The sequence below is a fragment of the Maniola hyperantus genome, chromosome 2, assembly GCF_902806685.2.
Source record: "Maniola hyperantus chromosome 2, iAphHyp1.2, whole genome shotgun sequence".
Lineage (NCBI taxonomy): Eukaryota > Metazoa > Arthropoda > Insecta > Lepidoptera > Nymphalidae > Maniola > Maniola hyperantus.
The window spans coordinates 8,032,334-8,104,422 of record NC_048537.1 but is presented as its reverse complement, the minus strand read 5'-3'; the positions used below and the strand labels follow the sequence as shown (position 1 = coordinate 8,104,422).

Sequence of the window (72,089 nt, the reverse complement as noted above, 5' to 3'; positions counted from 1 at the left end):
ATTCAGTGTAATATTTTATGCACCGTATTTATTTAAATGTTCTGTAAATCACTTAAAACGATATTTTGTTGAAATACGTCTCTATTCACAAGTCGCCATTTAATTTACTAACACATTCACAAATATATTATATAGTCAAGTCAATATCGAAGTAAATAGCACACATAAACAAGTTTTAATTTGTATATAGAACAGTACACCAACCGTACCAAATCACAATAATATGCGTTCGCGTTCCACGAAAATGTCATTGCTTTGTGATGCGTTCAGAATGTATTAAAGATAGTAATGACGGGTAACTTTAGAATCACGTCGGGCAATAAACTCGACGGCGAACGGTTTAAAAGTAATAAAGTTGGACCATAGGTGGTCAGTTTTCCATTTTTCACTATTGTTCGTTCATCGTAACTTGACGCGTGAGAATATTTTGGCACCATTGCTTTGTTTGCTTTATTCTTTAGATTTTAGGGCTTATTATTGTGTGATTTGCAATGGTGCCAATATATTCGCGCATTATTTTAAAACTTGCTATTAAATAGCAATGTGTATTGAAGTATACGAGCATGAGCGAGCATGTTTATCCAAGAGCGTGCTTAAATTGAGCCTGTTTTTCACAAGCAAATGTAAACAGTTAAAGAGCATGCTCATTTTAAGCATCTCTGATTTTATACCTACATTGCGACAAGGATCTTTTGGCGCGTGGCCAAAATTGGAACTAACACATACCAATGCTGCTAAATAAAAAACCTGAAATTCACTGTTATAATTTTTTAATGTTAGAGCCATTCCATATACTTAACATCACGATATATCCTGATAATAGATACAGTATAAATGTGTCTGCATTTTATAGCTATATTTTACTAATTTTAGCACTAAGTAAATATATTATTTGAGCGTAAACATGATAAGTTGAAAGTCCATGCCCTATAAATGGTTTTTCTTATTCTTGAAACAGGGATTGCTTTCTCAATTTCTTATTCAGTTAAAATTGGATAAAACTTACTTGATTTTCAACATTGACATTTTCAATATATTCTCTAATATTGAGGAGATTTTATTTGCTGGCAGCCTTTATGCTACAACTACGCCCCTCTGTCAATGTCATTCAATTCAAGTGGCAACTGGCAAGTGCACAGAGTAGGTACTTTGTAATAAGTGCCCCCAGTAAAAAGCCTCGTTGTCTCCTCCGTGTCAATTGTCATATTGTCATATTGTACATATTGTATTGGTACCTACTATTTTTGTGAATACTAAAATAAAATATTCACCGATTTTATGTTTATTCTACCGGCTCGAGCTGCTTTGCTAATTTATATTCGTGACCTTTGGTTGGGGTTTGCCATTATTTATTCATATAAGAAATCCGGTCGACAATCAAATTTTAAACCTGTTTTAAAAAGGGTTTCATAGTAATAAGTAACCTACTCACAAATATGGAGGTATGAGTTTTATTTATTAAACAAATCAATAATATAAAAAATATTTAATTTAAGTCAATATGTTGAATGGGTTATGTACTTAAATTACAGATAGAAATTTTGAGTACGTCTGGTTCAAAACCGCTAGGAAAAATTCGCGTAAATGAAGACGCTACTATCAAGAACGTGAAAGAAAAAATTCATCAAAGTCTTAAAACTTCTTTGTACCCGGATAGACAATCCATAAAACAAGAAGCAAAAGGTAGATCGCTAAAAGACGAAACCACTCTGAAGTCTCTAAACATTGATGATGGTGCAAAACTGTACTTACAAGATCTTGGACCTCAGATTTCCTGGAAGAATGTGTTCTTGGCTGAATACGCTGGACCGCTATTTGTTTACCTATGGGCGTACCAAAGGCCCTGGATATTGTATGGAAATGTGACGTCATCACCTGGTACTGTGGCAAGGTACGAAAGTGTGATTTTACATATTTTTATCTTAACCTAGCACAAGTAGTAAGAGGTAATCAATTAATTTCATCATCATCTCAACCCATCGCCCACTATTGAGCATGGAGCTAAAATCAGAATGAGAAGGGTTAGGCCATAGTCCACCATGTTGACGTAAAGCAGGTTGGCAGACTTCACATGTGGTGATTGATAATCTTAGTGGTTATGTTGGCCCGCTATTCAGAGGAGCCCATGGTCTGAGCCTTGGTATGCACTAGTGAAGTAACAAATATGTGCATTTGCATTTGCAGATATTTACATATTTTTGCATATTCGCATTCGTATTCGCATCCACGAATGTGCAAAATGTGACATTTGTTACATCACTAGTATGCACCCCTAACTTTTCTGAGTTATGCTCATTGTAAGCAATTAAATATCTCATTCCTTTATCAATCAAGGAAAACATTCTGAGAAAACCGGCATACATGAGAGTTCTTCATAAAATTAATAAGGAAAAAATATTTACTGGGTATGATTCCAGCATTTATTTCATAATTACAAAAGTTATGTAATTAAAGTATAAAATGTATTTTAAAATACCTCTTCAAATAAAAGAATTGTTTACAGTTTGGCAGCAATTTGTTGGTCAGTTCACTATGGCAAACGTCTGTTTGAAACAATGTTCGTGCACCGTTTCTCGCACGGAACCATGCCGTTAAGAAACCTCTTCAAGAACTGTGCATACTATTGGCTGTTCACACTATACATTGCCTACCATATCAATCATCCACTCTTCACAGAGCCATGCAACGTTTGTGTGTATGTGGGCTTAGCAGGATTTGCGGTAAGCTAATAAACTTATTTTTTTACGCCCTGACTAGCGAATAGAACTAAACTAGTCCACAAATTGTGGTTTAGCAGCATGTTTATGATGTTTAATATTGGACCAATCCAGCTAACGTTCAGTGGATTAAAAACAATTAATGTCAAATCAGTTCTGGCTATCATTCATTGCTAGACACTGAGTTAGCGAATCAGTAGGCTAAAAGATAAAAAGTAGTTATGTCACTCTCCAGGTCTTTATCTATACCCATGCAAAAAATCACGTCAATCATAATTACTATAAACAATATTCAGGGACCCTAAATCCATACTAATATTATAAATGCGAAAGTGTGTCTGTCTGTCTGCTAGCTTTTCACTGCCCAACGGTTTAACCGATTTTGATGTAATTTGGTACAGAGGTAGCTTACATCCCGATGAAGGACATAGGATTTTAAAAAACATAAATCCACGCAATGGGCCATGAAAAGCTAGCAGACAGACAGAGCAGCTTTCGCATTTATAAAATTAGTATGGAAGTATGGATAGTAAAAAACTGGAGAATTAGACTAAACTTAGAATTGAACTTTATTAAACTAATAGTTAGAAATAAATCTTCATTAGTTAATATCAAACATATCTTTTTATAACAAACTTACACATTGATGACACAACATAGTAATCAATGCAACCATAATTTTTAATGACTGTGTCGGTAGGTACCAACAACATTAGGTGGGATAGTGATTGATGGCAAATAATAACTTTTTACTGCTTGTAAAGACATAGAATAAAATTATGATAAGACAAAGAATACTTGAATGAAAATTTTAGATAGAAGTAGTAGTTACAACTTAAGTACAACAAAGAATTGTAAATAATTCTTCTATGAAAGAGCTATTTATTTTATTTGTGACTGAATGAAATAAATTCTGAAGGTTTCAAGTATGAACATTATTTGCAAGTATCTTTTATTATGTTCTGAAATCATTTCGTCTGGGTCAGCGCAAACTGAGAAAAAAGCTAGAGCAATTTTCATTGTTTAATAATAATAATAATAGTTTTTTATTGTCAGGCATAAAGCCCATAAACACATTTAAAAATTACAATAAAATAAAATAAAATTTACATTATGAAGCATACAATAAGATACCTTACGACTAACTGAAATGGTTAAAAAACTCATTTCAGATGTCACTGGTATTACTTTCTGTTCTGTTTTTTTTTTTTTTTTTATTTTTTTATAAAGAATATTAGCCATGTTAAATGATAATTAACTAAATTACAACTGAAAATTTAATTGATAATTAACTAAATTACAACTGAAAATTCACAAGAAATTTTCTCTTGCATGATATTTTGAACTCTATTTTATTGTGAATTAGGTTATTATCAATTTGTCAATGAAAACTGCTCAACCATATTGCTGCTCAGTGTGTGCTGACCGTTGTGCATATGCACAAGTATATACTTAATGAGGAATGAGGAAACTGATTAACTATAGTGACTAAACATTATACTAAACAGCATAGTTAAAAATATAATGTGTATGCCTACATCCTTCTATAGTATTGTACTTATGAGCAAATTCTATAGCATTTCCTGAACAAGGTATCCTAGCAACAATTAAATCCCACCAAAGAGTTAATTAAGTAGGTATTTAAAGCAAAAAAATATTTTTTAAAATACCATAATGATATTTCTCGATGTTTCTAGTTTGGAGGTTTAGTAACTATTAAAATAGTAAATATTTAAAAAATTACATTTATTTCAAGACTATAAGAATTTGTGGTAAGACAAGGGTAAATGATAAGGACAAGTACCTAAAATATGTATATTATTACATATTATATTCATTTTAGGTTGTGAAAGTTGTTCAAAATTAATTTTTACCTAATACTAGCGACCCTCTGCGGCTTCGCGCGGGTAGCTTATTACAATTTTCGCTCGAATCTCTAATTAAAAAAAAAAAACATAGCCTATGTCACTCAGGAATAATGTAGCTTTCTACTGGTGAAATAATTTTTAAAATCGGTTCTGTAGTTCCAGAGATTACTTCCTACAAATAAACTTACAAACATTACCTCTTTTTAATATTAGTATAGATTATAGATAATATCAATATTTGTATAGGTATCTCAAATTAACTTGATTCTGTTACAAGCAGAATTGCCCCAACCTCATACGTAGGTATCAAAATTTTTAAATTTATCTGTGTTTAAATCCTTTTCATGTGTCTTTCCAGATTTGTGAGTTGGGCAATTTCAGCATCCACATTTTATTGAAGAACCTTCGACCCCCTGGCACTAAAGTGAGGCGCATTCCAGTGCCCGACGGCAACCCTTTCTCTCAGCTCTTCAATTTTGTCTCCTGCCCCAACTATACTTACGAGTTCGGCTCATGGCTCTTCTTCACTGTTATGACGAAATGTATTCCTGGTAAGTTATTACTATTATTTAAGTACCTAATGTTAGGTCGCCGAATTTATCGCATTAATTTGGTCTGATTTACATTTCTATGTAAATAAGAGCAACTTAATGCAGTAATAATACAGATTCATCCAACCAAAAAGTCGCAGCGTGCCTTCATTTTCACTATTTAGATACATACTAATTCAGTGTGTATTATAGTAGTGTAAGTACAGTAGTACCTCTTTTACAAGTTACGCCGATGTACCTGCGCAGAAATCTTATTTTTGAATGGCGCGAAAATATCTCAGCCAATCATAGCGCGCTTCCGTCCGCTATTGGCTGTTTCCTAAGCGCCATGTTTTGTACGCGCGAATTATGAGCGAGATAGCACGAGTCTCTGTTATTCTTGTGTTTAAAATCTTAACGTCAAGCAATAAGGTCTGTATTTTGTCGTTGCCATATTATCTTATAACTTTATCACAAAAGTTAGTAATTATTATTATCAGTCTTTAATAATTAATCTGCATAATACGACACGTAAATTAAATAATTTTAACTATTTTTTATCGATTGACGTAAATTGTAATCTTCAAGATTTAGTTATTGTCTGATTAAGGAATAGGTATCTAAACATGATAAAATAATGATTGCTCTTTAATTAAACTTACTGTAGGATATTATAACTTTATTTTAAATAGTCAATGGGGCCGATTCCCTTGTACACAATCTCTAAACTAAACTAAATTAACAAGTCTAAATCTAATGCCATCCTTTTTCGCAAGCAACATTATGAAAGGCTAATTCCGTTGTACACAGAGATTGTGTACAACGGAATTAGCCACTATGTGGCTAATTCGGTTGTACACAATCTCTAAACTAAACTAAAATGGAACGTCTAAATCTATTGCTATCCCTTTCATAATGTTGCTTGCGGAAAAGGATAGCACTAGATTTAGACCTGTTAGTTTAGTTTTTGTGTACAAGAGAATCGGCCCCAATAAACGAGTTGAGAAAGGATTTCCGTGTCTTCACATTATTTCTTTTTAGGATTCCGTCGGTCGGTCTGTCATCGGACTGAAGCGTAATAGGTTGAGAGTTATATTACGGTTCATGATGAGATACAGCCCGCTGACAGACAGACGGCTGGACAGCGGAGGCTTAAGGGTCCCGTTGGCTTCCTTCGGGTACAGAAAAAATTTAAAATGGTCCCCATACAAAGGAAAATGACAGATCCTGGCTCACCAATTTATACACAATATAAATTAATGACAATTCTCCTAGTATTAAATAACCACTTAAAAATTAAAAATTGTAATTTTATACTTGTGGATGTTTTCATTAGTTTCCATTTAGTTTCACAATATTATAGGTAAATTGAATATAACATGTATCATAGTGACTTAAACTTAGATTTAATGAAAACCCGCAAGTTCTAGAGGTGTTAATCCTATGTTTAGTTATCAGTGATGAAACAGCAACAAAATTCTCCATAAAGCATACGTGTGAACGACTTTTATATAATAAAATGGGTCACGGTTCTATAGAAATTCTGTCATTGTCCTTTAAAAAATATTGAAAAGTACAAAGTGTTATATCTCGTACGATGGTACGGGACCCTTCATGTGCGAGTCCGACTCACACTTGACCGGTTTTTTTGTCAACCTCAGCAAATTACATTTTCAAAGTTGTCAAAAATTGACCAATGTTATGTATTATATTTGCAGCTGGAATATTTGCTGTGGTCGGACTGTACCAGATGTCGGTGTGGGCGCTCGGCAAACACCGCAACTACAAGAAGGAATTCCCTGACTACCCCAAAGGTCGGAAAGCAATTCTGCCATTCATTCTTTAAAATTTTAATACTCTTTATGCAATATTTTATTGAAACCTACCAGTAGAATTGGTAGTATATAAATATAATGGCAATGTAGTTTCAAAAATGTTTGATGTAACAATCCTCGTGCACACAACTTTTTTCACAAAAATAAGGAATATTTATATTATATTTGGTTGGATATATTGTAAGACTGGTGTAGGAATAAATGTTTAAGGATTTAGATTAAATTTTTTAATTATGTGGTTTTATATATTTTTACGTTGGGACTGAGAAATGGATTTAATTTAATAATTAATTTTTCTATTGATGCAATAGTTTCTTCTTAGATGGTAAACTTAGAAATAAAGGTATTTAATAAATTATGTATATTTTTTCTTACAATAGCATTTTATTATTACGTTTATCAGTACAAGTATAAATTCAAAACGCATCCATTGAAACAGTATAGCATTTGAAATAGTGTCTATGATGTCTTTCATTGTAACATTATTCTAATTAAATCTATACATATAAAAAGTCCTGACTAACTGATCTATCAATACACGAGCTAAAACCACTAGGATTAGAAATTTGCATTTTTGACAGTAGGTTCCTTTCATGACGTTGGCACTCACTAAGAAATATTTTTTTGGAAATTCCACCCCTAAGGCCGTTAAGTAGGCGATAAAAATTTGTATAACAGTCCCTCATTTCTCAAGTTTTTTGGTCTTTCAGTTAAAAATAAAGAAATACGTTTTCTGAATTTTTGAAAATTCCAGCCCCTTATCGAATTTCATACAAGCTAAGCCGGGGTGATCAACAAGTTAACTTATATTCATCTAATATGTATCCCACCGTATGCGTTATTCACGGAATTGGGTCACACGGATGGTCTTCGGTCCGTGCATCACCGGCATTATCATCTTGTATCGGTGCATATTCGATACTAAAATGTGGGCTCCTTGAGTATCCTGTATTAAATTGGGGTAGTGATATACCAGGAGCCTCCTCATCCAAACATCTGACCTTACCCAGTAGACGCTCATTTTCTTCTTTGAGAGCAACAATTATTTCTTCTCTCTCCTGTAAATGTAGATGGTAGATGCCTCTGACTATTCAAAAATACTTGTAAAAGTTTAATTGAATATTTTTTTTTTAAATATGAATCAATGTAATCCCTATATTTCACACAATTTTAATAAAGCTTCAACTTGCTTTTGGGTTAACGTTACATATTTCCAAATCATTACTGACTGACATATCAACGTAGGTACAGCTCAAACCGCTGGGTATCAAAATTCCCTTCAATAAGAAAAGATTTTCTGGATTGCAACGGTAAGTTAGCAATAGCAAAAAAGCCGAACCTCAATGTTCTGTTTGAACTTCTCATCAAGTTTTTCACGATCCTCGGTGACATGTTTAAGTTTGGCGCGCGCTGTGCTTGGCGGAATATAGCGCGCTGAAAGACCGAGTATGGACTCCATTTGGAAGCACCGAGTCCTTGTTGACTTCAACTCAACCCTCAAGTTGTTATCTCCCCTAGTAAAGTGCAGTTCTCCTAAAAAACCAAAGCAGCGGATATTTGTATGAAATTTTCGAAAATATAATCTACAACTGTTTTAATGATAAGAAAATCAATGGCTGTAACACGCTTAGTTATAGAACGCGACAGGTCGAGATAACATCGGGGAAGGAACGGCTCGCACAGCCGCACGTAGCCCCCCGCGCTAACCGGTGTGGGTGACGTACGGGTGTGCGTGGCGTCCCCCCGCCTCATACCCCGATTGCCATCTCGACCTGTCGCGTACTATGCATATTTTCTTGAAGGACATTTTGTCTCGTGAGTACTTACATCCATAATCTTTCTAATATCACTTTTGGAGCCACCCAGAGACTTTGATAGTTGCCCTCTAAGTCCTGCCACTTGCTTTTCGAGGTGTTCCCGTTGTCGATGAACTCTCTAATAGCCTCGTCTTCAGCTACTCCGTCTAGCGCAACAAGTCCATATCGTCCACCTATTTTTGGAACAGTGTCTGTTAAAAACGATTCATATTAAGTTCTTACTTTTGTATAAAACACATTCATACACTGAATGGTTAACTTTGACGTACAAGATCAGGCATATGAAACAAACCACAAGAGCTTTATCGTGACTCAACTGAAAAGGAAATCAATGTCATGTGCGTTAGTGAGTCTGAATAATTTAAATGACTCGGTTGCGGTTTTAACCAAACCTCAGATAAAAAATCACGGTGTAAGAGGATTCATAATATTGTAAAGGATATTTTGATTTGCAATCGATATCTCTGGACTAAAATGGAAAGTCAATAATTCTTAGGTGTTAGGACTTAAGCATAAATTACCTTCACGCTAAGTTTTAACTGTGTAGGATCTTGAAAGTTTGCGGTCATATTATGTAAGTCGATTTTTATTTTTTTTAACGTATTTTTCAAAGTTAAGTTCCGATTTGCTTCATGCAGAAAATCTTTTTTAGCTGATGAAAGTTTTTCATTCAACTGATTGATCTTGAGTTCTAAACAGAAACATAGCATAAGAATACGTCAACGGATAGAACTCCATTAAAAGTACTAAAAGCTGCTTGCATATGTTAGTTATGTATATCGATTCTACGCAAGCTTGTATTATAAGTAAATAAATAATTAACAAACCAACAGAAATAAATACAAATCAATCAACTGTTTCATGCTGGACCTAACTATATTTAAACAATAAAATAAACGTGGGAGATGAAAAATCTTAAAAGTATATTACCTACTAACTACTAGCTTTCAACATAGTACCTAAAATACTACAAGGCAGGGGTGTAAGTAAAAAATCACAACTCAATATTAAATTACCGCGAAAAGCTCCTTTTGCTTTAGAAGACGTTTCTAAGATACGTCCAATTCTAGTGTACGCAACTTTTTCACCTTAATGTCGCGTTCTAATGGATCAATCTGTGGTGAAATTATTACTGAATCAATAACAGCTGTAATTTTTGATGTGACTCCTACATAAGCTATTTCTAAACTACTCAAACATATGTGCTGGTCAAACGTCATACCGAGTTCATGTTTTATATTCAATAATTTAAGTTCTTCGTTCTCCATATCATCTATTTGAACCTTCAACTCACGTATAGTCCGCTCTTTGGGTCGATCTATTATCATTAAATTAATCATTTACTCACACATATTTTATCAAAATGGCTCCTGTATAAACAGGCCAAATATACTTACCTGATTTTTTAATTCCGTTATTTTGAAGTTTAATACGATTTATACTTTTCTAATTCTTGCTTCTTACGCTTTAGTTCGTATATTCCTCTTTTCTTTGTCTTGATCGTGCCATCTCTTTCGGATATTTCTTTCTTTAGATCGGTTACATCTCGTTCCAGTGTGGAAATAACTTTTGGAACTGTTTATGTTCAGCTACAAAAGGTTTCTTAATAGAATTAAAATGTCCTCATAAATGTCTGTCATAAATAAAATGTGATTACCATATTTTTACCTTAAGTTGTGATACTTGATGCTTAAATTCATCGATTTCTTTGTGTGCTGATATCAGCTTCTTTTTCATAAGACCCGTCTCCCCTTTCAATCTTACGTTAGCATCTTTTTCTTCTTTCACTTGAACTTCGTACGGCTGTTCTTATTTCTATAATTTCACGATCTGCGTCTTCTTCTATGGAAGACTTGATCGTTTCGTGCTCTCTTTTTTCCATTTCCGCTTGTTCTTGTAACTATAAACATTATGGTTGTAGAATTATTTTCGTCGTTTGCAAATTATTAAGTACTTAACTTACCTTCTTGAAGCAAGATGTCTTTTTCTTCCAGCTTTGCTTCAAACATGTCATTCAATTGTCTTAGTGCTTGTCTTTTGCTCTCTGCCAAGTCTTCTAATCTTTGTTCATATTCTTTCCTCATCCGGGCTGTTTTATCTTCCAAACTCTTTAAAATACCATTTTAGTTTTATTATTATTTATTAATTTTAGCATAACAGACTATCAGGGATAAACCTTACCTGATACCTATCATATTCGCTGATAAGTCTGATGTTAAAATCTGCTTCTAAAGCCTGCAAAGTTCTTTCATGACCAGATCTTAATTTCGCTATATCTTGTTGTATCATTCCTATCTCGTGAGTGTGCTCGTTTTCCATTTGCTAAAATATAAATAAAATATGATCATTATTGAATCAGATAATTCTTTTTGTACGAGTGTTCGTCGTTGTTTCAACCGATAGAGTTCACTTCTGGAGATAGGCCTCTTGCAAAAAAATCCACGGAACATGATCATGTGCCACTTGTATCCAGCGACTCACTTGAGATTATCCGTCCACCTAGTAGAGTGGTACTTCATCGCTGCGTTTTACTGTAACTCGGGACCCCAGTTATTATTTGAATTTACTAATAATAACTTCACCTCGTTCTTTTCCTTAAGTTCTTCAATCGCTGCACAATAACCCTCATGCACTTCTTTTAATTTTTCGGCTTGTGTAGCTTCTGCTTGGCGAAGTTGATAAGTGTGTTCAGTTTCCAGTTCACTCATCCTTGTGCTCAGCAACTAAAATTTAAACCGTCATAATTATAGTATATTTGTATGTCTTGTATGTCTTTATGATTGTTATTATTATGTAAGTATAAAATGTGGCTTACATTTATACTATTAATTTTCTCTTTTAAATCCTTCTTGCTTATCAAAATCTCTTTAGAATATGCAAAATCTTTATCCAATGCAATAGCTCGCCCATCGGCATTAGTCAGTCTCCATAAGCATATAGAAGAATCTTCGGCTACTGATACTAAAGTTTGATCATCGTAAGACAAAGCGATGCCTATAACTTTTTTGTTATGCATATGAAATTCGTTAAAGATAGCCTTGTCCAGCAAAGGTAATTGGACTGCAGCAACTCCACCTTCACCACCGGTAATAAATAACATCAAATCCGAGCGAGATAACACGATTGTATCAAGAGCGCATCCAATCAATCCTAAATTTCGGCGAATAGAATTGGAACCGATTTCCTTGATTTCTCCGTCGGTGCCCACACCGTACGTGGTTTTCCCGTTGCTGAAAGTTACATAAGTACATAAAAATAAGGGAACTGAAATGACATTCTACAATATAATTTATGCCGATTTATTTTTGACCTAAAGGTTAAGGCCTTATGCCGATTCATTCGCTATTGTTCTCGGAGTAAATCACTTAATTTAAATCAATGTGCTAGTTTAGTGAAATAAAACGTTTTATAATTTACAATAACTTTTGTGTTACGTGTGGGTACGTCAAGCATGTCTTACTCTCTTGATACAATGACTCGTAACAACAAAATACCAAGTGTCCACTAGCAATAAACTTGCAGACTTCAATTCTGGCAACTGTGTAACATTTGCAGCAAATCAATTTCGGCTAGATTTTCCATTGGAAAGTAACTTCCGCAATTTGACTTCTGCGAGTTTTAGTGCTAGTGGACACTTGACCTAAGAAACGTTGAATTATAAAACTATCTAAATGAACTGACCTATTTACAGCACAGGCGTTAAACTGGTTTGTTTTAAGTATAACTTCGCCAACTCTTTGTCCAGAAGACATGTTCCATTCATATACGGCTCCCTCCGTGCCACAGGATACCAAAGTCAAATCATTGGCAGACCACGCTAAACTGGTTATCTGAAATACAAAAGCATCGCATGGCCTATAAGAAATCCAAAAAAAACGCAAACTTACATTCTAGTGTAATTCGGTTGTTTTACAAAAATCACCAATGTTGTCCTCTTCACTATGTTCTGTAAGGAAAGGGATAGCGAGATTGGTGCACAACCGAATTAGCACCATTATAATGCTAACGTAACTAACGTACTAACTTTTCCATTATGACCCTTTAAATTATAAACATTTTGGAAAGATACAGAGGAAAACACTTGTATAATTTGACCATTCACAGCTGCAAAGAGGTGACCATTAGTACTAAATCTTGCGCGCTTGCAATTGCGTATCGGGAATTCTCGCATAACTTCGAAGTCATCAATTAATACCACCATAAAACGTAACTTGTCTGAAAACCCCACGATAGCAAAAAGTCCTGCAATGATAAGAAAAATTGTTATAAAATATAAAGTACTAGCTGATCCCCGCGGCTTCGCCCGCGTAGATTTAGGTTTTTAAAGATCCCGTATAGCCTATGTCACTCAGAAATAATGTAGCTTTCTACTGGTGAAAGAATTTTTAAAATCGGTTCAGTAGTTCTAAATATTACCCCCTACAAACAAACTTAACGACATCGGGCCGTGCAGCAGAAATCGTAATATTTTATTTCGCCATAACTTCAAAACCAAACGTCCAATTTTAATCATTCAAAGACCAAATATTATCTCCATAAACTGTTCTTAGTGATGAAATCATTTATTTTGATAAGGATTAATAGCATGAGTAAAATAAACGCGTTTAAATGTAGTCCAAAAAAAATTCAAGATTTTTAAATAAAAAAATGGTTGCTGTGCCTCACTCGACATAGATGGGTATAGTGTGTCGCGGACTTTTTTGTAGATATTTATAAGATCTACAATTAATTAGAACATTTTATGGTTCTATCTTTTATAGTTTAGGCAGCGTACGCAAAATAAGTAACTTTTCTGGTTGATTTTTTACACCTTGTGTCCGAAAAACCCAAATATCTTACGGAACCCAATTTTTTTCCAAAATAAAATATAGCCTATGTTACTCATGGATAATGTAGCTTTCGAATGGTGAAAGAATTTTTAAAATCGGTCCAGTAGTTTTTGAGCCTATTCAGTACAAACAAACAAACAAACAAAGTTTTCCTCTTTATAATATTAGTGTAGATATTTCATAATCATACTTTATCACTACCCATATTATAAATGCGAAACTGTGTTTGTTTGTCCTTCAATCACGCTGTAATGGAGCGACTTATCGGCGTAATTTTTTGCATGAATATATTTAAGGACCTGGAGAGTGACGTAAGCTACAATACCGGAAAATTAAAGAGTTCCCACGGATTGTGGGCATCAGCTATAGTAGGTAGGTAGTTTAGTGCTTATTTAAAATTTTAATGTCTTACCAGTTGGATGTAAGGACACACAATGTATCTCCTCTTGATACAATTTAATCAATTCCACATCGTCGGTCATGTAATTCCATACCCTAATGCTTTTGTCTTCTTCGCCTGAAGTCATAAATATAGGTTTCCAAGCGCACATCGATAACGAGTTAATACGACCATAATGCATTGCGGGTCCAAGTTCTAAAAACGCAATTTCTGGATTCTAAAAATTTAAAGATAATAAGTTTTGCTTCCTTTATCAATTTCTTTCTATAGTATAAAGCTACATATAATTGTGCGTAAGTACCTGAAGCATGTGCTGTCCAAATAGTTTGACATAGTACAGTTGCTTTCTGAGAGTAGTTATAAGAAGTGTCTCCTGATTTGGATCTATTGTAATATGTTGGATAGCGTCAAGAGGTGACCATAGTGGATGTTCTCGAGTATGTCTTAAAAAGCAAAATAAAGACACGTTTATAAGTAATTTCTTAAAACTTTACTTTGTCTTCTAAATAATTTTAAATACATATCAAAAATTGCGAAACCGGCAGGATTCGAACCTATACGTCTCCTGGGTTCGCGCTCTACGCCTTGAGCGCTAGACCATGGTTCGCTAGTGCTGCAGTGACAAAATTTGTGATATGTAAATTATTTAGAAATTGCCCTGAAGTGTATGTAAAAACACTACCTATCATAAACATTATAAAATTTACTTTGTATTATTTTAAATTTTTGCGCAAAGCTAAGCTTTAAGCTAATTAAAGTTTACATTTATTTCTACTTATCAATTCTTCAAATAGTAGTTTATTCTATATGTATATGTGTACTGATATACTTACTTGTATGACTTTTTCCAAATTCTGTAAACATTCCTTTTACGCCAGTGATGAGGTGTTTCTTTCTCAAACATATGAACATATCCTTGGCCACAAGCGTATGCAAATCCTGTAAGTAGGTACTTATCCGGTCAACCTAATTAGTCTGCCATAAAAAAATGTTCAGGCTAGATAAAGCGTGGCCGACCAAAGCAAACATGGCAGCATAATATCTTTGATAAGACAAAAAAGATCGTAAGAAGAAGATTAAAACTACCTGACTATTCATAAGCACTTTTAAAAAGTTTACATGAATAAAAAAACATTCTATTCTATTCTATTCTATCGGCCTCTGATAGATCGTCTTAGGCGTCATCTCAATGGACGAGAGAATCGCAGCGATAGTCTCGCCGTGCCACCAAACTCGATACAACTATTACAGTCTATAGACCTATCTCCATAGGGCGTTACTATCACCGATGATTACTATCGACCTATACTGGTCGGACTCGTTGCGATTCCATCGGCCGTGAAGATGGCGCCTAGAGAAATGTCAGCGGTCAGTCCCGAACGAGGGTCGAGGTCCCGAAAATAAACGTAGACCATTTAAGTTACACACCTACCTTTAGAGAAATTCGTGAAATGTTCAACGGGATAACTTTCTGCTACAATAATGCCTTGTTCGCTGCTAGTTCCATCTCCGGTAGATGTGCTGGTCTTTTCACTTTCTGCGGCCCTTTGAATTTTAAAATCAGATTATTTTTTAAATTATTCGATGACATGTCAGCTCTTTATTTGACTGCGATTTCTCTTGGTGTATGGTGGTTAGTAGATAAGGGAGAGACCATGCAATCGTAAGATTTTTTTAATGCACTACAGGCACACACTTTACCATGATCACACCTGATGAGAAGCGATGATGTGGCCTAAGATGGGACGGGACGTGTTTGCCTAGATCTAGAAGGAGCCTATTCAATCTTGTTTTAAAGATAATATGAGGTTTAATATTGGCAGGAACTAACTAAACTAGAAAATCTTGTACTTGTATCTTAGGGGCCAGTGTCTTCCGAAACATTGTAGTAATTAAAATTATTAAGTGTGTGTGTGGTGTGTATGTGTGTGTGTAAATCTTAGTTGAGTTAATTTTATGATTCTTACTCGACGTCGACTTTTTTGAGGGACATTTCTGTAACATCAAGACCTCGAAAAATGCAATTCTGTCGTAGTTCACCGTTTTCTACCATCATGATGACTCCGTTAGCCGTCCCAAACATAATCCGGTCGGGAGTCAACCACATGCAAGTTGTTATATTTATCTGAAAAATAAAACCTAAATAAGTATGCTTGCAGTGATCACCCCATCGTCACTACTGAGCGCGGGTCTTCTCTCGGAATGAGAAGGGTGTAAGCCATAGTCGGCCACGCTGGTCAAGTGCGGATTTGAGTGCGGACCTTTGATGACATGGAGAATTATCAAACGTATAGGTTTCCTCACGATGTTTTCCTTCACCGTTGTTCAAAACGCACATGGATAACTCCTTAAAGTTTTTCTAGTTAAAGCAGTGATATGATTATCTCTACTAAGTCTATGAGTTAAAGCCCCGGAATCGAATACCTGACCTCCCGAATAGGAGGCCAGGGTCTTAACCACTAGGTTATCACCACTCGTCATCATCATTCTTTCATTATATAAGACCTTTAATAATGCCTATAACTTACTTGGAATACTTACATTTTCAGCCTTACACCAACCCCATTGTCGCCATACAGTTTCTGCAACGTTCATAATCCGAAAAGTATACGGGCCTGTTATAACCACAAGAGTTGCATCCGAAGGATTACATTGCACCTGTTAATCAATAATTGAAAGATTTATTAATATATTTATGTAATTGTATAATAAGAATAGTAGATATAATATCATATTGATGATAAGGTACATAATTGGAAAAAGGATAATAATATAATTATAGTAGTAGAAGTGGCTGATGACGTTTACGATTCAAATGTTTTTTTGGATTCCGTTACAAGTTAGCCTTTGACTGCGATCTCACCCGATGGTAAGTGATGATGCAGTCTAAGAGTAACTTGGAAAGGATATGGGGCAGTTTTATTAAACCCATACCCCTTATCGGAACGCCAATCGCTTGGCGGTACATCTTTGCTGGTAGGGTGATAACTAGCCAGTAAGCCTTCCACTAAACCAGACCAGTCAATTTAGAAATGCCTCTCTGCCTGCCAGGAATCGAACCCGGGACCTCCCGCTTATAAGACCACCGCAGTGCCAGGGAGGTTTTCAAAATGTATTTAATGGGAAGATAATATCAATGTTTTCTTACGCTTTCAACAGTTCCCTGGCCGCTGGGATTTTGAGCTTTAGCGTGACTCTCGACTTTGCCTTTATCCCAGTTATAATAATACAAATACCAGTCCGGTTCTCCAGTTATCGCCACTAAGTATTTGGAATCGAACGTAAATTGGACGCACGCAAACTCTCTGGCCGTTGAATTTTCAAATGGCACGGTTAATATTTTACGTCTCTTGTAAGTCGTCAGGTCGTATATGGTTATTATAGGCTTTTGACCCTCTTCTGCGATTTCGTTCAAAGCAAGCCAACGTCTAAAACATCACAATGACTTATTTTTATCGACTACGACTACTACCTAGGACCTATCTAGGGTACTCTATCTACATAAAAATTAACCCCAACATAGCACATGAATCTCATACTCTCACTCGAAAACGAACCAGAAAATATCAATTAGTAATGAAACAACATGGGGTTTCAGTTTCAAGAGCCAGCTAAAGCATAACACTACTTATGTGAACGGCACAAATACCCTTCTTTCTTCTTTATAGTCTCATCCTCATTGCTGAAAGTCGTGAACCCTTCATATTAATACCAGTCATATAGTTGTAGGAGTTATCTTGGGATAATAATCTCTGATTGAGGATTGATCTCTGAAGCGTTCAATTCGCTGCAGCGACCAATCCTTAATCTGAGTATTGATTAGTGTTATGAGTTTAAGTAGGTATTTAAGTAAGAATATAAGTTAGAATATAAGTGAGATTTAAAACGTAGATTCTAATTATTTTTAAGGAGCGCCAGCTCGCCAACAAACTGGTTCACCAGTTTGGCGAGAGAAAAATAATGTATATATTTGGTGTACGCTTGGTATAAATCAATAAAAAAAATGCGAAATCCTTCCGCATAGATAGTAGGTACAATTCGATTTAGAGAACGCAAGTTCGGCGCTTAGATTTTGTACAGTTATTATCAGATGTGATAATAACCGGGACCGACGGCTTAGGGATTATTTATGCCAAAACGTGCTGGTCACGTACGAAGCACGGATTCAAAACATCACGAACATTTTATATGAAGCAGTTCGTGCTTCACCGTGTGGCGGCCGTGCACGAACCCACCCAGTTGGTCACCCATCCAGTTACTGACTTGGGACAACGTTGGACGCTTAACAATCACAATCGATCGATACACGTTATCACGACGACGATTTATACGATGGGTCAACTACATTAGCCCAACATGCAAATCCAGAGGGCTTTAAAAGTACCTGTTTGGCGCCAATATTATTGACTTAATCGGCTTATGTTTGTCTTGGAGCCTGATAAACTTCTGTTTCTTTTGAATATGGTTGTGGATCACTATAACCCCGCCCGCTGGATAGATGATCTCAGAGTCGGTCATGTAATGAGCGTTTTGTCTACGGAGCAACATTATTATGACCAATTAGTGATCGCATAGAATCTACTATTAATTATTAACTAGCTTCAGAGATAAATCTTATAAGTGAAGGTTAAAGGAGAAACGAATGTGTTCACTTATAGACGGGTTCTTGAGCGTTCAGCTGCCGCACTATTAATACTCTTTCCAAATCAAAAGACTTATTAATATCTAAATTAGGTTATGTAACTACTTTAAAATAAATTGTGTAACAAATTAAATAACACTTAATTGTGACGGAAAACATCATGAGGAAACCTACATACCTGAGAGTTCTTTATAATGTTCTCAATTGTGTGTGAAGTCTGCCAATCCGCACTCGGCCAGCGTGGCAGACTATGGCCTGAATTTTTCTCATTCTGTGAGGAGACCCGTGCTCATTCGTGGGCCGGCAATGGTGGATCATAATGACGATGACTGTATCTAAAAAGTTAGTGTGGTACTCACTTAATATCCGTTCGTAAGCCATAGAAAATTCTTGCAGATATATTAGGCGGTGTATTCGTAGCCATTCTGTATTAATTATATTACCTTGCAAGCACTAGCGAAGTAAAATACGACAGTAAAACTGTTTGAAATAAAAGTCAACAACAAAGACGTCTACTACAGTTGTTATGACAACTACTGTAAACTAGGTCATTTGGAGTCAGCGTTCGATTTTCGTAAGTTCACTGCAAAGAAGTTATTATCTATCTAGACAAAAAACCCATTGCAAAAATTATTGCTGGATCCAAAATATCTTATTGGTAGACCGGTTAGAGCCGCTGAATTTCAAATATGATCCGCAAATCACTACCCATTATAAATGCGAAAGTGTGTTTGTTTGATGGTTTGTTGGTTTATTGTTTTGGTGGTTTGTTAGTTTGTCCTTCAATCACGTCGCAACGAAGAAACGGATCGATGTGATTTTTTGCAAGGGCATAGTAAAAGACCTAGAGAGTGACATTGGATTTCTGAATTTCAAATATGATCCCGCAAACAGTTAAATATTGTTATATTTAACCTCTAAATATTGTTATTTTAATTTTTGCCTCCTTAAATGTTACTTATTGTTTGTCTTGTTAGACAAACAATAAGTAACATTTAAGGAGGCAAAAATTACAACGTCAAATAAAATGCGCAACGCTTAGACGGAATCGCCATTTATGCCCACTATACCTGATTGGTGCTCAATGTCATCTTTAGTGGAGCATCCTCTTTGCAATTCCGAGGTAACTTGCCGCTTCCTCTCTCTAGCGTCTGCATCTCAAGAGCGGCATTCATAAAAAATAGTCTTCTTTTCAAACTCGTACCTACAGGAATTAATTTTTTTTTTTTTTTTTTAAAGAACATTAGCCATATTAAATGACTAATATTCCCCTTTCCTCTCCAATTAAGCGTCAGGCTTGTGCTAGGAGTAGGTACGACAATAGTGCAACGGGCGGGGTTTGAACCGTCGACCTTATTAGACGATTACCTATATCTACCAGACAATATTATTTATATTGATATTGAACCCCCTGCCAGATACCCTTAAACTTTAGGGCATCTGGCAGGGGGTTGCCACGACAATAGTAAGTGTCTGGAAATGTATGACGTGATTTACTACTCAGTCCGATATACTTTGACGTAAGATGTTTCACACCTTTACTATCTGTCATCTCCCAAAGCCACCATGATCCAAACTTCATAGTAGCTGATCGTTCCTCGCTGTGTTGGGGACAATACGCAGAGAAACTTTCAGCTTTTATAAAATAACGAAGGTCTGTCACGCGCTGGCTCTCTATCTATAAGGAATCGGTCCGTCTGTCAAGAAAACCCGTCCCGTTGACCTAGAATCAGGACATTTGGCAGGTATGTAGGTCTTATAGTACAAATAAAGGAAAAAATCCAAAAACCGTAGATTTGTGGTTACATCACAAGTATTTTCACCTTTCAAAGTAAGATTACTATGCCAAGTGGGGTATCATATGAAAGAGTTTGTACCTGTACCATCTAAAACAGATTTTTATTTATTTTTATGCGTAATAGTTTTTGATTTATCGTGTAAAATGTCGAAAAAATACGACTGTAATACGGAGCCCTCGGTGCGCGAGTCTGACTCGAACTTGGCCGGTTTTTGTCCTATGCATTGACTGTGGGCATAATAATATTATTATGTTAAATCCATATGAATAAAGTTAACCTTTATTCCCTCGATCAATAATAATTTATTTATTTGCAGTTTACTTTAAACAATTTAATTAGAATTATCGAGTACTTAGTTAGGTAGATACGACGTAACACGTACAGGCGGGACAAGGTTTCTTTCATTTAGTATTTATTATGACACGTCCGTTACACCGTGGGTAATCTTTAATGCATTGTTATACACATATCTATAAATAGCGTTGAAATGGACTTATAGAAACATGTACGAGTAGGTAGGTACGCTGGAAGACGTATGCCATACAAAATCACAATTATTTCTTGTACCGATTCCCGCGCCCCACCGAGCGTACCGGGAATGAAAATTCACACTTTTGTCAAATGGTCTTCATTAACATTTAGTTCCGAGAACGCTCACTGCTATTATCAGCGCCAAAATGGCGAAAACCAAGTTGCTTCGAAAACAGTACGATAATATCGAAGGTCCAGCGCAGCGTGTAAATTAATAGAGGTATGTGATAAACTTTGCCACTCAAATCAAAATGGTTATTCGGGAATTTATCTGATGCATTGATTAGTAGGTAGGTAGATACCTACTAATTATTATTTTCCACTAGCTGATGCCCGCGACTGCGAATGCATGGTAGGTTTTTTAAATCACGTGAGAACTCTTTAATAATCCGGGATAAAAGTAGCCGTCATCCATTGTCACTCTTCAGGTCTTTATCTATCTATTCATGAAAAAAAATCAAGCTGATCCGTTGCTCTGTTGCGGCGTGATTGAAGGACAAACCAATAAACAAACACACTTTCGCATTTGGTAGTGATTTTAATTTCATATTACCAATATCATATTTATTATCGCGAATGTTCAATTCATATAAGTCGCGGCAGAAAGTAATGTACATAACCCTTTAGAAGGGAGATAGCAAATTTGTAGAGCGTTCTCTGTCGTTGAGACCGACGAAACGTCGTATAGGTATGAGTGACATGTCATTCTAAAGGCCGATGTACATTACTTTCTGCCGCGTACTGTACTTACCTACTTAGGTCTTATAGATAGGCATAGTATAGATCAAATAAAAATTACGAAAGGTTAACGAACTCTAACAAGTTTCAGAGTATGAAATTGATCTACATAATACATTATGTGCTTACCTAATTAATAACCCGTAGATAGAACCAGTTATTGAGGCCATGGAAAACAGTATTACGGATACAATGAGAAGACAATCAATTCACACTATTAAGTCGTAATCTAGACTTTGAACTCATACTGCTGTGCTATTGTCCTAGTTTTGAAAGTTTATTTGCATACCAGATACTAATTGTTGACTAAAGCAAGTATTTTTTATAAACGAGGAACTTATGGCTATTTTATGGTCTTACTAGCGCATGCCCGCGACTTCGTCTGCGTGGATTTATGTTTTTGAAAATCCTGTGAGAACTCTTTAATTTTCCGGAATAAAAAGTAGCCTTTGTCACTCTCCAGGTCTTTAAAAAATGCAAAAAATCACGTCAATCCGTTGCACCGTTGCGACGTGATTGAAGGACAAACAAACACACTTTCGCATTTATAATAAGGTTACTGATATGATCTAGAGTTTGAACAACGACAAGAAGTGTAGAATGGTAAGCCTTCCTTGGGGTGTCCCCTGAACTTGCAAGGCTATTTATTAGGGGCAGTCTCACACCACGAATAAAACCTTTGAGTGACAGACATAATATTGGTTATTGGAAAATTTAAAGTCGTTAGTAAATGAAGAAGTGTCAAGTGGTACCTAGGTACCTAATGGTAGGCAGGTGAGACATGGCATGGCCGCATTATTTTCTGTATAGACTTGTGTTGTGGTACAAAATATGGTATAACATAATGCAACATAGACAATTCTACCTACCTAGTGAGAGAAGCTCTCAACCACTTCTCTAGGTAAGTAGAATCGTCCTCCCCCTACCTGCTATAATAATAACAGGTAAGTATTGATTGAGGAACTGGCGGTGAACTACACTGAAAGAAATGTTTTGTATACAGTTACAAAAACTTTGGTTACTGTTTACACAAAAAAAGTGACTTGCAAACTATGTTTTACTAGCTACAAAACTGACTTTTGCTATTTGAGTTGAGGTACTAGTTGCTAAAGTTATTTTGTTGAAGTTAATTGAACTGTTTTACTGTTTTTAAGCAACCAGTTTATGAACGCATAACACTCCATCTTCTTGTTAAGTACTTTTCGATTTTGTATCTTTTAAGCAACCTGCGCCCTACTGGTACCTTTACTGTGCGTTTGTTATTAACAAGTCGATATGTTGTTAATATGTTAAATGTTTTGTATCAATTTAACAAACTGTTTACCTACTGGTTGCCTAATGGTGTGCATTTGGTTACAAAACACTTTGTCAACGGATTACTATTTTTTATTGTTACTGATATGTGAACAGTGTGATTGTTATTAAGATATCTTGGTGTGTTAGTAGTTACCAAACTGTTTAGTAATATGTAACTAAATTAGTTGAGTAATGGTAGGGAACTGTTCAGTTATAAATAAGAAACCTAGTTGAGTAATGGTATTATGGTTAATGAAATCTAGCTTATAGTCTTTACATACTTATTTTTTTGCAGTAGATATAATTTGCAAGCTAAAATGTAAACCTATACCAATATTGTGTCTGTTTGTTCAAAAACCAACAAACCCATCGGTACATTTACATTTCAGCAACAAACTACATCTGTTACAAAAAAATAAGAATAAAGATACTATTACAAGCTAGATTTCATGAATCGTACCATTACTCTACTAGGTTTGTTACTTATTAGTAATAAGTTATAACTAAACAGTTTGGTTAATTAATATTGGCTTAAGTTACTGATTTGAAATAAAATTATACATTACTTTCTACTTATTTATTTTTCGTCTCACATACATAGGTAGGTACGAGTATACTTAATCAAAATTGACAATCTCAATATCAAAATTAAAAATACAAACCTATAAAACTTACAGATGAAACATAAATATAGCTTTTACTATGAGACGATTTTCCAGAATTAAAAAGGGCTGTTTCATACGTTTTCCAATGAGCAGTGGCTTCTTGTATGAAATATCTATTTTTTATCCTGGAGGATGGTTTGACCCGCTTCAGTATTATTTATAACATAGCTTCGAAATAGCATTTTACCTTAATTATTAATCAGTTATTTGAGTTACAGTCATAAAAACAAGTCTACAAAAATTTAATAATATTATGATGTCATTTGTATACAGTCAAAAATAACTCTATCATTAACAAAAATATTTTTAATCATCATAAATGAAATTACACAAGCTTTTTTAAGTAGGAAGGTATCTTCACTTGTAATTTGACAGCAATTATATAATATTATGCATTATTCATTAAATATGTTTTCATTAAATTGGCATTAAACAAATAAAAATTCAACCTTACTAAAGTACCTACCTACCTGCAAAACTTATTTATACATACACATCATGTAGGTATCTGTTCTGTTTCTGGAGCTCCAAATCATCTGAAGTATGGTTTTATTGTAGTTGCTTTTTCTATATTTTCATCCACAGGACAGGACACTGAAAAAATTAAACAAAGAATTAATTTATTTAGAGAAGGACGACTACACCAGAGAGCTAAATCTACACTCGCACATGCTAAGAAGATTGTACTTACATCACTTTGCTGGTCTGACGGAAAAGCATCTGTTAGCATAATATTTTTAACTGTGGATAGTTGTTTTATCAGTTTCGCTGTGTCCAATCATAGGTGCCAGTTCCTTTGTTGTCCTCGGCCAACATTAACAATGTTTCAAAGTCAATGCCATGTTCTAGAATATAATTGTAAACATAATTCAGAAATAATGATTAAATGCTGATACACACTAAGTAGATACAAAAAAAACACGCAACACTGTACATAATATCAAACCATTTAAAACGGGCGGGACAAATATAATATCACTTGTATTAAAAATGCGAAAGTATGGATATTTGTTAGTTCCACATTCCACTATCACGCCTAGGTACACTAAAATTTCGATGAAATTTGGCACACAGACAGTTTATAAACCGTCCTTTATTATACCCTACTATGATTTATGCACCTACTTTGAAGGTCTAGATTTAGATATTCCAACAATCAGGATCAGGGTGTCGATAAAGGGGCAGCCCACGACGACGGGACTATTTTAAGTAAAATTTTTGTATGGGCAGAAAAAAGCATGATGCAACCACCATACTACTACCTATTACCTACTTTGAATATACTTACTACCAGCGTACATACCTTTAAATTTCGGAATGTACATCTCGAGGCCCCACGACTTTAAATAATCTTCTATGATAATATCATAGAAGATTGATATTGTCAGGCTCAGCCAGCTTTGTGCCTTCGTCAGACACTGCCGCCTCCGCGAAGTCGCTCATGTTCTTAAATATTCGGCCAGGCGCTGTACGGTACAACTTTTTTACGAAAACCATTAGGCACCTGTTGTAGAAACGGTACCGCACCGTAGAAACAATAGTGTAAACACTAATTACGAGGCACTCCTTTTGCTGACTCCAAATAAACACACTCACTGATCACTGAATAAAATTGAAACAGGACAACGTACAGGCTAAAATATCAAAGAAAGTTTGCTTGTTATTTTTGAAATTGTTAGATTATTTGTAATTAAAGTTTGACTATATTAATACAGCATTTAGTACGGTTGTTATCAGTAAAATAAATAGGGTATCACCTGTAAAACCTTTGTAGATAATAAATAAAGTAACATGTTATTATCAAATTTATTAAGCTTTTTAATGTCTACAAAAGTTTGGTAATTCACTAAATGTACACGTTTTGTAAAATATGATCAAATATTAAATAAATAATAAGCAAATAGTTATGTTATGTATTAGACATCGGTTTTGTTGCTATAGAAAAACTAATTGGTTTACGTTGTTTCAGTTACTAGTAACCAAACGTTTTGTAACTTATTAACCTACTACATTAACCCAACTGCCTTTGAGAACACACACTAAACTAGTTATGTAATAAATAGTCAAAGTTTATTTATTAACGACTAAAGTTAGTTTAAAATTTAAGCAACAAAACTAGTTTGGTTGATTCTTTTTTTCAGTGTAATTGGTGTACGTAGGTATAAATGCATGAAATATTTTTTTACAGGAGGAGCAAAAAACTGAATGAAAGCTGTTGGAACTTTACTGTAATTGGATATTTTCCTACTTTTGAATTTGATAATTATTATTACTTTTTGATAAACTAGGATAAAAATAATGACGTACGCTGAAAAAAATATTAAAATCCAACAAAGATTTACAAAGTTACAGGCATTTTAATTTTGGAATGGGAGGATCTTCTATCCTTTTCTCGCAAAACGAAAATTTGTATGAAACCGCACGAAGCTACTATGGCATTAGTAGGGTGTGACGTCTAAATTCTATATCGCTATCTCTGTATAATCAGAAATATTAAAATGCTTATAATTTTTTTGTTATTAGATCGATTTAATTAGATTCTTTCAGTTTACGTCATTATTTTTATCCTAGTTTATAATAAAGTAAAAAAAAAATTGGAGTCAAATACCCAATTTTGCCGTTTTGATTGAAATCATGAACTTTTGACTCAATTTCAGTGCAGTTGACCTTTTTGCAAGCAAATGAGTTTAGATTCAGAGGGCCAAAAACTGTTTTGTTTGCCAGCTGCTTAATTTAATAATATCTACTACATAATTCAAAGTTAAATTATTTCGAAAAGGCAGATAAACTTGTACATTTCTCAGTATGAGGAACAGTAAGTGGGTAGGTAGGTAAATATTGATAGCGAGCCATTAATAACAGGCTGACTCAATGAATTGGCGATACGAAACGCAATTGATGGCTCGAAATGGATCCTATCCTGTTCTCTAACAATAGCCTGCCAGTGGAATATACAAGAGTTCTCTACAATTGTCGCCTTATTGTGTTGAGATGCTGACCAAGTGTCAATACTAATAATAGGGTCATTGATCCCACTATAATTATAATTTTGCTTATCTTACAAATAAGAGGAAGATAATTGGTAGATATAGGTATGGTAGTCTCGTAAGATTTATACATATACCTATGCATTATTATAAAATCTGTGCCAGAATATATAACCGATAGACAGACACACATTCGCAATTATAGGTAATATTGATATTGATAAAACCATTGATAAAAGCCAACAATAAGTACGCATTATTTTAATTATTGTCTGTCTGTCTGCTCGTGCATCATGCTGAAACTACTGAACGGGTTTGAATTCAATTTGGCATGTTTACAGTTAATAATATTGAGGATATTTTTTTACCAGAATGTAACAGACAGACACACAATCGCAATCATCATTAATATTGATATTGATATAGAGCCAACAATACCTAATTATTTTAATTTTTGTCTGTATGTCTGTTCGTGCATCATGGTGAAACTACAGAACGGTATTGAGTTCTAATCTATTTTTTTATCCCGAAAAGTAATTCCTCGAAGATAAGGGATGAAAATTTTTGTTGGTGTTACTTTACAACTCCGTCGAATCGGAACCGATTTCTACTGAAGATCTGGTGAATAGTATCGGAGGTGGAGTAATTAATATGAACAATAAAGCGTATTTACTTATACGTAAATAAACTGAACGGACAAAAGAAGATGACTAACACCTTTTTTATTTGCAGGCAGAATGCCAAGTTAGTGACTTTTACATCAGAAACTTGCTGCATGTAGTTAGGTTTATTAATAACCAAAATGCAATGCACATAAATCTTACTTTAAAAAATCGGCCAAGTGCGAGTCAGGCTCGCGCAATGAGGGTTCCGCACTACAGTCGTATTTTTTCGACATTTTGCACGTTAATTCAAAATTCAAAAACTATGATGCATAAACATAAATAAAAATCTGTTTTAGAATGTACAGGTGAAGACCTTTCATATGATACCCCACTTGATATAGTCGCTCACTTCAAAAGTTGAAAATACTAATTATTAGTTCATGACCACAATTTAATTTTTTTTTGTGTGATCTAACCCTAAATTCACGATTTTCAGATTTTTCCCCAAATGTCAGCTATAAGATCTACCTACCTGCCAAGTTTCATGATTCTAGGTCAACGGGAAGTACCCTGTCGTTTTCTTGACAGACAGGCAGACAACAAAGTGATCCTATAAGGGTTCCGTTTTTCCTTTTGAGGTACGGAACCCTAAAAATATGTGAGTTTGCAGTCAAGAGCTAACTTGTAGGTACCTACTTATCTGAATAATTAAAAACACTAGCTGATGCCCTCGACTTCATCCACGTGGGTTTAGGTTTTTAAATGTCCCGTGGTAACTCTTGGTTTTCGCGGTGTTTTAACGGTTTCGTACCTATAATGTTAACATTAAAGGTAAAGTTAAAAAAAGCTACCTACCCTAATTCCGATCCCTTCTGGTAATGTGAAATGCCAATATTATCTAGATAATGTAGAAATTATTAATGGCTGTAACATTTACTTATCAAATAATATCGAATGTAGATACGACTAAATAGGCCACCAAAACATCTAAATAAAATATAAACGTAACAGGCTTGTTTGGTGATTATGGAACGGATCAATAAAATCGCGTGTGGTCATTTCTAGAAATTAAGTATTAAGTAGTAATACGTGGTAGTACTCTACCAATTTCATAAATCGTAACTAGTCACGAATACTTATATCTTGTTTTGAGCTCGCCGAAGTCCTAAATCGATATTTAATCTGATCTTTTTAAAGCGCTTATACATAATAATTGATCTACATAAATAATATTATTTAAAGAATATTAGCCATGCTATTCATGACTCAAATTCCCCTTTCTCCTCCAACTAAGCGTACAGCTTGTGCTAGGAGTAGACAACGACAATAGTGCAACGGGTGGGGTTTGAACCGCCGCCGACCTTTCGATTATACAGTAGCTGGTAGACAGCACCATCTTTAACCTATTGGAGGCCCTGGGCACATTAGAATAATTAGGCCCCTATGACCTTGACAGAGTAGTGGGTCGGGGGTAAACAAGAAGGATCGAATATAAGTCATATCTCTATGGTCCTCTGTTTGAGTGGGCTTTTTCGACCTTTGATTTTATCGAAATAAATATGGTTATTTCATATACTTACTAGTATTTTCAAGTAGCTATCTACTGTACCTAGTTAAAGGCAGATACTTAGGTGAAAAGATTGATAACACCCTATAGATCTATAAGTACTCGATAACATAATGCAAGTGTTCGAACGCTAGCACAGAATATATAATAGTAGATTTTTTCACATTTCCAAATATATTTATATTCAGTGATTACTACCTACCTACGCAATTCGTGTCTGGTGTAGGCACATACATACCAAGCTATACCTGACATTTTACACTCCTAATAAAATATTCCAAAGTGCAATATTTGTCGAAGTTTACCTACTTACTTGGCCTTCAACATGATTGTAGGAACATTACAATTTGCTTGACGTCATGTTGCGAAATTAATACTACCTAAGTAATTAAGTTGAAACTATAATAGGTACAAGTAATAGTAAGTACCAATTGTTTCAAAACATCATTGGGACAAATGTTCAATTTGGTAAGTTTTTATTAATAGTTTAATTACTTCTATTTTACAAATATATAAATAATACCCCTATATGATTTGGTAAGAAAACGTGATTTAATTCTTTTATCCAGATATTTTCTTATTATGTAAAAAATTCAACGTACTTAGTTATAGTGATTCACTTTTTAAATTTTCATATAATCCGAGGTACATTATTTTGTTGCGTATAGGTACTTATAAACTTACATTAGTCCATTTTAATACTCTGCGAAAAAATTCTTTCAACGAAGCAATTGAAAGTTTCAACTGCTTCATCTACAGTACGTAGATATCTATATAGTTTCAACTTGAAAGTAAAGATAAGTACCTACCTACCTATTAAAGATAACCGATATGACGTGCAGTTGCAATAATTGTTGTGGGATTTCGTTATACCTAATGTAATCGAACTAGTTCTGTACCGGCGCGGCGCGATCCCTGTGTTGTCGATGTCCCTGGAAATATGGGACGTCTAACTAGCTACTACCACCAGATAAACCGAATAGGTATCTTCTTATAGGTACCTACTGAAAGCTAATTTCCTGGATGATCAATGATCTTGGACAATAGGTCAGGTATTCAAAATACGAGAATCGTAGAGCTGCGTTTTTGAAAAAGGTGACGGAAGTTTTTTTTCTTTTAAAAATAATTTCCATCAATCACGTCATCAGCGGTATCTTCTCAGCGATCAACATACCTTAATAATATGAAGCAAAACAGAAGATGAACAAGTTTATGCGCAGTTTAATTCGTCATCACTAATTAGCGTAGACGTAATTAAAGTGACTGATGTGCAACGGTCTTGAGTCTTGCATTTTCATTTGGTATTCTTTGAAAAATCGTTTAATACACTGCACGCAAAGTGCATTAACTGTGCACATAAGTTTAGTATACAAATGCATTTGTTGTTTAAGGCTCAATTCACATCATTATTGGTCAGTAGTATAATAATACTATACTAATAATAGTAGTATAAGAACTTCAGATTCCTTGCACCTATGCGAAAGAGATTATGAAGCATCATCATAGAACTACCTTCTTATAGTTCCTTCCTTCTATAGATCTTATAATAGGTACCGTAAAGAGATTGGATCAAGATCGTCATTGTTGCCGCTACCGTGAATCATTCCTTAGTTCTAACGTAACTGTGATAGGCGCATCAGCGAGTTTGCTGCGTCGGTAGAGACTAGTCTGCCTTCGGCCACGACGTCGAGCGCCCCGACGCACCTTTGCGTTCTTGTTTATATGCCGCGAAAACAAACCCTGCGCAATTATCTCCGCGATAAGCCACAACGCGCTATCAACCTGTGATAAGAGAGTGATAACAGATAAAAATCGAGTGGTCGACGCCAGTTTTTGCCGTGTACCTCCCTATTATGTAAAACTCGAAAAGGCGTTTAGTGTCTAAACTTGTGCAATTATGACGACAATGGCTGGGCCTCGAAAGACGGTATCCATTCACGACTACCCGGAGCACCTGAATCCGTTCCGGGAAGAGGACAATCACAACAAGATCAGGTTTTGGACAATTGGTCGGAAGCTGAGCAGATCGAATAGCATTACGTTTTCTGGAATCAAGGACCTTAGAAACTCATGGTAAGTTGATTTTAAAATACGTAGGAACCTTAGATAAGAATTTATAAATTTACACCAGTCAACAGATTTTTTACTCTAGTTAGGTATCTGATACCTACCTACCTACCTATATTTTTAATATGAGTAAATACTTATTTTATGAAAATGAGTAGGTTGGTATTGTACCAAACTTACAATATAACAAAAAGTATGTGGATAATTTTTTATCCTCATACTTTTGTTTCTACTCTACTCTACTTTACTACTTACTACTCTAGACTAGAAGAGACTACTAAGACTTTGCAAAAGTAGTTTAGACTCTACTTTTACTTTTTTGCAATATACCTACCTAATGTACTTAGTTATCAATTTCCTACATTTATTAAACTGAAGATCGATCGGCGATGCATTTCATTATTTCAAGTAGGTAGGTATGTACCTACATATTTTAATTCATTTGAGTAAATCTGAGTCATAAATGGAGTAGGTAGCGTAGTTGGTACATACATAAGTTTGTCAGAATTATAAAAAATAAAGTTGGTAAGTAGGTATATGTATGTTTAATCTAATCACATAGGTATTATTCGTAGTCGTAGTTAGTTTCAGTAATTTGGATGTTTTTGATCGTAAAAATCAAAAATCTTGATGCAGGCTCGTAATCTAAAACTAAACTATGGGAACGAAGTCAGGAGCATTTGTTGTTATTATGTACCTATACCTAACTTTAAAGCTGGCCATACACGATCAAGTTTACCATCAAGTTTGCAGCGGACTTGAAGCGGCGTCCACTAAATTTGACGGTGTATGGCTATGAGCTTGTACGGGAGCAGTGTGTAGACTCGACCCTACCAAAGGGAGAGCTCCACCGAACGGTTGGTTTTGCTCAGTAGCGCCAGCCGGGCCGACGATTGTGTCTTGAAACTTCTATATATAGTGCAGATTGCAGAAAACTCCGGTAGTGCGATTCAGATTTGCGTGTTCTCCTTTCACTCTCGAAGATGCTACCCGTGCTGCCATCTAGTGAGTAGTCAAGGCTTGGGTTCGTATCCAATTGATGTATGATTGCGGATCTACATATTTTCTTCCTACGAGTGAGGAGCGCCATCTGCTTGCAATTATGGCGACCGCCACAAGTTGACTGGACGCCGCGTCCAAATCCGCTGCAAACTTGATCGTGTATGGCCAGCGTAAGTGAACCCACAACTTCAAGGAGCTCAACAGCACAAACCCGGAAGAAATTGTAACCACATGACCACAGACACGCAGTAGGTAGGTAGGTATTAGCACTGTACCAAATTGCAATTTATTGTCGACTTTTTCTTTGTTATTTTTTTTATAACAATACATGGGTACAAAAACCGGGAGGTTCTTAAATTAAAATGAACCCGGCTATAGGTACATTATATGTATTAATGTTTTATATTTGCATCTTAAATACATATATGTTTTTAATGAGTTTAATAATACCTAACCTACGTAGGTTAGGTAGGTACCTAAGTATAAGTAGAGACCTACTTACTTACCTAAATTTTTTATCGCACCGTATCGTATCGGTGAACAAAATAGAATATGATTTTTTATAATAACAGGTTAGCTGTGACTATTTACTTGAAAAATTATTGAAATACATTCATTACGTAATTTTATTTTTAAAATATAATTAGGTAGAGGTACCTACTTACCTAAGTTCTTTGAGTTTAATAAATGAAAACATTAAGTAGGTAAAGTAAGTACCTGCCTACCATATTATAAAAAAAATTGGTTTTTACTTTTATATAAATCCGATCTACGTACGAATTCATCTGAGAAAATCGAAACTGAAGACGTAAGTTTTCCAATTTCCGCGGCTTTTTGTTATTGCATAAGAAGAGCTAATAAATGATATAACATTAACAAAATATGGAATCTATGTTCTAACTAGCTAAATGGTAGCGTGGAGGATCTGTAGTGTAAGTGATAATTATTATCCATACAACCCACACTAATAATATAAATGCAAGAGTATGTCTGTCAGTACAGACATACAGCATACTCTTGCATTCATACATAGGTACTATAGGATAGGTAATTCAAAACTGTATGTAAGTTCAGATTGTACCCACGAGTATATCGGGCTGTGAAAAGCTACCGTCCTTTTATCGGAACAGTAGGGCGATTGTCTAAAACCTGCATCAATCATTATTACAATCTCAATTGTTCTGATTGGCTGAATTTGTGCGATTCTTGTTGCAACAATGCATTGTAGCGAATAGTGAGCACTGAGCGAGCATTAACCAATCAGAGATGATTGCGATCGTGACATTGTAGCTGTCAAACAACCGCGGTAGGGCCACAGGTATTATCCATACTAATATTATAAATGCGAAAGTGTGTCTGTTTTTCTGTCTGTCCGTCTGTCTGTCTGTCTGACTGCTAGCCTTTCACGGCCCATCCGTTCAACCGATTTTGACGAAATTTGGTAGGTACAGCGATAGCTGTATCCCGAAAAATCAGAGTCCCCACGGGATTTTAAAAAACCTAAATCCACGCGGACGAAGTCGCGGGCATCATCTAGTTTTTGATAAAAATTAGTACAGAGATATACCTAGTTAGCGACAGGTTGAGATGACAATCGGGGTGGGTAGTTGGGTACGCCGCGCACAACCGCACAGCCCTCGCGCTAACCCAATACGAGATAGCGCGGTGACGTGCGGGTGTGCGTCTCCCCGCCTCGTACCCCGATTGCCATCTCGGCCTGCCTATATATAGCCTGTAATCCCGGACTGGGATATTGGCTACTTTTTAACAGTTCCCACGGGATTTTCAAAAACTTAAATAGGTACACGCATACTAAGTCGCGGTCACCATATCGTAAACTATAAAATAATTATGAACCATAACTGCTATTAACTGGCTTAAGAACTAAGATATCTATGAAGCCATGAATTTTCCGTTGGGTAGTTAAAGGTAAAATAAAAAGAGCGATCTTTGCCCACCATTAGGTAAGTGGAGAAAACTCGCTTTTTTTAGTCATTTGCAAAGAAGAGCTTTAATTTTAGTTTGTGTTAGAAGGAAAGATTTTAGGTAAGAAACTCCAAGCGTTTTGTACCACACGAAGAGAGTCTGCGAGAGGGACCATGATAGGCGCTCGAACGACACGAAAATTCTCAATGTTTAAAGGGACCGAGATCTCAAGGGATACATAAAACGTTAATAGTGGTAAAAACGCAACTGATTGGACGATATAACGGGATGTCAGAGCTTAGGTACCCAAAATTAAAAGAAGCGGTTCAGGCGGGAACACAATGATGATGATGAAACCAAGATAATTTTGACTAAGAGCAGTTTCGCAAACTACTTATGTGTAGGTACGGTCTACGCACAAATCATTATTCTAAAACAACACATTCAGTTTGTTTTATTTCAGTAGTGAATGTAAATGGAGTCTTCCTCTGTTTTCTTTCCGCTCTAAATACCCTACGTATTTCCACACTCGTTTTATGTCCACCAGGTTCCCTGGAAGAGCGCAATTTTAACATTAAGGCCAGTGCATTTCGTAATAAGTTCCTACTCACTATTGTAAAAAAACCCGTCTAAACAATGTTTCCTTCTAAAACTATGGAAGGTTAATAAAATAGTCAATACTTTTTTAAATATTATAATAAATCTTATAGATTATCTAATTACTGTACAAATCATGCCCGCGTGGAATGGTGCCAAGAATACTGGCTGCATTTCCGCGTTGGACAGCCAGGCTGCCTTTGCGTAAAAAATGAGCTAGCCCATTCTGTCACCAGATGATACTTGAGAATTTTATTATTGTCAATTGCATAAGACTGCCTTGACATTAAAGTAGAGTAGCCTAAAATTTCGTCGTTGCTTTTAAATGTTTCTTCAATCAAGTACCTATAGGTAAGGCATGATTGAAGTGCGTTCCTAAACAGCAAGTCTTCTATTTTATAACGAATTAGTACAACGACGAAACTACGTAATTTTTTAGGGTCTACTCCAATGTCGAGACAATCGAATAGGTATTATGTGCCTATCCTTACAGTAGGTATCCATAACATAAAGACATGAAATGAGATGCTAATTTTATTCTATCAAATAATCAAAATGCACAGAAGTGTGGTGTTGTGTCACATTTCAGCATAAACTCGTTTATTAATAGCAAGTGATGTCACTAATCACTATAAAGAACTTGGTAAACATACCTACAAGGATCAACAATCAATTATTTGCTCAGCGTTATAAACATACCAAGATGTTTCATCGTATTCAAAACGTTTAATTTTTTTAATGAAAGTAAAATACATACCTATTCTACGGAAACTGCTGCCCGCGAAATCCTAATATAATTAAATAATAAATAGAAAGGCAATAATGCAAAAATGGCTTAGGCCACTACAACAATTAATTAGGCACATTCTTTTTTTAACGTAGTAGCACACGCTGGGTATCCGCTAGTGGATTTATACATGTATATGGAATCTTATCTAGTATCTATTCTTCTTATAAATAAAGGTGATGTTCAAGTCTGATTTAAAACGGGTAGGTATGATATGGGTTTAAAATCTTAACAAATCAATGGTTCATTGGATTTTGCTTTTATATTTAAAAAGCTTAAAGATAGTTAAAGTTATCCACATATTCGTAAATAAAGAAAATACCTAGGTACCTATAAACTTAAATAAATTGCGATGTTTCGTTACGTTACGTTTCAAATGAAACTAGGTACATACCTATTATAGGGCTATTTAAAATTGATTAATTTGAAAAAGTGGATCCAAGAGGGACCCTTTAGCAAAGTTTAACAAAATAAACGTTTCAAAAAGCGCTTCAAAGACGTTATCGTCAGGAGTCCTTATTCCCGTGCTTGACTGACTTGAACGAATGCTTTTGGTAGGTCCATGTAGCAATGGTCAATAATAAAAAATATATTTATATGACACTATAATAAGTGTGTGATAGACGTATTAATTATGAAAAGATGCGGGTTATTAGTAAAATAAATATCTAACCTAACTAATTGTTAACAAAACGTTTCAAGATAAACATTGGGGCCGATTCTCTTGTACACAATTTCTAAACCAAACTAAATTAACAGGTCTAAATCTAGTGCTATCCTTTTCCGCAAGCAACATTATGAAAGGGATAGGAATAGATTTAGACGTGACATTTTAGTTTAGTTTAGAGATTGTATACAACGGAATTAGCCACAATATTCGTTTAGTCTGTACGAAGAAATAAAAAACCGCAATCACTTTTTGAATTGCATTACATTTACAGCGGCATAGTATAAATAACTGCTAAGTGTTTCAATAGAGACAAGTATTTTTCAACTTTCCATTTTGTTGTTTGCACTTTGGTATGATACATATATTATACACTGAGCACTAAGATAGATAGGACCACGAAGGTGAATCAAACATAAAACGCAAAATAAGTACCTATCTATGTTTAATTTTGAAATTAAATTAAAAAATATTGAAATTTTTAAAAAAATAGTAAAGTACTTAAATGTTTTATAATCGCTATTAACGCCGCTAAAGAAACAACTATCAGCTAATCTAATGCATAATATTCTAGGTAGGTAAATAGAACGCATTATATCTTAACCCACATAAAATTCAGGACACTTGTGCGACGTCTGTGTTCTAGATAATAATTGTCACAGAAAGAAAATATGCCGTACTTTCTGAAAAGTAAGTAAATATGAATCTACATTACGAAGCTGCTTATTATCATCATCATCATCAGTGGATAGACGTCCACAGCTGGACATAGGTCTCTTGTAGGTACTTCCACACACCACGGTCTTACGCTGCCTGAATCCAGCGGCTCCCTGCGACTCGTCTGATGTCGTCCGTCCACATAGTGCGGGGTCTTATTCTTTCATAGGGTTCCTTTGGGATTGGTATGACATCAATTTTTAATGATAACTCCTCAGGATAAATCCATCTGAACCGATTTTGACAGTTCGTTTTTTATTGGACCATTAAAAGTGGAGATTTGTTGAATATTAACTTTTTTGTAGACCAATAGTTTTAATTCAATTATTTATATAATATTTACACTAATATTTATTTAAATTATGAAAAACAGAAGTTAAAATTTAAGTTTTTTCGTGTCCCCCTGCGCTTTGCTTACCTTAGAGTCATGGACCATTAGGATGTTAATCTTCAAACGACTCATCCCTGAAAATCTGCCTGCCTTCATGCACTATATTATCAATAGCTTATGCACGCGACTTCGACCGCGTGGACTACTCAAATTTCAAACCCCTGTTTTACCACAAAATCCTTTCCTAGCGGATGTCTACGTCATAATAGCATAGCTGCATGCCAAATTTCGGCCCGATCGGTCCAGTAGTTTGAGCTATGTGTTGATAGATCGGTCACTCAACTTTTCCTTTTATATATATTAGACTAATTCCAAGTTCCAACTGCTACATTAAAAGATATCTACCAAACACTACCAAAATATCATAAATAATCAAATTACTCACTTCTACATTTAGGCAACAAAATAAAACTAAATTGTTTAAGAAGGAAATCTGGACATTTCTTGGCAGCGATCCAGCTATTTCAATACAGGATCACCTCTGTTTATTTAATTGCTTCCATATACTTAACCTACAATATGTACTTAATAAGTACAGTATAGACGCATTCAGACGTGTTCCAAAATAATTATGAGTAGTATGAATCACAAGCAGGCGTTACGGGTTTCCATGGAGATTTTTGTAGTTTGTTGTAGAACTTGAGTTTTTCTCTCCTGTCGGAGCGAAATAGTTGTACTAGTTGTATCAATAAGTAGTGTGCCTTGATATTTCTGTGGTAGAAAATATTCCTTGGTACCTAAGTAGTAGATCTAATACAACGTTATATGGATGAGGTGACTAGAGTGGGTAACATTTTTATAATAACTGATGCCCGCGACTTCGCCCAAATGGTTTTTAAAATCCTGTGGGAACTCTTTGATTTCTCACAGGAACTCTAAAAATAAATATAGTACCTATACTATTAAAATATACAAAGCGACAGCAACCCAATTTTTATTCAGCGTTTATTAAGACTTCAACCATAGATTAATTATTATTATTGGTTTCGCTACGCTCTACACTTAAACTTTATCTTGTATGACTTTAGGTAGGTAGATCAAACCACAGGAAAATCTCCCATTTAATTTCTCGTTTCTCGCCAACCTTGTAATGTGCATACTTCCTACGAGAGTGGTGTCTTTTTACCTTTTATTATTTTTAATTAAAACAAACTACCGAAACCTAATATTGTATCAACGATACCATATATCTGATAATTTCCATATGTATGTAAGTACCTACTATTGAGTGCAAAGAGTGGACTGTGGAACATACAAACATACGTCATTAATATAATTACGTTAAAATCTGTTTCCTTTCGGCTTTGCCGTAGTTCGGGTAGGTAATAAATAATAATGAAATTATACAATTTTTTGTAAACTTAAGTGGATATATTATGTATTATTCTTTGTATATTATAGGTATACTAATATCCCATCAACTACACAACTAACAGTAGGTATAGGTACCTCCTACCTACCTAGGAAAGTAAGTATAGTCCGCGACAGGTCGAGATGGCAATCGAGGAGGGGTCGCCCCGCACACCAGCACAGCCCCCACGCTAACCCGGTGCGGGCGAGCGCGGGTGACGTGCGGGGCGTCTACCCGCCTCATATCCCGATTGTCAGCTCGACCTGTCGCGTACTATATATGTGTATAAGGTATCTTGCGACTATTTTGTCTGCGTCTGCGTGAATTTTATTATAAAAAATATATTAATTTGGGAAGAAGGTACCTAACCACTACCGAGTAATCGGTTTTTAATGAGCTTGCAAGCTGTTAAATAACAAGATCGTCTTTATTTATTACGATTTCAATTAGAGACCATTATTTTTTTTATTTCATTTTCTGTTAAATAAGTAATTATACCAAACTAGCTGCCCTGGCGAACTTCGTTCCGCCTAACAGTCGATTCAAATTTTTTAAATTATTCTCTCGTAAGAACCATCCTCGTACTTCAAGGAATATTATAAAAAAGAATTAGCGAAATCGGTTCAGCTGTTCTCGAGATTTGCGATGAGCACCACATTTAGTGATTCATTTTTATATTATAGAAGATAGGTAGATAATTGTAATGTATACTTACTATTTATTTATATTTATATAGGTATTTATTTATATTTATGGATAAAGTAGCTTTCTAATGGTAAAATAATTATTCAGTAGTAGTAGTAGTTTCAGAGTAATTTATCGATTAAGTACAAATTAACAAACAAAGCTTTCCCCTTATTACATATTTCATTATGAAGGTATACATTGCTGACTGACGGTTCATAATAAAAGATGTACAAACATACCTATTACAGACTTATATTTATAAAATCGTAAATGTTGTGTATATTCTGTGGTAGTAATGGCGACTGGCGCTAACGTAACGAACAATGCTTATCTTTTGCAATCACGTATCTACTCACTTAATCACCTACCTATCAGCTCAGTATGTCAAACGATGTATAAATCAAGCGCATTTCTACACAGATTCTATTCTTGCTCAAGTGTTCTTTCAATCAACTTTTTTTTCTCTGTTAGGTACAAATAGTAATTGTAACTGATTTCTAACGAAAGGCTTTAACCAGCAAGTAGGTACCTACTCATATCTCACTTTTTTATAAAATCATACGAACATTTGAGTTTTGACAATCTGAGGCTTGAACAAAAAAAGTTGATTGTAGGTAGGTACATTTAATTTACCTACCTTGATAAAAATGTAAGACGACCTTTTCGATAAAATAAAAAGAGAAAGTAAATCAACTGGTAGGTGCCTAACTACCTACTTTATTAGTTTGGTTCTTTTGTTGTGTCTGAATGGTGTCTGATAACTAAAACTAATGCCTAATACTCTATAACAGTGCTCCACAGTAACTAGAAAAGCAACGCTGAAATCGATTTTCATCGCATCAGTCGAGCTGTAATGGCTGTAACAATACCTATTTAGTATTTAGTCAACAGACAGAATAGAAAGTTTAATTTCGTTCAGCGTAAATGTAAAACCGAGCACGAAATTAGTTCGATCAATTAAGCGGTCTTGTAACTCTTGTATTGATCGAACATAAAATGCCAAACATTTTACTAAATATATTCTTTTGTTCTAAAACTATTGCTCTTCAATAACAAAAAAGCAATAAGTAGGTAAATGGTAGGTATAGGTAAGTACTGAAATGGATTTTCGTCAGATCAGTTGAGCTGTACGTCTAATGACTGTAACAATATTTAGTTACTTAGTGAACAGACAATGGAAAGTTTGATTTCGTTCAGCGTTCAGCAAAATGTAACACGAGAGCACGAAATATTATGTAGTTGGATCAATAAAAGCAGTCTTGTAACTTCTGTATTGATCGTACCTAAAATGTCAAATGTGAATGTACCTTTGAAACTTTGGTGCCCTTTGAACTTATAGTAGGGGGCCCAATGGTGTCGAGTTTTTTAAATGGACTACTTCAGAAGAATCGCTTCGGCGTCCCTTTATTCAGCTTTTACTCAACCTTAGCTTAATCGTTCAGGACCTCCTTTGCGAGCTTCCGAGCCGAATTCGGTACTACCGATTATTTATTTATTATTATTATTAGGATACATTTGTATGGAAAACTCGACATTGAATTTCATTTTCAATACCTATAAAAACTTGTTGGGAAGTTTAGCGTATAATCTAACTAGAGTCTACACGGACTTGTTCCCGCCCAAACTCCGTGCAACAACTGTTTACAAATTTTTGTCACACGAATTCAGTAGGTACCTACTTATAGATTTAAAAAGATGAAAATACTTAGGTATAGTTAAATGAGGAGTGAGGACCGCCAACGGCCAAGTGTCCTAACTCCTACAATGCAAATATTATTGTGTTGCTGAAAGAATGATATCATACATATCTATTATAATGCGAAAGTAACTCTGTCATGACTCAACCCCTGAACCGATCGTGATGTATTAGGTAGGTACATAAGTAGTTTGCATCCTGGAGATCGACATAGGATAAGTACCTTTATTCCGGAAAATTAAAAGCTGGGAGGACATTGCGGGCGTCAGCTAGTCGTTGATAAGAGAGATAATAATATGAGTCATCCTTAAGAAAATTGTGATAAAATTAACAAGAATACACAAAGTAGGTCATGTGGATGCCATGATTGTTTACTAACACTACAGCAGCGTTCATTAACACTACCCATTTTCCGAAGGTCTCAACTCTCATCCTCGCTCGATGCGTATGAATTATAAATGATAAGAAACTTTATTTTTACCTATCTATGTATTTTAATTTAAGACAGATCCTGTGTTTAAACTTCAAACTTAACTTCATTATTGGGAGCATATTATTTGCACACGGTAGGTAGGTACTTACTAGCAGCAAGCGACGCAACGTGTCGCCGCGACACTACTGTTTTCTATGCATTTCTAAATACGTTCCGGGACTCGCGATACGTCGTCTACGGTCTATAGAAATATAAATCTACAATCAGGTATTTAGGTGAACAGTTTGTTGAAACTTGCAAGACCTGCATATCTTTTAAATTATATGAAACATTTTGTTACTGCACTTATTTGCAATTTATCGCGCACATAATATGCATGCCCGTCACGTAGGTTCAAGACCGGGTCAAATCTCGTTTTATCTGCTCGACCTAGAAGATTTAATGTCAAACATACGCGTGCACTTGTTTACAGCATCAACTGTTTTAGCGTGTGGGACGGATGTGCTAGTCGTTTAATAGTTTCTTGTACTATTCCAATCGCTATAAAATGTAGATACCAACACGGTTATGACTAGTAATAGTTCTTGGTTGGTAATTTCAACTTGCGAAAATTGCGGACAGAAAATTACTGGACCTGTATTAATTTATTTATAAGTATTTAATTTTTTGAGTTCACTGACTCCCATGTAAAATAATCTTATACAATAAATGCTCCTGTAACTCAATGATTAGAAAAACCTACCTATTCTCAGTTTTAATGACATGTATTGTTAATAAACTAACTACTTATACCTAACGATGAGTTAGCAGAAATGATGCCTTGTTTTTATCGTGCCGCAAAATGCTAATTTATTTACTACGTACCCAGTAAGTAGGTAGGTTCACGTAAGAGAAATTACCTCGATCGCAGAAGCAATATTATAAATAATTCGTGTTAAATAACCTATGTTATTTTAAGAATAATTTAATGTTCCTGCAAATTAGACATTGGAAAAGCAAAAATAACATTTTTAGGAAAACAGAAAGTAACCAAATCATGAAAAGCCCTCTCTTCGTGATACTGATAATATAAATTATTGGCTTCGCTCAGTGAACCTTTAAGGTGAATAACATTTCAAAAAAAAAATATAAGGGTCGTCGTCGTCGTTTATTCAAAACATGACGGGCTAACGGCATAATAATATGAATACGTATGCCCTAAACTGCTTATTTTTGTCAGTAGGTAGGTACTTCTTGCGCCTACACACATCCGCTTGAGATAAATATACTAAAAGATCCAGAGCAATAATTCAACAAATATGATTGACGATAGAATAATATAGTAAGTAATACCTGTGGGTAGATTATCGCTATTAAATATTTAGTAGTCGGATCGTCATTGTTAAAACAAACAACTTCATTGTTCAATTTAAAGTGATTGCTTACTGTGAGGAGATTGAGACATATTTTTCTGAACTGAAAATGGCAATGACTCAGCAAAACGATCGACCGCATCAGGCACGTTTTCAGGTCAGATCTGAAGGCATCAGTTTTGTCATTTATTTAACCAGCACGCCTACTGCAGCCGAAACGTTGCATTTCAGCACTGTAAAATAGGTTGTGTTGTGCCTCAGCCCCTGTCGCCTTTTGTTTATAAAATGTTAGACGAAGCTGTACGAGTTGTAGTTGTACGATAGGTACATTATATTCTGTGTATGTAGGGCCTCCATATCCATGTCGAATTTTGATTTCGAAAACTATTAGATTCCGTACTAAGTAAGGAGCACTGAAAGATACCACAGTAGGCACACCGAATTTAAAGAGCATCGGAAGGAGCGCCGTCTCTATCACTCATATCTTGCTGTTTGATCACTGATTTGTCAGTCTCAACGACAGACAATAAGCTCTACGAAATCGAAGCTGCCGATAAGGTCGATATGTAGGTAATCTTTCCTGCAGGGTGCAGGAGTATTTTATCTAACAGGATTTGTATCTGGATATGCATTTACTTTTTCAGGTCTTTGCGGTCTTTTATGAGAAAAGGGAAGAAAGGCGAGCAGACATCGTCGCATAGCTCTAAACACACCAATCATGTCAACGGAGACAACAGTCCCATCGTGTTCAGGAGAGCTTTGCAATGTAAGATTTTACCTAATAGCGCTTAATTTTTTAGTCAAAAATATCAAAATATGAAGTGTATTTAAGTACGCTAGGACCAACCAAAGGTCCAATGGCCGGGCCGGTTCGGGCCGGCAGGTTTACAGTAAAACGCCTTCTGGGGCGAATTTAAACTACACTCTTATCCCTGTTTTCGCGACTTCTGTATTAGACCGACCCGTATCTATATCACTAAGTAGCCGACCACGCTGTTTCCTTCCCTGGGGGACTTTTACAAAACAATCCATGCAGACGAAAGTCCCGGGCATTACCATTATCTAGTACGAAATTAATTACTGATGCAAAAAGATTTTTTACAGCTGTTAATTTTAAATTGCAGATTCATCTGGCGCGTCCGGAGCCCGCAGCACGGTCAGCTCGCCGGAGCGTGCGGACCGCTATGTGTACGGGGGGTCAGTCACGCCGCTGCCACGCTCACGCTTCCAAGAACGTCTGCGCTCCTCGCAACCAGAAGGCAATTCGCCTAGGTAATTTTATTTCTTTTTTCACGTCTGTATAGCTTCGATGCTAAAAAATTGCATTTGAGAAGATTTATTGTTCCAATTTCAACCTTAGTAAATATTGAGCTTCACTCAGCGAGCTATGGAGAGCTATGCTTATAGTTTATCTACGTGATCAAATCAAAAATGCGGAGTTCGGTACGAAAGCCAGAGTAACTAACATAGCTCAACGGATTACGAAGCTGAAGTTATAATGAACAGAGCACATAGTTCGAAAAACCGACAGACGTTGGAGATTCAAGTGCTAGAATGGCGACCTCGCACCGGAAAGCGCTCCGTTGGAAGACCCCCCATACAAATCTTGATTTGTCCTAACCCGTTACCCGCGTCGCGTGCTGTGCTTAGGAATCATAGAGATAGTTTCAACTGTGCTTGGGATACAGTGAGATTGTTTGCAAGTGTATCTACATACTGACTAGCCTAATGCCCAATCAATTTTGCATATTATAAGACTAAGCCATTGACTTGCACAACAATATGGCTATAGGAGGATTGTTGAAACAATAACATAATAGAAACACGTACCTACCTATGTGGTTGCAATACGAGTATCTAAGCTTTAAGAGACATGCAAATCAGACAACAAAGAACGTTTGTCGTAGGGCTGGTCAGTGGTCACTGGTGATAAATAACTCACACTTGAATATAATGGACAATAGACGACAACAAATGCATCGACACGAGAACAGAATATTAGGTATATTCTGTTCACACCCTTGTTTGCGACCGTAAAATAACTACCTACATATATTACAATTATTGAACATGAAACATTTGCATAATAGATGGTATTAAAACACGAGAGTAGGTTTAAAAAACGAGCCGCGAGGCGAATTTTTTTATTAGTATTACAATTCACACGAGTGTTTTAATACCTAATCTTTCTAGATTTTAGAGACGCTACATTTTACCCCGGAAAATCAAATAAGTTCCCACGAGATTTAAAAAAAAACTAAAATCGGCGCGGTTATCATCTAGTACCTATTGTATTGTACATTTACCTATTTTAATTGATATTTTCAGCACAACACCACGTATGGCACGAAGCGACATTACTGGATCTCGGCTGAGCGTGGAAAGCTCTAATCCCTTCGAAGAAGCACCAATACCGCCAGTACGAGCTTCACGTCGAAAGAAAAAGCGAGCTCCAGCACCTCCTCCGACATTAAATGCTGATGATGATTCGGTTTGTAGCTGTTCTTTACCTCTCATCATAACTATCTATATTATGTTAAGCGTTAATTCTATATTCAATGGTCTCTGAGTAGCTACTTTCTTTATCTCTGTTGAGAGTGTTTTATACTTTTCGTAGACATTACATCAACAACCACTGCGGCGCACTTAGCAAAAACTTGATTCACAATTATGCGAACAAGGAATTTCAAATCTATTTGCTTTGATGTTATAATATCGAAAATGAAGAAAACTATCAAAATTATACTTGAGTAATAAGCTCAATCGAGAACCAAAAAAATCCAAACAAGGTTTTTAAATATAGACGCAGTTATAAAATTTCTATTTTTTCTATTTCACAGGTTATTGAAAATTTGGAACTAAGCATATCAGAAAGCGAGGATGCGAAGAAACCTAACATAGATGACGATATTGAAGAGATGAATCTTAAGGTGGAACTCAAAATAGTTGAGGATGAAGAAAAACCTATCGTAGAGCAAAAAGTGGATTCAGATACCTCTAAATTATCTATTGAAGTTGTTGAAGATAACACTAAAACAAACAATGCTGAAAGTGATGAAACCAAAGAAATAAATGTTATAAAAACACAAGTCAATGAAGAAATTAAGGAACCCGATCCCGATTGCGGAACTGAAGTTCCCTCTCCAATCTCATTTCCCAAAGTAGACATTCGCAAGTACAGAAGAAACTCCAGCGTAAACGAGGACGAAATTAGACTGCGCCGAGGCAATTTAGAAGACTTCCACTCATTAGCACCAAACAAACGAAGTAAAAGTTTATCATACACTTTAGATGGCAGCAACGTAGCTTATCATACAAACTTGAATGAAGGTAAAAATATTGACATTAACAGCAACGAAGAGCCTCGGAGAGTAGTGTGTAAAGTATACGATGACGATTCAAGAAAAAAGAGTATCGACAACTCCATTTCAAGCACGGAAAAGGAATTTTTAGAAATTGATAAAGCCACGAGAGAATTAGAAAGAGAGATAAGCAAACTTAACTCGGCCTTGATAGAAGATGATTTAACATTCGATAATACTCGACTTTCAGTGTCGGAAATACGACAAAAGTTTGATAAACCTGACACTAGTTCACCAAATCCAATACCAAAGCCTAGAAGGAGTCACTATGGAGAATCCAATTCACCTGCTAACGGTAATATTCCAGTATGACGTCCAGGTTAAATTCGCAAAAGCTATGTTGATAAAATAAATAAGTTTAAATAAACTAAAACGTTCTTACACATACTAGTTTTTAAAGTAGGTATTTGGATCTCAGAATTTCATTTTAGTTAAATAAGCTTATTTATCTATAAAAATCCATTATTTTTGAATCGGCACCTTGGTATGAAAGATACTTGTTAAGTTTTATTATTTTGCACAAAGTTTGTTTTATTCATAGTTAGATTGTGAATTATAATTCAAATCTGTGCTTCTTGACCATTTCTATGTATATTATGGATGTCTCCAACGGATAGTAAATAAAATTGGATACTACAGTGCGACAAGGCTATCTTGGCGGGTGGCAAAGATCGGAACTAACGTTGCCGTCAAGTATCACCTTTGTTCTTGTTTGAATATTCTAAGATGATTCTAAGCCTTTGTTCTCCAACAGCGCCCCCTGTCAATGTCATTCAAGTGCCAAGAGAGCCTTGTCACACTGTAGGTGGAATAGAATTATTAGTTAAATAGATTTTTGAATACGTAAAATTGAATGTTACCTGCTTTCCTACTTACTCGAGGAACGTTTTTGCCATAGTACCTAGATATATTTTCTATTTAAGGCTATATAATTCGGTTTGATTGTGATAGATAAATAGATGCATCACTTTATTTAATAACGTTGGGATCAAAATATGTAGGTTTAAATAAATAATATTTGTATAGTCACCGTGTCATAAATATGTACGAAACAATCATAGTAATTTTAATAACTTCTGTAAATATTTCAATATATTTACGTAGTATTTTGGCGCACTCATACGTAGTATTATTTAGCCGAACTACCTAAATAATATTGCTAGATCTGTTTGAAATAAAATAAAAAATCGGCCAATGATAAAAAATATAATGCAACGATGACAATGATTGATTCGTTACTGTATTCATATGTATTGGAATTAGCAATATAATTTTTACTAATGTCATGTGTGAGCCTGAGTTTACATTCCGTCGATCATAGACATATTGAGAACTACATCTAAATATATATAAAAAAACTGACAGACTAACTGACTGATCTATCAACGCACAGCGCAAACTACTGGACGGATCGGGCTGAAATTTGGCATGCAGATAGCTATTATGACGTAGACATCCGCTAAAAAAAGATTTTTAAAATTCAACTCCTAAGGGGGTAAAATAGGGATTTGAAATTTGTGTAGTCCACGCGGACGAAGTCGCGAGCATACGATAATTTTTATATAATATAGTCATAAGAGCTAGCGCAGACGACCACTTTGTATCCGTTAACGTCCTAAATAAGTCACTGATTGATGCACACTAGCATATCTGTCACTCATGAGATCTAACTATAACTACACTAAAGCGCTTTAAACTTGCGTTAGAGGCTTGCGCTAACTATCCAGACGTATGCCTGTGCGCATGCCTCATATTGGCTAGCAATAGCGCATGCATCAAACACTGTGGTGCACGCATTCTCTTGGATCCTCTCCCTCGGTTGTGCAAAAACACATGCGCTATTGCATGCAATGCTTCGGCAGCTTATAGGACGCGTACCTTTACACAAATTGAAAGCGCACCAGTGTTTGTAGACCAATATAATTATCAGCCTTTTTTTGGATTTTCGGAAACAATTTTACTCCTGTGTTATAATTATGTTCGCCGACATTTGTCTAACCGACTTTTTTATCGGTAGTCTGCGATAACCTTGATTGTGTTGCATCACAGTAAAATATAAAATGTATATGTATATTTACGTAACTATAAAGTAACATTCACAACTACATACTTACATATTAGCCTTAGCCAAAGTGTCCTTACCTAACTAATGTAGTGAGTACTGAATAATAAATATTGTGCAATGTACAAGTTTCCTATTTATAAATTAGAATATTATTAGATTGGGATGTTTATAATTTATATTATATTGTATACTTTGTTGATTATAATTAAATTATTATTTCATTAATTTGCTTCATCATTCTTATTACCAAATTCCTATGATATTATAATAACCTAGATGTGAACCTGTGGCTTCGCCCGCGTAGATTTCGGTTTTTATTAATCCAGTAGGATCTCTGCTTTTTCGGGATAAAAAGTTGCTTATCCAACTCAGCCGTTGTCAGTCTCACTCAAAATTGGATTCGGCGGCGAACCTTTTTTCGAAATTGGACTTAGACCGGCAACGGCTTTAGGTATAATACGCGACAGGTCGATATGGAAATCGGGGAGCCAGGGAACGCCCCGCCCACCCGCACAGCCTCCGCGCTAACCGGGTGTGGGCGAGCACGGTGACGGTTTGCCAGGCATCCCCCCGCGTTATACCCCGATTGCCATCTCAACTTGTCGCAGACAATGTGTGCTTAAGCGTATAGTAAGTGGCAGCCAATCAGAGGTCAAAGGTCATTCCGATCGTCACACTTTCCGAAGCCTACAGCCGTAGTCTACACGTCATAATGTCGCTAATTCAGTCGCACTTAACCTCTAAACTAGTTTTACTTACTTAATCTAGTGCTAGCCTTTTCCGCAGCCAGCATTATGAAAGAGATAGCAATACCTGTCATTTCAATTTCAATTAGAGATTATGTACAACAGAATTACCTTGCCATAAAATCACTGAAACGATGTGTTGATAAAATGCGATTTAATAAAAAATAAACAATATTATAGACAGATTTCATAGGATTAAATATTTCTAACTACAACTTAACATAGTTTAGAAAGTCTTGCCTTTTTATATTTAATGAACCTTGGTAGATTAGAGTTGGCAGTAGTGACCAGAACTTTGTATTCCTTTGGAAGCTTCTTTTGTTGCCTTGCCTGAAAACAAAACGCTAAATAAATAACAATATATTTGTATGTTGGTCGTTTAACCAAATCATCTAAAAACTTTTAAGGAAAAAAGAATCTTAAGTCTTGTTTAATGAGGAAGTTTCCAGGCAACGTTCGATAAAATTTTCATAGATGGCGCTGAATACTACCACCACTAAAGATGAAAAATAATACGTATTTCTGAACGGAAAATACATATATCTTTTTTCATTTCATTTAAATTAAAAAGAAATAGAGAGAGAGAGAGAATGATAATCGCAGCGCTCGCATAGTCATCTAATTCCAATGTATATGTAAAATTTCAAGTTGCTGGCTCATGAGGAAGTTAGTTTAAAATCGCTTGCAAAATAATACAATATGTCGTTAAATCACGAAATAAGTTAAAAATCATTACTTCTAACCTTGTTTTTAAATATAGGTGCTAAAACAGACAACTTTTCAACAAGTTTAACCTTAGCTGCTAGCAAATCCGTTTCATCTTCTGAATACAAATCCACCAATGTGTCAATAGCTTCTGCTAAAACCCATACATCATTTTCCTTGTGTGCTTGCTCGAGTATAAAGTCAGTGATAGTGCATATTACGGTAGACGTAGTTTCATTTAGGTTGTTCACTAATAGTAATGCCAATATACCAATCATACGGATGAGGTTTGACCTTATCTCAGCCTCTTGGCAGTCTCTGATTCCAGTTAGCATAATCTGTAAATAGTAAAATGATAACAAAAATGAAAATAGTGGAAAATAGGTACTGTCCGTTCATCGTAACTTGACGCGCAATTAACAATAAAATAGGTTTTTGATTAAAATAGTATTTTGATATCAAGAAGTAAATATTTAACAAACATACCTCAATGTCGGATAGGGCCAAATCACTGAATAAATTACAATCAGTTGGTTTCTCGTTGTCTTTTAATTTGATTTTGTCCAAAGCAGCCCTCATAACAGCGGTGGCAGATTCCAAGAGGTTTAAGTTCTCCGAGTTCTGTTTAAATACAAGTTTGCCTGCATCTACCCATATTTTATAAACACCATTGACACCACCGAGGTTTTCTATTGGTAGACTCAATAACATATTGTTAATACATAACAGGGCTCTTGTTTGCAAATTGTGCAATCTGAAAATTTTACATACATATTTTATCTCATTTTTTATAAGTGTAATTTTTTTAATACAATAAAACTTAAAGCTAGCCTTATCTAATTACTATATAAATCATGACCGCGTGGAATGGTGCCAAGAATACTGGCTGCATTTCCGCGCTGGACAGCCAGGCTGATCCGCTGCGCAAAAAATGAGCCAGCCCTTCTGTCACCATCTCCTTTTGGTATGAAGATTTGACATAGTAAACAAAGAAGTAATTTGAATAACTAGCTGTTGCAGACTTCATCCATAGTGCCTTTAGTTTTTAAGGTTCCATACCTCAAAAGGACAAAAGGAACCCTTGTAGGATCACATTGTTGTCAGTCTCTCTGTCTGTCCATCTGTATGTCGTGTCTGTCAAGAAGGCGTATAGGGTACTTCTCATTGACCTAGAAGCATGAAAATGAATGAAGTTTGAAACCAGTAATTTGTACACAATTGTGTGTATGCAAAATGGAAATGTATTTATGTCAAGTAATACACCTGCTTACTTTTTATAAATTGGCTGTGAACCTTCATACTCTTTCAATATTGGCATAACATTTTCTGGAGGCAACTGTGTGCGAGCCCAAACTTTGTCAAATATCTCCAATGAAATTAGGGCTTCTAATAGTTCTGGTGGTAGTCTGTCCTCAGCCAGTAATACCCCTTCTCCGTTACTACAGATTTCCTCATCCAATGGTTCATCACTGTCTGAGGATTCAGGACCTTCTATAGAGTCATCTGAATCTAGAAAAAAGACTGCATTTAGAGTATCTGCATCTCTTTCTTTTTAACATTGCTAAAAAGGACGGAACATGAAAAAATCCATGCTATAATACGAATGCAAAAGTGTCTGTTAGCTTACGATTTCCTAACCGATTTCACCGAAAGGCAGAGATATCTTGTATTCCAGAGATGGATATATAGGCTATTTTTATCCTGGAAAATGGAATGGATCCACAAGATTTTTTAAAAACCAAAATCCATGTGGATGAACGGGTATTATGTGGTAAAATATAATCAAATGACAAAACAAATAGGTAATAATGGGAACTAACCATCACATGAACAAATGTTTGCAATAATTTCGATTGCGCTCTGCTGTGCATCCAAGATCTGAATAACTGACTTTAATTGACTCTCCAAAACCTGACCTTCTTTACCCTTGGGTGGTATAACTTTTCCAGCAGCGTTACTCAAAGGCACATTACTTGAGAGTTGGTTACATGCCAATCTGTGATCCAAGGACAATGTTTTTGCCAACACTGCAATTATTTGATTCATCACATCCAGTGGTAAACTAGATATGTTTCCACCACACATATTAATAATAACACCTCCTGCAAGGGTTTTTATTAATAAAGCTGAAGGGTCATTGGCTTCTAATAATAGCAATTCTTTTAGCTGTCTTTCAGACGAATTCTTAATCTTTTCTATAGCCGATGGATTGTCCTCAACAACAACAAACCAACACTGCATTATTGCTGTAACAATGTCAACTCCAAATGTGCTTATGTCTAAGTATCTGGGAAATATGTCTAATATTTTCGAATCTCCACAATATTTAACAGCTAATTCTGAAAAGAAAAATTTAATATAATAACTTTTAAATATTTGAATTTAAATGAATAAATGATTCCAATGTGGAAGAAATAAGTAAAATTTTATCACTCATAAAAATTACATTCTTGAAAAAAAAAACACACTGAAGTAGCAAATTGGGGGTACAATATATTTTCTAATTTCTACAAACATTACTGATTTATAAATTGCTTGATGAACTCTTACCTGAACTTTCACATAAATTTAATAAAAGATTAGTACATTGAACAAATGTATCAGAGTCATCTTTATTTTTGGAACTAGTGTCTGGTACCCAAGTCTCTGTGTACTGCAAATATACAAAGACATAGTTATAATAAACATCATATTAATGTAAGAGCTTAGAGCCTCGATAGCTCAACAGTTAAAGGAGCGGACTGAAAACTGAAAGGCCGCCAGTTCAAATCCCACCCACAAACTTTACGCTTAATTCGTACGTAACGCGTCAGCAACTTCTATTCTTTTAAAAAAAACGTGATGTGTGTTGACGGCAGATCAGAATACAGTTGTCACTTGTCACTAACCCTCCTCTTCCCGCAGATATTGTACGAGGCGACTAAGTAGTAATATAAAGGAGAACAGACAGTAGCGTCCTCTGTGCTACTACTACCATCTACTGTGATGATCAACCCGTCTGCCCTGGATCATTCCACGTGGACGAAGTCACAAGTGCTATCATATTATATTTTTATATGTATAGATAAGATATTCATACCTGATGATAGTAAAATACCAAAGATGTCATAACATCATGTTCCATCAAAACATCACACATCTGATGGCCGACAGCCGACAGATTCCTGAGTGAGCCAGCCGCTGCATTTCTGACCGACGAAGCTGCATCAAGCAGAAGTGGCGCCACCATCTTCACTAGTCCCCTATTGATCATTTGCTCTAAACTTTCTTGGCTGTCTAGTAGCATGGCAAATGTTTGGAGCCCACAGTATTTTTCTTCAACATTTGCAGCCTGAAACAGTCAACATGAAAAAAACCGGTCAAGTGCAAGTCAGACACACACGAAGGATTACGTACCATCAAACAAGATTTTAAATTTGCATCAGTACCCTTATTATAAATGCGAAAGTGTGTTTGTTTATTGGTTTGTCCTTCAATCACGGCGCAACGGTGCAACAGATTGACGTGATTTTTTGCATGGGTATAGATAACGACCTGGAGAGTGACATAGGCTTTTTATCCCGGAAAATCAAAGAGTTCCCACGGGATTTTAAAAAAACCTAATTCCACGCGGACGAAGTCGCGGGCATCAGCTAGTAAATATATATTTTTTGAATATATATTTATAAATATTATGCAATTTATATTGAAATATTTATTATTAGTTTTTTCAGCGGCAATAGAAATACACAATCTATGAAAATTTCAACTCTACCTATTATGGTTCATGAGATACAACCCGTTGAGAAGCAGGCGGCATAGACGGACGGACAAACGGAGGGATAGTGGAGGCTTAGTAATACGTTCCCATTCGGTTACAGAACCCTAAAAATATACAGTATTGTGCTAATTTCTGTAAGAAAATTGACTTAATTTATAAATTAAAAACTAACCTGCAGCTGATCAATTATTGTTTGAATCGCATTTTCTTTACTGTCAAGCGGTAATTCTTCTTCGTCAGAATTGGTAGCCGCCTCATTGTTGACTATTTTGTTTGGTTTTGGTTTTCGTTTTCTAACTTTTCCCATGTTTTAAAATTATAAACAACACAATGTAACCTAACACAACTTCTTAGCACGCCGCTACTGACGTATGACATCTGTCAGCAGTGTGACCATCACGAAAATAGAAAATCTGCCATTTCCTTACATTGGCTGAAAGTTGGAAAATCTGCCAAACACGCTGCCAAAGCCCAAACTCTTCTAAGAAAATGCCTAAAGGTCCAAACACATAATTTGCTAAACAATGTTTGCAGCGCCACGTCACTCAAGTGCGCGTTGCTCCATACAAAGTCATATAAACTAGGTACATGTGCCGCGTCGCGCAGCGCAGCTCAAGTGCATTAAGTCCTATAGAAATATTTAAATGCGCAGCGCACGCCCCATATATATACACTTTTATAACAAACACGTTGTATCAATTGGGTATTTGACTACATCAAAAATAAATTATTTCTCAGTGATTATTAAATAGAGGGTCTTTCAAAATCCACGTCCTTTGTTGGATTTAAGTGTAATAACCATTTTAAATTATCGATTAGGTAAACTAAAAAAAGTACGTCAAATGATTGTGACGTCACACACCGGTATGTCATAGAATATCGCATACTAAGCGCGCGTTTTGACGTTTGATAAAAAGTTACTGATTTGACTAGTTCTCAAATACCGTATGTGGAAGTAGTTATGTGTTTCATTTAATGTGACAAAGTATTATTTATTTAAGTAATCCTAGATGATGTCCGCGACTTCATTTACGTGGATTTAGGTTTTTATAAGTCCTAAGGGAACTCTTCGATTTTCCAGTATAAAAAGTAGCCTATGTCCATCCCCGGGATGCAAGCTGGTTACTTATATCTGGACCCGATTTCATCAAATTAGTTAAACGGATGGGCTGTAAAAAGCTTGCAGACAGACACCCTTTCGCATAGTTAGGTATTAGTAATTATAATACAAATATTAAGACACGTATGGTCATGGATAGTATGGATTTTGTGGTAAGTATAATTTTACTGGCATTCGCAGAGACCATATTGACAACTATGGAGATTCCCTATTAAGATTATCAAAAGTTACAAGTTAATCGGTAAAATGATTCCCAACACAATTTAGTTTCTGTGATTTTTTCGTTGTTGTAGAAAACAACTTTTTTAATTTATCTGCAAAATTATTAATAATAATAATAAATAAATAAATAAGCCTTTTATTAACTGAAAAAATATAAATATGTAGGTATACACAGAATCAAATTTTTCTAGTAGCTAGGTACTCACACTTTTCATACTTTACTTAGTTGAAACAAAATTTATGTTCTATGCTTATTTCCTTATTTTTAAACTTTCAGTGATTTTACAACTAATCAAGATAAAGTATACACGATTTATAGACGTTTTACCTCATTGTTACCTAGGAAGGTACATCAAAACATTAGAGAACTTTTGTAATCAATGAGATAAGTTGAACTTGTAACAATGTATTTAGATGACGTAAATTATTCTATTTTATATAGGAACATTAAATAATATTTGAATCTAGGACGACATAGGTATTAACGTTTTTAGAAGACAACTTAAATTATGCGGTTATAGAATAATTTACATTTTCAACATTAAAAAAAAAATTATTTACTTATTTCTAACACAATAGATACCTACCCATTACATTTAAGCCTACTATATAAAAAATTATTACTTATCTAAACTATTTTTATATTTTCACAGATATTTTAAAAAAGATTTGTGCATTTATTTCAGTAAGTAAAGTAAGTAGGTAGGTATAACACAAATATTTGTATGATTATAATAAAATGTTTAGTGTAGATTCTATGTTTGGTACAATATTTCTTTTTGACAACTTCTTGATTAAATACTATATTAATTTAACACTTTGCAATATAAACTTAAGTTACTTTTTTAAAATATAAGTCAATTGTTGTTTTTCAGTCCGCCTCTAAGGCGTAAAGGCCTCCACTAGTTTATTGACTATATTGTTATAAAACTTTTAACTTTATTGTTATAAATTTTTCTTTATTCTTAATTGAAACTGGTGGGTTTTGGTCTAGCCCTCCCACGGTGACCAACCGGATTGGGAGGCACTAACGCACAGAATTAGTTAAATATTCCAAAAACTGCCACCTATTTGAAACGTTTACGTGATAATTAAGTAGTCAAGGTTTTCCCTAAACAATAATAACTATAGAGTCAAATCTGTCCAACAAATAATTAGTAGAAATCTACCACATATGGCAGCACTTTCTGATAGCTGACGACTGACTTACAGCCAGAGAGACGTGCACAGAGTACTTTGTATGGAGACGTGCTTGTCTCTGCTTACAGCATGACACCAGCTATGCAGTGTTGTCAGATGGTTAAAAATAGTATGTTTTTCGTAACTTTTGATCCTCTCGAACACAATCCCTTATTTTTAAAAATAAACACAACTGCATTTTTGCTGTTAATTTCTTAAATTCTTAGCTGGTTCAATTTCCAGGTGAGACTAGCGAATTTTAGAAAATCTTTGAATGCAGCTTTGTTTCTTTAAAAAAATACATTGTATAGGTACCTAGTATAGGTAGGTACAAACTTAGTGCTTCTACCTATCAACATCACAGTTACGAATACCAGCTCTACTCATACTTAAAATAATTGACCTAACATAATCCATTATAGGTAGGTAAGTAGGTAACTATATACCTACTCAATATTGAATAAGTAGTATTCCAGCATTGAGAACGTACAGTACCTGCATACCTACCTAACTATTGAGTAAATTATTCGTTGAACGTCGCGTCGAATTAAATTAGATCCGCGAATAAAGAATCTTGGAGCGGACGATGACGTCACAAAAATGCAACGGGGAACAACGTGGCGCGGCGCCCAGTAGCCGCCTCTCGAGCTCTCCTCATAAATCAAAAAGCTGTTTTTGTGTCTTATCGATGTATAATCGGCGGCTGCTACCGCACTGCCAGCCGGTATAGCTAGGTACACCGTCCGCTTCTCACCCGACACGCGACTGACGTTATCTTTAATTTTTTTTTATACATAGGTACCTACCTAAATGATTTTTTTTATCAGAACCTGCCATGTCTAGATAACATGACTTAGGTATGTTATTTGCCATTAGTTCAGCATTATCACAAGATAAAGTTCAAAACTAAAACCCGACTACGATCCTCTTAAAATAAACGCTAAAATATAGTAAAATTGTATTTCTGTCCTTTGGTATATTATAATAGTAGTACGATACTTAGATGAAATTAATCTAAGGTAAGTACCTACCTACTATATTTATATTTATGAACTCAGAATTTTTTCCTCTTTCATTTGACATCCCAGGTTTTGTTCTCAAAGGTATGTGAAGTCTACCAATCCACACTTGGCCAGCGTGGTAGACTATGGCCAAAACCCTTCTCACTCTGAGAGGAGACCCGTGCTCTGTAGTGAACCGGCGATGGGTTGATCATGATGATAATGATGAAAGATTTGAAGAATAATTTTACGATGTGGTGGTGAGACAGATAAATAAATAATTAACAATTTAATAATATGCATTAAAATATTCATAGTTTCTTCATTTTCATTAGTGGCATAACCGCATCTAGAGATGGACGCGCGGCGGCACGGCGCGGCGTGTCAGCACATAGGTATACTTCGTCTAATTGCACCCCCGCGGAGTGATGGATGGACGAGACCTCGTCCTTTACCCCCTCCCCACACCGCGGCAAACCCCACAAGTACAAGGGTTGTTCCCAGAAATTCCATTATCGTCTGTCTCGTTTCATTTGACAATACGCCGCCTTTTACTATTCGTGCAGAAGGTTTTTGGAATTCCAGAACAAAATGAATGCACACAAAATGAAAGAATATCTATAGGTATTTATTGATCTAGAATCTAGACGATAATGAGCAAGTACTTACTTGTACAGCAGGTAGGTACTTAGTAATTCTCACTTTCGATTCAGGTGATGAACATTAAAATTCAACTGTGATACATTCTAAGAATTAATCAACCGTTAGTCGGTAGGTACTTACGAAAAATTAACCAACACTTTTTATACTGACGTACCTACTTACTAAGACGTAGAAAAATTCCCGAAAGTTTCCGTCATTCGCGAGGGTATAACGCCAGAGTATACACAAGAGCGTGGTGGTTCTGTTTTCCAATAAAATTACGTACTTAATTAAAAAAACAAAAAAGCCCGACTGCTAATAATTGACGTATCATTACATACACAACACATAACACTCCTTTGGGGCTTTGCCGCAGTCGGATAAAAAGCGTGGTACACCTTGTCGAACAATTAGTAGGTTTGTACAGTGCATATAGATTATTATCATAGACTTATTATATATCACTGTAGATTATAGACCCATCTCGCTGCTGAGCCCAAGAGTCATTACGAATCATCTTGCTTGTAGGTTTGACGACTTCCAGCCACCTAAACAAGCCAGAAAAGACTTTATAGCACCATATAGATCACATCGACATGCACGCTACGGCAAGTTAATTACTATACAGAAGGTTGAAGTGTAGGTACCTATAATTAATGGGCTACTTTGCTTAACGCTAGTGGACGTAGAAGATCTTTGATTCAATAGAAACTTGGGATGTATTAAGGTTGCTTCAGAGATGCCAGATTGAATGTGCTGAAGGGCTTACCAAAACACCAACATGTCAGTCCGTATTCCGTATAGGTACCTATTACTTACGGCAGTCTCAGGACCAGAGTACGAGGCCAATCCAATTGCAGCGGGAGGTGCGAGTTGCGACAGCGCAGTTTTCACAGCCGTTCACACAAGTTTCCTAGTTTAAAACTATGTGACGTCAATCGGTCGGAATTAACATGGCGGCTACGATATCATGCGTTTTGGATATTTGTAGAACAGATAAAAAAGTGAAATCTGTAAAATGAATTATAAAATTCATTATAAGTACCTAGGGTCAGATGTCCAACAATGAAACAGTGGTACACAATAAAACACTGTGAAATCTCTAAAATGCGGCGTTGCCAGATTGTGCAATATATTGCGTTAGGGCACTCTCGTGGACCCCCCGCCCTACCCCAGTTTGCATCGGTGTCGCGTGGGAGCAGACGTATTTGCAGAGTATTTTTAATATTTTCGACAAAAAGTAAGTATTTTCTGCATTCTTTGTAGATTTTTCATTAAATAGTGATTGGAAATTTCATATTTTTCATGATTACCTAACAATAAAGATATTTCATAGATTGACGTGCAATAGATCATATGTTAAAGTGTTACAATTTAGTGAGAAAAAAATTGAGTTTAGTAAAAAAAACCTTGGTAGTCCACAGTGAAACAGTTGCACAATGGACACAATGAAACACTGTTTCAATGTGTACTATCTCGTTTCATTGTGTACCATAACACGTTATAACAATAGGTACAAACATCTTTATTGTAGGTTTATTTCTGTAGGTATGTAAATTTGGTTACAATAAAGAATATTTTACTTTTATTTTACTTAGGTAACATTAATCGATCTTTATTTATTTTTCGTTTAAGATGGCGCGTACTAAAGCCCAAGAAGGTGATAACGTGCTCGTTTTACTGGACGCCAAAAAACTGAAGGTCTACTATGTTAATGATAGACTGATTAAAGTGAAATTAAGAATAAAACCTTTTGGATTGAACTCAATCGTTTTTTGTCATTTACCCACATTAATCCAAAATGACACAAAATAAGATGAGGCAGACACTATGAATAATTATGTTTCATTGTTGAATTAGTGGTGTTTCATTGCGTACACTACTGTGGACACAATGAAACATTTCCCATTTTTTATTTTTTTATTTATTGCTGATTGATTGCACATTAATTAAAAAAACTATAAATGGCATCTGATAACCAATAAAATTGCCTATACATCTGTAAAAAATTGGACTTCTATCTGTAAAAGCAAAAGGTGTATGAGTCTTTGAATTTTTAGTGTTCCATTGTTGGACACATGACCCTACCTATAAACTGAAATCAATTGTGTATACATTTTTAGATTTTTTCTCGCTTGGTGTAAAATACCGTATTATCGCAGATACAAAAATATTAACTCAATAATATAAAAATATCTACCCTAAAGGAAATGTTGCAGACAAAAGGCGAGTAGTGCTTTGATAGGGTTTCACGTATCCGTATGAAAGGTATGCATTGCGTATTGATTACACATCACATCAACAATAAACCGCCTCTTCCGTTCAAAAGAATAGAAAGGAAATTAAAAAAGGTCAATATTTAGACAGAATTTATTATGGCGCATAAAACCGGACGTGATTGTGTGTTGGCGCTAATAAAATATAAAGAACAGGATAAGATTTTTTGACGGGATCATGTTAACTCGTCTGTTCTCAACATTCCCTTGTCACAACTCACAACAGCCCAACAAAAGCAGCTGCAATTTCTTTATAAGTAGGTAGGTATATTTCGATTAAATTGTGATCGATTGAATCGGAAATTGAGCCAGTCTGTCGAAGCGCATTGAATTGGAATCATGCATGCTTCCATAGCTTCAGTTCTACCAGAAGATATAGCTACCTATGCAATAACCAATTTAAATCCTTTTTAAATACAAAGGGGACAAACTTTTGATATTGCCTTGCTTTGATAAAAAACATCGTCACTCCCAAAAAGTATTTTTACAAGTAACGTGTAAATATCCCTTGTGGTCCTAATTTCGTGGAAAAGTTAGGTAAATACAATTACTCGCTAAGGGTTTGCCTTCCCTTCCACCCTATGGCGCCGTAACGACGGCATGAGAAGTCGGCAAGTATCCATCTAAATTCAAAATAAACTCACTTTTTGTGTTTGTTCTGAATTTTTATATACCGACCAAAAGTTTGTAACACGTTTCTAATAGGTAGGTATCACGCCGAAAATATGTGAATGTGGATTGTGGATTATAATTATGCAAGTTAGTCGTTTTACTTTGGGCACTAAGTAGTACTTAGGTACCTACCTACTTAGCTAGTTGTGCTTATGCCATAGATTTTTTGTAGTTTTTTTGGGTTCTGTAGTAAAACTAAAACAAAACAAGGAATATACTGAGGTACCCACCTAAGTATATAATTATAATAATTAGTTACTTTTGTCCGTCCGAAGTTGAAATTTGGCACGAAATAGAAACTCATTGTTTTTGTTACGGGTTACCGCAACGCTACATTTCAAATTATGAAAAAATATCCTGAACATTTTTAGTGAGAGTCAATAAAAAATTTCGGTACACCTCTCGAGTGGAACCTTGTTATAATTATGAGGTATTTTATAATTAGTTATTATGGATTAAATAGTTTTCGAAGGTTAAGTCGATGCAAGGTTACGAAAGTCAACTTCGAAGTCACGAAGGTCTATGTCAAGGTATTAGGTAACAATGGTCGACGTCGAGGAAACGAAGTTCGAACTTGAGGATACGAAAGTCGATGTCAAGGAAATGACGGTTCACAAAGAGATTATGAATGTTGACGAGATTCGATTCCGAGGATGCGAAAATCAACTTTGAGGTAACTGGAGGTAACCAGTGGCGGATTTCCAGTCCTGGCCGCCCTAGGTCATGTAGTAAGTAGGTACCAGCCGCCCTCTTTTCAGCACTCATATTTACCAACTTTTATCATAACATCAGTGAATTTTTATCGCTAGGAATGGCCGCCCTAGGCCCGGGCCTACTGGGCCTTAGGGCAAATCCGCCACTGGAGGTAACGATAGTCAACTTCGATTGACGAAAGTGAACGTCGACGTTCAGTGGTAACGAAGGTCGACGTCAGGGTTACGAAAGTCGTTGTCGAGGAAACGAAGCTTGATGTCGAAGATAAGAAAGTCATAAGAAGTCGATGTTGAGGAAACGAACATCGGCTTCATCGAGTCAACGTCGTATAACTCGTAAGGTGGTTTATTATAAGCAGGAATAGGTACGGAACCCTGCCTTTTGCGTGTTCTGATATGCACTTGACCAGTTTTTGATAATAAACTGTAGCTCCTAAAACTCCAAGCCCCAACGGATTTATGGAGGATAATTCTTTTTTCAATTTACATTTAACGATGATAATTCTTTCTAAGTTTACTCTTAGCTGATAATATTTCTTCCTTTATTTACTTTAAAGCAATGATTCCCGGCTCATTTACACAAGTTGATAGATAAAAAGCGATAGCGTGGCGGCGCTCTTGTCATCAGAAAGAAAACAAAATAAATAAAGAGATCCGGCTCTTAACGCGTTCTGTGTAACACCAGGGGTAGCTCTGAATGAAGTAAACAACGACGACTCACAACACACTAAAACTAAATAGGTAGGTACTTATTTAGATAGGTACAATATACTTATAATACATAGGTTGATGATGAAAAAATTGATAAGTATTTAATTATTATGAAAACTGATTTTTAAACCAACCATATTTAGTGGATATTTTAAATTACTATTTTGCCGTCCTATTTCTAAAAAGCGCTTAACTCCAAAAAACAGGTTTTGAGTTATCCACAAAAACGCAGGAATTTTCACAAAACTGATATTTCTATTTACACTTATCAACCAACGTACCTACTATAGTTAGGTAGGTATAATCCTATAATGGAGTCGTTCAGCTAAGTAATTCAATTTCGATTTCCGAAGTCGAACGCACGCCGAAAGCCCATTGAAACTCCCTTGCCAAACCTCCCCCAATTTGTTTGCGGAAATTAACGAAAAATCTATACCACCTAGTTAAACTTACCTACATAATATACCAACCTATCTATGTGGTAGCGCGATATTGTATTAGTGTTATTTTAAATTATGAAATAATAATATTGAGCTAACTAAACTAGGTATAGATTTATACATATAATATTATGTCGCAGAGAAATTGTATAAACCGGAACTTGGCCGTATCTTTCAGCCTCAGGGATATGGTCAAACCCCGCGAGATGTTAAAATGACAACTCAATTTGACCATTTCACTAAACAAATCTAGTGATAATATAATAAGACACTGAACATAGTTTAGTGACTAGTGAAACACCTGATAATATTAAGATAAAATTACCCAATAGAACCTATGTGCTCTTCTTCAGTCTCTGGGATTTTGCGATTACCTACATCGAATGTGGTTCAGAAGGAAATCTGATTACGACATTCTAAAGTTGGGTTAGGTTAAAGGGGGTTGACCATAGTTAAAGTTTAAAAGTTTAAGGATGTCTGGCTGCGGGATGCCACGGCTAATTGTTGGCAATGCATGACATGATTTCTAATCCTATTCCGAAGAAAGTATTAAAAAAACCTTTATAGGTACCTACTTTGATGTAAGATTTTTTACACCTTTATTACCTGTTATCTCCCAAAGCCACCATGATACAAACAAACATCCAACCAAACGTTGCTCTCAGTGTTGAGGACAATACGAAGATAAACTTTCAGCTTTTATAAATATTTAGGTCTGGCACTCGCTGATTCTCTCTATAAAGAATAATAAGCAGGTGGAATAGTAAGTATAAAAATTTCCTAGAAAGATACCAATATACCTACTCTGTGCTAGTAGAAAGTGGACTCTTCAAGATCGGGCAAATCCCGCAGTGTTGCGGTGCGATGCAGTACAAATTCAAACCTGTAATTTGAATATGGAAGGCAGCCGTGCCGTGATTTCCACAGTCCACTAGCTCGTTAACGATGTCAGCCTTCGGAAAGCACTTCTTGGTTTTCGAACTTTAAAAATCTCGCCAAAACTACACAATTTGTGGCTCCCATGCCAATTTTTACTATAACTGTAATGATAATATTTATATCATTGCGTGTTTTGTCACCTCTGACTGGATGTAAACTTGTGCATGTGGACTTGTTTCTCAGTATGTCGGAAATAGCGCTTCCGAGTAACTCGCGTTGTCACGCATTGTCTTTTACTTAAACTTATTTAGATTCCATTTTATTTTAGTTTACCTACCTAAGGTACCTATGTATAACGCTTAATCTAAACAGCTTAATCTATGTTTAAATTCCTACCTACACGCATGCTTAAAAAATTTATGTAGGCAAGTTAGTAGGTAGTAACAGAGTTACGTTTGTCAGTACCTAGGTAGCTTAGGACTTGCCTATTGTAAGTTTCTGTTATAATAGCCGGAACGCATGATTGACATCAGCCATGTTAAATCCAAAATGATTAAGCATTTGCTTGGCAATCCGTTGCGCTCGATTATTTATTATACATTTGGGTACATGGGTACCTACACTAAAAAGCGGCAGGTGTGCATGGTAAGTGGAGAGCGGGAGTCTCGAACCTTTGCGGTACCGTCGACGACGTGCGCGGTGAGATCAAAGCGCTAAGACGCGAGGGTCGACGCACGCGGCTCTCGATTCTCGATCGTCCCGCGCCCCGCTCGTCTTCCCCCAGTGATATTTAATGTTCCACTGACTAGATGCGGTGCTTCAGGGCAAAAAATAATATACATCTACCCTTAGCTTTCTATAGATAGATAGCGGTTTTGTAGAGCATTGTCTCTGTCGTTGAGACCGACAAAACAACACATAGGTATGAGTGGAAACTTATAGTCTGTTCTAAGTTAACTTATCTACGTTCGCGTTGGTAGAAATGGACTGCGTCAAGCGGATTGTGATTGACAGGAGTATGGACACCGATGTTCGTTGGAACATGTTATTATGAAGCGCCCCATCTAGGGGAACATTTATATCACTGTCTTCCCCATATCCATACAACAATCTACGGCAACTTACGGTTCGATTCGTTTTCTTGACTCGAATCGGCGCAGCGGCACAGGCGTCGTCGGTGCGCGCAAAATACGCTCAAAGAGAACCTCCATCGCTGGACCGGTTATTGTTTACAAACGACCAGCGTAGGTATAGGTATAATGGCCGTAAATTGCTTAGACGAAATATCTGAGCTTCGTTATTCGAAATGTGTTCCTTCCGCATAACGTAGGAGAGGAGTTAGGTACGACCAAACTAAAAACTTTGGTCCTACGTAAGCTACTAGCTTAATTTTTGCTCCTACGTAGCATATTTTTTTCTAAACGAAGGTAAATACCTACCTACCTATACTAGGTAGTATTATAATAAAATGTAACAAACCTATAAAAAAATTGTTTTGGGGTCCCAAAAATAAAAGGGCTCTTTTACTATTAGGTAGGTATGTACCTACCTACCACGTTTCTCAAATCTTGTAAACTTGTAGCTTGTAAGATAGGTATTGCGCTACTGTTGTGTTGAAAACTGAGTTCTTCGGGATTCGGCAGTTCGGATTGAATTAATTAACGTTGTCGTGATATTCGGCGGTGGGCGCGCCACTCACTGTCTTCACAACATAATTTGCACTTTGAGCGGCAAGATCAAAGCCGAGGCCGTTCGATGGCGGCGCCTTTGATCGCTTCGAGCCTTTGACTGCTGCCGCCTCCGCAGGGCATGCCTCCAGATAGTCAATTTTGGACGGTTTTTTTGTAACTCTACCTAGGTATAATATACCTACCTCTACCTATACCTACATTTATACCTACATTGTTCAAGGCTCTGTCTATATTACGTGTAGGTACTACATTACTAGATAGCCTATTATTATTAACGAATGCACGAAGTAGGTACCTAGGTAAGTAGGTACCTACTACCTACCCCTTACATGTACCTACTAACCTGTATTGTAACGATGATTTGTTATCTATGTACTAACCTGTACCTAGGTACTAATTCTGTGCTGTGGCTGAAATCACAGATCGATGAAAATGGTCCCCCTGGCTTTATGGTAAGTACCTACTACCTACAGTACCTACCAACCTAATCCTTGTCATAAAACGTTGAAAAGTCAAAATAGGCCAAATATAGTATTTTTAGTTAGTGACTTCATCAACGTAAGTAGGTAGGTAAGTATTTAAGTACCTAGGTACCTACATTATAAATTGGCTGAAATAAAATAAACCATAAGCATAACCTACCTACTTACAATATTTTTTTATAAAAAGTGGCAACCCTAATTCTATGCACGCACATCACATTGCACAAGCAGATTGACAAATGTCCTACCCTCCTTTAGAAGATATAGATATACAGGGTGTAACCAGAACGCTGGCGAAAACAAAAACAGGTGATAGTACTGATGATTACTGATAAGATAGTTAGGTACCTAGGTAGGTACTTACCACAAAAAAAATATTAAAAAATCCTATAATTTTCTAAAAGTTTACGATAATTATATTGCAAATTAAACATCTGACTGAAGCTAGAGGTAAACAAAAGTTGCGTAAGTAGGCCACTTGGCGGGCATTGACCCAAATTTTGCATTGCGGGTTTGAAAAATACTAAATCACTAAAACTACAGAATGAGGTACCTAGCTAGGTAAATGGTTATTGGTATTGGATTGTGTTTAGGTAGGTAAGTATAACAATAACGCTAAGTTTTTGCTAGCGTTCGTTACACCCTGTATTTATAGAGGTAAGTACCTAATAGGTATAATATATGCAATGATTATAAAATAATTTTAAAACTTATAAAATAATAATTTGGCATTTCACTTTTAAATTCTCAAGTAAGTAGCTATTTTATGCAATATGCAATAAAGGCACCTACCCTGCAGCGTCTTTCCGTAATTAAAATAAGCAGCTGATGTCCGAATATAGGAAAGACATAAAGGTTACCTATATGTGCGTTTTTATGCAAAATATCTTACTGCAAATTGCTGAATATAAATTTTTATTTTCTTATAGGTACTTATCTAGGTAGGTATTAAAAACTCATAAACACAATTTACATAGGTACCTTCGTAGTTCGTTGGTTATATGTACCTACCTACTTTTTGTGTGTACCTACTGCCTGGTGGCAAAGAAATCAATGATTCTTTCGGACAAAGTAGGTACCTACTAGAGATGTTCCGGATATCCGTATCCGTATCCGCGGATATCCGCGGGAGAAAAAAGATCCGTATCTGAATCCGTTTCTTTTTTGGCGGATCTTTTACGGATCTTTTACCCTATTAATTTTTAATAGGTACATAGATTAAATTCTATTTTTAGGTGATCAGGTAGCAATAAAATACTATTAAATAATTCCACAACAAACAACAAATAAACACAAACATTTTTGCTGCTCAATGTGGCTGATTCCATTGTACACAATCTCTAAACTAAACTAAAATGTCACGCCTAAATCTATTGCTATCCCTTTCATAATGTTGCTTGCGGAAAAGGATGGCACTAGATTTAGACCTGCTAATTTAGTTTAGTTTAGAGATTGTGTACAAGAGAATCGGCCCCATGTCTCACTAAATTCTAAGCAAAAAAAAAAACCGACTTCCAAAACCACTACAAAGTAAAAAATTGCTTTTGTTTTGACACTGATTGAGTAAGAAAGTTAAGATCCGTATCCCTATCCACGGATCTTGACGCCAATGATCAGTATCCGTATCCGTATCCGCAGATCTACATTTTTAATGATCCGGCACATCACTAGTACCTACCTACCTTGCTGAAACTGTTGAAAATGGAATTGCCTCCGTAGAGGTAAAGTTAGCTAGGTACCTACCTACCTACGTAGAAGCAATTCCAATTTCACAATTTTACATAGGACCTAACCAAAAAAAACTAACGAAAACTTGGATCTACCTAAGAAGCATTAGGGTCACTCGGCCCTTTCACGACCAGTTAGTCGACTTGGTGTCTTTAAAGTTACGTAGCTCTTCAAAATATACCTTTTTAGCCGATATTACAACTTAAATCGATAAAAAAAGCATTAAAGAAATTAATCACTATATGTTTTAAGCATTTTAATTTCTCTATTATTAGCAATATTCCGATTTATCGAAAAGCGCGTTTTTTTCAGTTTACGACCATTCTTCGTTAGTTCACGGCCACACTTTCGTCAGTTTACGACCATTTAAATGCCACTGAAAAAGGAGCTTTCGATGTATTTACTTAAAGTCAAAAATAAAAATAACAATATTTTCTCTGATATCACGTTTATTTATTTCTTCTATTAATTATTAATCAATATGTTTATCAAAAAAACTAACAAAAATAACTAAGTAATAATATCGTATCGAAAATAGATAGTGGGAAAACATAATTAATTATGATTTTTTTTAAATATCACGTTTATTTACTTCTTCTATAAATTATTAATCAATATGTTATCAAAAATAACTAAGCAACAATTTTTTATCGAAATTAGAATATAATGGACAAAAGTAATTAATTATGATTATTATTAATATTAATATAATAAAAAATTATATTATTATATAAATTACTTATTATTATCTTGCATACAAAATGGGCATATGTAATCCGATATTGCTGCTTCAATATATGGAACTTGTTCCAACATTGTACATTTTAGATGGAACCAGCGGACGCATTTATCACAGCCGATATTTTTTTCCGAATCATCCTCAACGTCGCTTATCAAGTCTTCATAACATTGGCTGCATTGCAAAACCTCCTTTTTTGAGGTGCTCTTCACCACTGTCCTTTTTTTCTTTATTCTTTTCTCTTTTTCTTTAGCTTTCCTATCTTTTTCTTCTGCTTTTAATTGTCGCTTTTGTTTTTTTTCCATTTCTAAATTTTCTTTATCTTGGTCTTTTTTTTGGTAATAAGCTCTCCAAGCTTTAGAAGAAATTGCACTAGGTAATTTAGGTCCAATCTTTTTATCTTTTGGTGCTGGTGGCTCCGGAAAATGTAAATGTTTTTCGAAGATATCATCAAAAGACATGTCATTTTGTGTTTGTGATATTTCGAGTTCAGAAAATGGCAAAACCGATATATCGTCTAAAGATATATATGAGCCAGGTTGAGGTAAACTTATATTTGCAGCATCAGTAATTAGTTCTGTGGTCAAAATGTTGATATTCGGGCTTGAACATGAAGCAGGAGCTGGTGGCGTAATAGTGTCAATATTTGGGTTGCAACTTGGAGCTTGTAGTGTAAAAATATCAATATTTGAGCTGAAATTAGAGGGATTATTCAGGCTGGAACAAGCAGTAGTTTGTGGCACGATTCCAGGCTTATCAAAGTTTAAATTGTCTGGAGTAACTGCACAGTTCGTTTCAGTCACGAGGTCTTCAAGTATGCTCGAACTCTGATTAGAAGTTGCAGATGTTCGAGGCGTCTTTGACTTGGAACGGCGATTTTCGATGAATTTTGCTCTAGCCTTCTCAATTTCTTCCAGAATAGGCGTTACTTCAATATTTCGACTGGCCAAGTCTGTCTGGATTAATGATATAACCTTCAAGGCTGCATCGAAATCTCTTGCATACACCGTTTTTGCTCTATTTGATGTTGGACTTATTAGTTTCTGTAAGTCCTTGACACATTTTGTGTAGTCTACGTTATTTTCATTTAAGGGGTACAACCCACATTTTCGAAACCCATTTTTGATGGTCTCGTCCAAGTCAATTAAAGTGAAAGTCTCTTTAAGAATTTCACAAAAATTAAGTTTAGTAATGGTTTTGTTAATGTTCTCAGGGCGAACCTGCCAATTCCTTACAGTATTTTTCCACTTTTGCTTCAGCGGCCTAAACACGCTTACGTCAGCCGGCTGAAGCATATGCGTTGTGTTAGCTGGTAAGGCATATAATATTATGCCATTTTGGTCACAAAACTCACTCAATGAGTATGTCATATGAGACTTGTGCCCGTCTATAAATAGAATCACAGGCTTTTTGATACCGCTTTTGGCTATCCAATCATTCAAATCATTACATACATATTCATAGAAGACTTCGCTCTTCATCCAACCACTTTCGGAACGTCCAAGTACCCATGATTCTGGCATATTATCAATGATAGCCTTAGGAGGTCTTACGTAGGGGAATATTACAAGGGGTGGGCATAATTTACCACTTGCTGTAAATACCACCAATACAGTGATATTTTCTTTTTCATTATTTTGTTTAATTACATATACGTTTTTGTATCCTCTAGGTCCCAAAACTTTACCACTCTTTGGGCACAGAGAGAATCCGGTTTCATCTCCGTTAAATATCCTGTCTGGTTCTTCAAATATGTCCAAAGCAGCAATAGACGCCATATAATCTCTCAATTCCTTGAACCACGACCTTATGCGGGTCTCGGTTACTGCGGCTCGGGCATTGTTAATGCCTTCTGGTACTCTAATACTAATTTCGGGATGTCGTTTTAAGAAGTTGTGGTACCAAGTATCACCTGGCTTACCCTCCTTAAAAGGGTTTTTAATTCCAGAATCGCGAATGATTTTGGATACACTTTCTATTAGATCTTGTTTAGTTAGTGGAAACCCACATTTAGCCATGTTTATAAGCCATTTAGATAGCTTTTCTTCAATTTCGCGACCTAATATAGGGTCTGGGCCTACTTTAGGCATTTTGCTCGCTGCTATTTTACCCGACAGTCGATCATAAACGGTCGTTTTTGGCACCCCATAAAACCGGCAGGCTTCTCTTATTCCCATTTTTTTGTTTTGTATGTCTTCTATTGCTTTCATTAAATTTTCTTCCTTGTAGTTGAAAAGACTACGTATGGTAGACTTTTTTGATACCGCCCGCGCCTTCTGCAAAATACATTTTACTAAAGTAAGTACATTAAAAAAACAGAAAATATCATATTAGTGGTAATATATATAATATTAGTAGTAATTGCAAAAATAAATTGAAAATGTAACCATGTTAGTTGTATTTGCAAGTTATAAAAAAACTTGTATATAAAATATGCAATATACATATTATAAACAGAAAATATCAACGTGTTAGTGGTATTTGCAACAAGTGATGAAATAATGTATGCCTTTGGTGATTTTTATACATAAGACCTCATAAAATCATCGTTGCTAAACAGTGTTAATTAAGGGTACTTGGATATTCACGAAGTTGTTGATGAAAAGTGGGTTATTTTATGAATACTTTAATAATGATTTCAGTGGTTATTTTAATAATGAGGCTGAAGTTGTCGTATAAGAAGCTTCTGCTATTTGATGAACTTTCTTGAAATCATGACATACCCTTGCCGAAAAATAAGCAACGAAGTCGGATCTCCACCAAAATGTTGATAATCTTACTTCTATATAGAAGTAATATATACCGACTTGATATCTTTCTATCAAAATGGTTCATTGTCATAATATTATTGTAAGCTAGGTAATAATTTAATAGATCATACCAACTTATCTTTATCGTTTGCTTTTTTCTGTTTATTTTTTTTCGGTTTAGGTGGTGGAACCATCTGTAAATAGAAATAAAACACATGCAACATATACCAAGCACCAAACCCGTTAGTACGCAGTCAGACATCTTTGTGAAAACAGTATAAGTTTATTACTGTTTAAATAATATGGCCATACCGAACTTAATTATTTATAAAAGAAAGAAAGTAGGTTTCAATTCAATTTATCGTCAGAAATCTTCGTGAACAACACTAAACATTTGTGTATGAGAAAAGAAGTTGGTTCTCGATCATAGTTAGGTCTTTTGCCACATCACATTAATATTTCTGGTTGCGATTAAATCAATAAACGATCGCCAAAATATAGACATTAAATTGATGTTCTTATAGTCGCAAGCTAATCAGTAGGTATACGACCACCAAAATGTAGTCAAACTAATGAAAATAACTACTTGGTCGTTAACTAGTCTGTATACGACCACCAAAATGTAGTCAAACTAATGAAAATAACTACGTGGTCGTTAACTAGTCTGTATACGACCACCAAAATGTAGTCAAACTAATGAAAATAACTACGTGGTCGTTAACTAGTCTGTATACGAACACCAAAATGTAGTCAAACTAATGAAAATAACTACGTGGTCGTTAACTAGTCTGTATACGCCCGCAAAAAACTGAGACTTTTGTATGTAATAAAATTGGTGGTCGACAGATGATCCGTTCCCGACCACTTTGTATTTAGCTATCTTAATACATTTAGATTTCTAGGTTTTATCTATATTTTGCTGGTCGCAATCTGACATCTAAATAAAGCATGTTTATTAGGATGCCAAGAAACAATAACATTTACACCCATATAAAGCTGCATGTTAGAAAAGCTGAAATAAGATTCGATGAAAACCGCTCTTTTACGACCATGTGTTCGTAAACGGAAGGAAGCTAAGTTTTAGTCAGCCCATTGGCGACCACCCTTATTTATATTAAATAAACCATTTTTTGAATCAAATATGGACTCAAAGATATATTTCAATCATACTCTAACACCTCAAGTGCAATAAGTATGCACAAACTTTACTAAAAACATGTTTTACTTACTGTTGAAGTTTGCCTCCTCACTAATTTTTTATTAACTTTTTGCTCCAAAATCGACACATGCGCTCCGTCTCAGATTCGTCAACTCACTGAGAGACACTAACAAATACTGGGTCAGCCAAATTTTACTTGAGGGAAAGAGATGGACAGAGCATGCTCTTGCAGCAAAATGAACGATCGCTGCGTTATTATTACAACTATTTTTGGTTGTTTTCTGAAAAATGGTCGGGAACAGGCTGTGGTCGCCAAACCGGCCAAATGACCCTATATTTCAGACATTAGTTTTGACGATAGCTCAAAAAATAATTTTTAATTTTTAACGGCTTTTTAAAGGCACAGATTTAAAAGACAGCTGCATTAATATTATCGACATTGACTTAGCAGTACAGATGTACCTAGGTACTTAGAGGCATTGAATTATAATGTACTGTGCTTAGAGGTCGAAACCTGCAACAGCTATATTGGCAGATCTTGCTAGCGG

At 35.5% G+C, this 72,089-nt stretch overlaps 5 protein-coding genes and 1 long non-coding RNA gene across 21 annotated transcripts in view; 2 read left to right on the top strand and 4 right to left on the bottom strand.

Moving 5' to 3' along the window:
* Hsf (Heat shock factor) overlaps positions 1-143 on the bottom strand; it is a 12,908-nt gene extending 12,765 nt beyond the window's left edge. For 7 of the 16 annotated variants that reach the window (XR_011237608.1, XM_069503463.1, XM_034979777.2 and 4 more), the window contains exon 1: positions 1-142. This exon is cut by the window's left edge and continues 113 nt beyond it. The gene's annotated coding sequence lies outside the window, so the exon portion shown is untranslated. The other 9 variants (XM_034979812.2, XM_069503494.1, XM_034979817.2 and 6 more) reach the window with 3 other exon arrangements.
* A 1,042-nt stretch (positions 144-1,185) lies between these two features.
* Sc2 (trans-2,3-enoyl-CoA reductase Sc2) lies at positions 1,186-7,322 on the top strand. Its single transcript, XM_034979841.2, has 5 exons — positions 1,186-1,442; positions 1,533-1,891; positions 2,504-2,720; positions 4,944-5,136; positions 6,834-7,322. The coding sequence occupies exons 1-5, from the start codon at positions 1,437-1,439 to the stop codon at positions 6,959-6,961; spliced, it is 903 nt and encodes a 300-aa protein (XP_034835732.1). The 5' UTR covers positions 1,186-1,436; the 3' UTR covers positions 6,962-7,322.
* Positions 7,316-19,395, bottom strand: tous (testes of unusual size). Its single transcript, XM_069503457.1, is given in 28 exon segments — positions 7,316-8,008; positions 8,290-8,459; positions 8,462-8,483; positions 8,778-8,878; positions 8,881-8,914; positions 8,917-8,958; positions 9,289-9,458; positions 9,990-10,085; positions 10,161-10,202; positions 10,205-10,333; positions 10,336-10,369; positions 10,436-10,567; positions 10,569-10,669; positions 10,734-10,875; positions 10,949-11,089; positions 11,350-11,490; positions 11,583-11,997; positions 12,449-12,597; positions 12,792-13,009; positions 14,009-14,213; positions 14,298-14,439; positions 14,830-14,935; positions 15,429-15,541; positions 15,964-16,121; positions 16,538-16,654; positions 17,145-17,424; positions 18,381-18,530; positions 18,998-19,395. Coding segments are annotated over 28 exon segments (3,831 nt in total). The 5' UTR covers positions 19,063-19,395; the 3' UTR covers positions 7,316-7,792.
* Positions 19,396-30,339: 10,944 nt separating this feature from the next.
* Positions 30,340-48,151, top strand: LOC117987605 (uncharacterized). Its single transcript, XM_034974642.2, has 5 exons — positions 30,340-30,899; positions 43,144-43,265; positions 43,624-43,771; positions 44,828-44,990; positions 45,340-48,151. The coding sequence occupies exons 1-5, from the start codon at positions 30,724-30,726 to the stop codon at positions 46,171-46,173; spliced, it is 1,443 nt and encodes a 480-aa protein (XP_034830533.1). The 5' UTR covers positions 30,340-30,723; the 3' UTR covers positions 46,174-48,151.
* A 658-nt stretch (positions 48,152-48,809) lies between these two features.
* LOC117987594 (HEAT repeat-containing protein 3) lies at positions 48,810-53,525 on the bottom strand. Its single transcript, XM_034974631.2, has 8 exons — positions 53,310-53,525; positions 52,457-52,708; positions 51,928-52,030; positions 51,198-51,716; positions 50,649-50,886; positions 49,864-50,131; positions 49,416-49,715; positions 48,810-49,002 (listed from the first exon to the last, which is right to left on the bottom strand). Exons 1-8 carry the CDS (start codon positions 53,442-53,444, stop codon positions 48,889-48,891), a joined length of 1,929 nt encoding a protein of 642 aa, XP_034830522.1. The 5' UTR covers positions 53,445-53,525; the 3' UTR covers positions 48,810-48,888.
* A 16,179-nt stretch (positions 53,526-69,704) lies between these two features.
* LOC138404361 (uncharacterized) lies at positions 69,705-71,857 on the bottom strand. The gene is made up of 3 exons (XR_011238347.1): positions 71,612-71,857; positions 70,514-70,576; positions 69,705-69,908 (listed from the first exon to the last, which is right to left on the bottom strand). It is a non-coding gene; the product is annotated as an uncharacterized lncRNA (long non-coding RNA).
* Between the last annotated feature and the right edge of the window lie 232 nt (positions 71,858-72,089).

Coding starts and splice junctions, on each gene's coding strand:
- LOC117987594 (XM_034974631.2), bottom strand. CDS start 53,444: ATGGGAAAAGTTAGAAAACGAAAACCAAAACCAAACAAAATAGTCAAC. Junction 52,709..53,309: donor CAATAATTGATCAGCTGCAG/GTTAGTTTTTAA, acceptor TGACTGTTTCAG/GCTGCAAATGTTGAAGAAAA. Junction 49,716..49,863: donor TGGCCCTATCCGACATTGAG/GTATGTTTGTTA, acceptor TACTATTTACAG/ATTATGCTAACTGGAATCAG.
- Sc2 (XM_034979841.2), top strand. Junction 2,721..4,943: donor TGGGCTTAGCAGGATTTGCG/GTAAGCTAATAA, acceptor GTGTCTTTCCAG/ATTTGTGAGTTGGGCAATTT. Junction 5,137..6,833: donor TATGACGAAATGTATTCCTG/GTAAGTTATTAC, acceptor TTATATTTGCAG/CTGGAATATTTGCTGTGGTC.
- LOC117987605 (XM_034974642.2), top strand. CDS start 30,724: ATGACGACAATGGCTGGGCCTCGAAAGACGGTATCCATTCACGACTAC. Junction 43,266..43,623: donor GTTCAGGAGAGCTTTGCAAT/GTAAGATTTTAC, acceptor TTTAAATTGCAG/ATTCATCTGGCGCGTCCGGA. Junction 44,991..45,339: donor TAAATGCTGATGATGATTCG/GTTTGTAGCTGT, acceptor TCTATTTCACAG/GTTATTGAAAATTTGGAACT.